At 32.7% G+C, this 52,050-nt stretch overlaps 2 protein-coding genes and 5 long non-coding RNA genes across 10 annotated transcripts; 4 read left to right on the forward strand and 3 right to left on the reverse strand.

Moving 5' to 3' along the window:
- The first annotated feature begins 1,963 nt into the window (after positions 1–1,963).
- LOC148602781 (uncharacterized) lies at positions 1,964–4,085 on the forward strand. The gene is made up of 3 exons (XR_015916740.1): positions 1,964–2,072; positions 2,307–2,421; positions 2,986–4,085. It is a non-coding gene; the product is annotated as an uncharacterized LOC148602781 (long non-coding RNA).
- Positions 4,086–8,552: 4,467 nt separating this feature from the next.
- On the forward strand, positions 8,553–16,986 carry LOC148602782 (uncharacterized). Its single transcript, XR_015916606.1, has 3 exons — positions 8,553–9,030; positions 11,572–11,781; positions 16,851–16,986. It is a non-coding gene; the product is annotated as an uncharacterized LOC148602782 (long non-coding RNA).
- LOC148602783 (uncharacterized) lies at positions 10,938–14,675 on the reverse strand. 2 transcript variants are annotated; one of them, XR_015916604.1, is made up of 4 exons: positions 14,485–14,675; positions 12,767–12,869; positions 12,143–12,180; positions 10,938–11,025 (listed from the first exon to the last, which is right to left on the reverse strand). It is a non-coding gene; the product is annotated as an uncharacterized LOC148602783 (long non-coding RNA). The 2 variants fall into 2 exon arrangements; XR_015916605.1 differs by lacking the exon at positions 14,485–14,675 and adding an exon at positions 14,310–14,335.
- Positions 16,987–25,324: 8,338 nt separating the features above from the next.
- Positions 25,325–29,303, forward strand: LOC148602784 (uncharacterized). The gene is made up of 2 exons (XR_015916781.1): positions 25,325–25,431; positions 27,998–29,303. It is a non-coding gene; the product is annotated as an uncharacterized LOC148602784 (long non-coding RNA).
- On the reverse strand, positions 28,674–30,811 carry LOC148602785 (uncharacterized). Its single transcript, XR_015916780.1, has 3 exons — positions 30,667–30,811; positions 29,381–29,483; positions 28,674–28,771 (listed from the first exon to the last, which is right to left on the reverse strand). It is a non-coding gene; the product is annotated as an uncharacterized LOC148602785 (long non-coding RNA).
- A 2,813-nt stretch (positions 30,812–33,624) lies between these two features.
- On the reverse strand, positions 33,625–36,693 carry LOC148602786 (uncharacterized). The gene is made up of 5 exons (XM_088553489.1): positions 36,560–36,693; positions 35,607–35,712; positions 35,002–35,039; positions 34,445–34,550; positions 33,625–33,722 (listed from the first exon to the last, which is right to left on the reverse strand). The coding sequence occupies exons 1-5, from the start codon at positions 36,672–36,674 to the stop codon at positions 33,668–33,670; spliced, it is 420 nt and encodes a 139-aa protein (XP_088409615.1). The 5' UTR covers positions 36,675–36,693; the 3' UTR covers positions 33,625–33,667.
- Positions 36,694–40,877: 4,184 nt separating this feature from the next.
- On the forward strand, positions 40,878–51,747 carry LOC148602787 (uncharacterized). Of its 3 annotated transcripts, none has more exons than XM_088553647.1 (5): positions 40,878–41,063; positions 46,413–46,641; positions 47,033–47,155; positions 47,793–48,020; positions 50,692–51,747. In XM_088553647.1, exons 2-5 carry the CDS (start codon positions 46,527–46,529, stop codon positions 50,763–50,765), a joined length of 540 nt encoding a protein of 179 aa, XP_088409773.1. In that variant the 5' UTR covers positions 40,878–41,063; positions 46,413–46,526; the 3' UTR covers positions 50,766–51,747. The 3 variants fall into 3 exon arrangements, with proteins under 3 accessions (XP_088409773.1, XP_088409775.1, XP_088409774.1); XM_088553649.1 differs by lacking the exon at positions 40,878–41,063 and adding an exon at positions 45,231–45,892; XM_088553648.1 differs by lacking the exon at positions 40,878–41,063 and having other exon boundaries at positions 45,231–46,641.
- The last annotated feature ends 303 nt before the right edge of the window (positions 51,748–52,050 follow it).

Genomic DNA, 52,050 nt, shown 5'->3' on the forward strand with positions numbered 1-52,050 from the left:
GAAAATGTATTTATGGCATTATTTTTGTCAATGAATACATACGGAAAACGTTCACTAGTTGCGTCGTAAAGAAATCATGAATCATTGTTTTTTGTGCTTTTTTATGACTTCTAATTCAAAATTTGATTTGTGAATTAAGAGTCTATGGCTGAATATTGATGAAGGGTACATTTGGGTTATATTTACTTCATAAAACCAAAAACCGAATGATCACTTTCTTTGTAATATTGCAGTCGAACCTCCAATAACATTTTTATTTATGTGATTATTGTTTGCACTTTGGTTTTCGTGTAATCCTTGTGCGAACTGACAAAGTCTATGATTAATACAATATTCATTTATATGATCACCATTTTTTAAAAAAATAAACCATAAGTCCCAAATAGAATCGTTTCGAACGATTGTAGAACTAAATATCAAATCCAGAAAAAATCGACTGAGAATCAGTAATAATAAGCATGCATACATCTCAAATAAAAGTGCGTTGAACAAAATTGACCTTATAGAATAATTTATTTTACATAATGCATACCAGCATGAACCACTCTCACACGGATTAGACATAAATGGATCAACAAAACATTTTACTATATTTAGGCACTTTCGATCGGTGCAGTCATACGATAAAACACCTAAAACAATTATATTTACCGTCAGCTTATATGGATATAAATTCAATTGTTGCATGTCATATACCATATGTTCCATAATATGTCCTTCATTTATTAAGTGCCAGTTTTTGTAAGAATCAGACAAAATGGGGGAAAAACAGAAACATGCATGTCAAAACCCTTACGATCTAACAATATAATTCCACTCAAATATGCTATCTCTATTAAAAAAAACATCATTTGATAATTTTTTTTCAATAGAATGTTAGAAAAATGAGTTTTTTTACAGAGTTATCTGCCCTTGAAATTTTTGTTTCAGTGCATTTCAATGATATTATAACTAAATTTACCAACATGATATGGAATATCTTGTCTTTTTTTCTTGATTCTGGTGGTGCAAGTATTCAAACTTTCAAAATGGTGGATTTTTTTTACCATGATTTACCTACTGCCTTTTTCTTACAGGGACTGACACTTAAGTATAATATTGTTATTTTACAGGGAAAAAAAGTAAAAACGCATACTTCCAACGCTTTAAAGCATGCCCAAAATTGCTAAATGGATATTATTGTAATATATACCAAAAAATATACAGTTGAGCGTTATTTGGACGTATAGGAACGTATTTCTGGTGTTGAAATCTAATGACGTAGTAACAGAAGAAGAAATTTGCGTTAAGATATGTTAACTATTGTTTCAGAAAATGATGTTATGATCGGTAGGTGAAAGGCAGATTTTTTAAGAAATAATTTTCGTGGATTTAGATTTGCAGTCACTATTCGAACAAAGATAGCAAATGTTATACACGCTCCGCAAATAAAATAATTAAAAAAATATCAATACTTATATTGTGCAGCAATATTTTAGTAAATTCAGGCGATAGATAATTCTGTAAATGACACTAAAATGCAAAAGAAACTGTTGGATTTTCGATGTGAAAAGACACATTGGAATGAATGATTATTCATTTCATTATATAGACCCATTTAGCAACTTAATAACAAACATGTGTAGCCTCTTTCAAATTATAACTCAATACATCAATATGATATGGAAAATCTTGTCTTTTTTCCTTGATTCTGATTGTGCAAATAGTCAAATTAAACTTTCGACCTATGTGTTTTTTACCATTTTCCACGCGCTGCCTGATTCTTACAAAGACTGACATTTAAAACCTCTTCATGAATATTAGATCATTAATTACTACTCCAAACAAATTGCAAATTGTAACATCATACAAAAAAAACTAAAATAGAAATTTATCATCCAAGGTTAACATATAATTTAAAACGCAATTTCTTATAACATCGTCATGACTACTCATGTTATTTTTATTTATAGCAAGTATTGTACATGGTATATAATAGCAGTTATAAGGTAATGTACATGACAATAATCACCTAAAAATAAACATGTGGAATTACGTTGTTTTAGCTATTATACTTACACTGACGCATCCTGGTAAGACATATTGTTTTATTTAAAGTATGTGTGAGTTGCTGAAGTTTACAGGATATTTCAATACGTGAGAAACACAAATTTTACATTATAAGCTGCATCAATCAAATTTATCATAGATAATCACTGTAATGAATAGGGTATATGCGGTGTGGCTAGACTATTCGATATCACCATATGCCCCTGATCTCAATTCAAGTACATAAAAAGCAGAATCGTTATTTTTGACATTTTCAGTGTTATTGGCACCACAGTGTCCGAGTTTTGTATGTCCACCATGGCGGCTGGAAAACTGTAGTTCGAAAGGCAATCCTTGTGATTCTTCCCCGTGTCCAACTGGACAATATTGCTGGTGAGTATCATTACGTCTACTAAAGCATATCTAATTTGATAAAAAAAATCGTATGCTGAAAATACGTTTTTTATCACATGTTCTTCAATGATGTCTATGTCTGTGAATTGTTTGATACACAGAAATCTCAAAATACAGGGCAATATAATATATGTTGAACTGGCGAGCTAATAAACTTTCTGCGCTGTCATGTGGGTTCGGTTTGTCCAGTGTCAAGTTTATTGACATTCAGAAGACACAAAATCAACTTCAATACTACGAATAAAGATAAACTCCGAGTAAATTAATCTACATAGAACTAATTTTGCATTAAAGCAAACAAATATCATAGTGCATAAAACATCGGACACAGCATAAATCAAAGCGTCGGAAGACACCGATTTTTAATGTCTCATTAACGTATCCAACAGAATTTATCGTGATGGCATAAAGTTGGCGATTATTTCATTACTTTTTGTGATATTATAAACTTCTCTAATTAGTTGTCAAGCTATGCAGAAACATGAAATTAAACAATTGAATACTAAAACACTATACTATTCACATTTTTTTCATTTATTGCAGTAATGTCTGTGGTTGTACCCATACTTGTATAGGTGGAAAGACTGCAGGACCTCCTTGATGACAGATTTTTAATGCATTTTGTTATTGAAATGTGTTTGCCATCGCTTCCTTTAAGGCTGTTAATTTCACTTTTTCAAAATTCAGTAGATAGGAAAGACATTTATTTGGCTTGACTAAACTTAATTACGTCATCACTGCAGACCCAAGAGTGGCCTTCAGCTAATACTTTTTGATCCCAATGTGGTTGTTGGTGTTTTATCTTATTGATCATGTTCGTTCTCGTTATATTTATTGTGACCTATCAATAACAGAAAGAAACACACTTAAGGTATAACATTGAAGCCGGTAGTCTCATTGGTTTCTTTTTCTTGGTTCATTGTCCCAGGGCTTATATTCTTTCGAATATTTTGTACGGACAGGACTTTACGTAAAACATATACTAGTTTGTAATCCGGTATTGTATTTGTATCATTTTATCAGGACTTGACTTTATCGACTTTTGGTTGTAGATTATGATCATTTTGTCTAATTATTTTGGTTATTTAACGTTTTCTTTTCTTTTCCATCAGCACCGTATGCTGTTTAATAGCAATGGACGGAGTTTGTTTACTGAAAATGCCTTCGTCAAAAGGAGGAGTGTCTAGTAATCTAACCCTTCATCGATCCGTGCCCAATTTTTATTAGCAACACTTTCAAAAACCCAGAATACAATGCGATGAAACGTGCACGCATTTTGTTTCGAAAGATGCTTTTCCTTGTCCGATGTTTTGGATTTCCATCTGACCGATTTGTTTTCACTCTTTGACAGGAGGGGGCTACCTTCTGTTACGTTACTTCTTTGATACTGCAAGATCCATTTCGAGGAAACTACCACATATTTTTTTCATCAATTGATGCTTTTGTGTATTGCATATTGAATGACTTAAGGGTTAAGTGATTTCTCGTAATTAAAGGACCGAGCTCTGTTTTTTTCTAGATGTGTTATATATTATGAATTTCATATTAAAACAAATCCGCAGGTTATTTGTAACATTTAAAGATACCTGTTCTACCTACTTAATTTAGCATGTTTTATATTAAAGAACCTTGTATACTGATAATGTGTTTATGATACCTCTGGTCAAATATCCCAGTCTATCTTATGTTAATGTAAAGTGTAAAACATGTAAGTGTTAACCTGCACCAGCAGGTTGTGATTGTACTTAATGAATCACCGAATTTTGTCGTCTTCCTTAAGGATAATATGCTAAATCATATACTCTTTGAATTGTCTATTGCATTTTCAATTTTGAAATCATAACGTTTGAATTGTTTTATAGATAAACCGCTTAAATACGCAAAAATTACCCGCACCAGATATATGGAAGCCAGTCAAGGCTGCCGGTTAATCATGGATTAATTCAATACAAAATATCTAAATGAACCTTAGTGTAAAAAATATGTATTCATTTTTTTTACATTTTATTAATCAACTGTTATTTGTTAACCGAAGCGATTTCTTTGACATTTATAATTTCATCCACCACAGTAAACACTACTGAAAACAAAATGGGAATAGACAATGAATTAACAAAATTCGACAGTAGCAGCGAGAGTTTTTGGAAATTACCCTTTCTGTGGGTAGCGATAACCTTCAATCTTCATCTGATCATGAAAATAACTTGTTCGTGATAAACTAATGAGATACAAAAAAAACTAATCATATCACAATGAAGCCTTCATGTAACCTCAATGAAAAACAAAGAAAGATAAGGGCCCGTTGTTTCAGGTATTTCGTTTTTTGTTTTTGTTTTTGTTTTTGTTTTTTAGAAAAATACCTACAAGTTACTGCTAAAGAGTAATCAAAGGAACCAAGATTCTGGCGGAAATCAAAAGAATGTAATCCAAAATCAAATACCAGACATGGACAATAGACAAACACAACAAAGAACATAAAGTAACTAAAATAATACATACAAAGTAACAAAAGTAAATGAATAACTCCGTCTCCACTAAAAACTGGGAGCATGGACCAGGTGTCCCGGTACGGTAGGCGTCCTCTGCTCTTCTAGAAACACCTGCCGAGTTGCTCATTAAAAGTCAAGTCCGGAGTAGATGGAGGAAAGGAAAACTATGACACGTTACAAAAATAAGTTTTTATGGCACAGATGGATACATCGTAACAATCCACGAGTTCATGATGATGACCATAAAACTTCTGAAGGGATGACTTCAATCTTGTAGCAACATAATCCTGTTCCAGAACCTAATTATTAGAAGTCTAGCTCGATACAAAAATTCTGCGTAGTTACGCCAAGCTCTGGCATAACGCATGAGTTTTGAAATAAAAACGTCATTTATTTTGGTTATTTAAATATGTTGCGGATCGATTATTCGGCTTATTGGAAATCCCGAGTCAATTGGTGTTATGATATGAAAAAAAAACTATTTTATACAACAGCCAGGCCTGAACTAAAAGAATTATCAAATCAGTTGAGCTACTAACACGACTTAAAAATAAGTCGTAGTAAGATCTACTTTTCATTTGTTGTATATGTGTAACCAAACAGTAAGTTAAATTTTTCACCTAAAAGCTTCTTATCAACGATCGTACGTTTTCAGAAGATATGTTTTTAGTCAATCACAAAAAGAATAATCTATACATAGTTATGATTGTAAAAGCGCTTCTTTTAATTCCGACTTTATGAGCTCAAATTAGAGTAGTCATTTTAGAAACACATATTCGACTATTTCTGTTGCTAATATGTGTACTTTCCTCCCTCTGATTTTTTCTCAAACTTGTGCAAACACATATTGCAATTTGAATTATAAGTGTAATAATACATAGCAGCATGTACCACTTCCACACAGATTAAACTGACATGGATAGCAAAAACACAGTTTACAATATTTGGACAATAAGGATCGGTGCAGTCTGAAGAAAAAACTCCTAAAACAAATATAAATGGTAAGTTACTGAAGTGAATTTGAATTCAATTTTATGTTTTTATTCAATGAAGAACGAGTTCACAAATCTGTTTAAATCGTTGCACGTCATATTCCACATTGCTATAATATGACGTGTCATTTCTAATCTTTTATATCGCTCTTTCTCATGAGTGTATAATATATCGCATGATCCCAACGCTTAGAAGCATACCAAAGTTGCTAAATAAAAACTCAAATCAAGACAACCTTAAATGAAATGTACGTTTGAGTTTTTCGGATGTATATAAATGTATTGCTGGTTAATGCTCCGCTACGCGCTGACCTATTCCTTCAATCACGTTTTAGCTGCTAAGTTTGGAACATCGTTAAGCCAGATCCTTTGATCTCAGTTTCTGATATACAGATAACGTGTTATCGTTAAACAATACTAGAAATTGCATCTAATGTTTAAAGATAAGGTCGATTAAAACTAGTCAAGAGAACTAAGAGAATGTAATCCATTGACAAAGACAAGACATGGAAATCAGACATATACAGCAAAGAACTTAAAATAACAAAATAATACATACTAAGTACATTTTATATCAGAAGTAAATGAGCATCTCGGACTCCACTGAAAACTGTGAGCATGGACAGATGAATATACCGTAACGATCCACGAGTTCATGATAAAAACCATAAAATATCTGTAGTGATAACTTTAAACTTGTAGCAACATTATCCTCTTTCAGAAGCCTAACTGTAAGAAGTCTAACGCAGTACAATAAGAAGTCTGCGTAGTTACGGCAAGCTCTTGCAAAATGTATAAGCTGTGTTATGAAAACTCCATATGCAGATGCTGTAGGTAGATAGGTAGATATGAGACTGACTTCACAGTGTCTGAAGTATCCTTTGTCTCAAGTCCTTTGGGGTAAATGCGATGAATAAAATCCCCTAGGTTTAACGATAACACGTCATCAATATAGCGGAAAGTTAGATTAAAGGATTTAGGTAAACGATCTTCTTGTCTTTTGATCAGATCAGCTATAAAGTAAGACTCACCGTTTGTTGAAGAACGCGTCGAGCACACTGAACAAATATGTTGTCAATAAAAAAATTCAAATATATTCTTCGGTATACTTAGAAGATGATAACGAATCTTTTGTTTACACAGTATGAGGAATTTCTACCAAGTACTACATATCTGTATCCAGGTGTACCGTTTTTGTTCGACATTATTTGAGTATGGGGAATATTAGAATAAAAAGTTGACAAATCGTACGTTTAATGCTGTTTTATTCTGATAATAATCTTGAATTGAGGGTTTCCAGAAGATCTTATTTAATTTTTCAGGATCCAGATAGAGGGTTGTTTAGTACCTTACGATACTGCCGATGGCATGGCAGATAATTTTCATGGTGCAGAAAAACTAGTACCCATCGAAAAAAACACGCAATTTTTAATCTACTTACGCCATATTTTAGGTTGTACTATATAGACATGATTGAGTTGCACTGTTTAGTACACAAAGTTGAACCGGACTAATTTAGTAAAACTTGAAACATGATGGAAATTTTTATTGTGGGTAGTAGAGCATGCGTACATTAATAGATACAATTCTTGTAAATATAAAAAGGGGTAAAATACATGTTTTAAGCTTTCCGGAAATATTCAGCTTCTTGCCGCAGGGGGTTCTCTCCTCTATACCAGCTGGCTGTTTTTCAAAAATGCTAAATTTTGCACGAACTTTAATAATTTAAATCATTAATAAATGAGCAGAAAAAGGTACACATATTTTTTTGATTTTTTAAAACAATATCATGACATCTCACTTGTTCTTGTAGACTTAAAGTTTTTAATATTTTAGAATACAAAATATACAAGTTTTATATTAGAATTTAAATTTAGAAAACCTGTCTTTTGACAGTTATTAAAACTATTATATTTTTTCCATTATGCATCCATAGTAACAGATTTTTATAACAAAAAATAAAAGAATCTCAGTCACTTTCTTGGATCACTATAATGTAAGGATTTGAATAATTTATACTAATTACAGATAAAAAAAGTTAAATCTGTTTGAGTGCCTCAATGTAGTTTTTATTTCTACAAAATGTCATAAAATTATTTGCAGTGGCATGTCTATAGAGTGGAACTTACGTTACTGCATCCTTTCTTCGTACTGTTCTTTTATTTTTTTTATTTGTTTTGTTCGGAAAAAAACAAATTCATCTCCCACTTATCAACAACTTTAAGAACTATATTTTTTACTAGTGCCATCTTAATGTACAATCCACATAATTTTAATCTCAAAACTGCAACATTGAAATATCAAATTTATATGGTCTGTAACTTTTTCCTGAATTAGAAATTGAAGTAAATACTTTTTGACACACATTCGTCTACTGTTCAAATAATAAAGAATGTTATTTAACATAAAAAATAATTGCATCTGGAAAAGGTATCAAATGTCCATACCTGACATTAAAATTGATGCAGTGAAAACAAATCCGAAAAGTATAGCCAGCTGTTTGCATCACTTGATTAAAATCCGCTTACCACAAATGTGTCAAGCTCAAATAAATCGTCTGGCTACTTATCCATTAGAATTGCATTAAAATAGTATGCTACGCACGCAATGTTTTGTTCGGAAAATTTTTCTTCTCGAATGATGTCTATCTTTTTTTTTCAGAACATTTGTAAACCAATTATTTTTGGATTTAGACATTTCAACGTATCAGGTTGTTGAAGGATTTAATCCTGGAAACACGTGTAAAGCATTTCATAATTGTGAATACTTATACCTTTACAGTAATCTGAAATTAACATAATTTACAGTCAGGCAACCGAATATCATAGAGTATGAAACATCAGACACAGCATAAAAAAGCTTCGAAATACATCGATTTTTAATGCCTCATTAATGTAGTTAACAAAATACATTCCGGTGACGAAATTTGGCGATTATTTCATTATTGTTGTGAACTTCTTTAGATGTCGATCTATGTCGTTTGTCTTCGAAACAAGAAATTCATACATTGGTAACGACACTATTCATTGTATTATGATCATTTATTACAGTTGTCTGTGGTCGTAACGAGATCTACTTTTCATTTGTTGTATATGTGTAACCAAACAGTAAGTTACATTTTTCACCTAAAAGCTTCTTATCAATAATCCTACGTTTTCAGAAGATATGTTTTTAGTAAATCACAAAAAGAATAATCTTGTGTGGGCAGAACGATTGCAGGACATTCTGAAAGAAAGCTTTTTTATGCATTTGTTTATTATTAAAATTTGTCGCTTTCTAATAGGCTGTTAATTTCAATTTATCAAAATTTAATAAAAGGGTTGAAAATTTATTTGCTTTGACTCAACTTGATTAGGCCATTTGCAAGAATATATATACTATATTTATACACTTCTAACGGGAACTGAATTTATGTTTCGGTTTCTTGTTGTTTATGGTCGTTTTGTTTGATTGTTTATGTTTTTGTTTCTTTTTGATAAGCACAGAATATTTTTAATTTATCATGTATTGATATTAGAAGACCTCGTATACTGGTACTGTCTGTATTATACATACAGTCATTAGCGGAAGTGTCTAGTAATCGATCTGTCTGTCCGGTCTTGCCAAAGTGCTACCCGCAACACTTCCGAAACCACTGGATGCAATCAATGAATTGTGCACACGGTTTTCTTCTGGTGATGTTTATTCCCAACTTTTATTTTGAATTTCTATCTCCCCTTTAGTGGCGTCTGATGTAAGATAAATAAATGGACTTTTATGACACTTCAACCAAGGGAGACTTTTAATCTGCAACATATTTTATTTCTTAAGGAGGTGCTATTGTGTATCGCATATTGTATTACTTTTGGGGTTTTATGATTTCTCTGGTTTTAAGCGGTTAGTTTTGCTTTATACAATGTAGTTGTGCTCGATGATGATTTTTACAGAATAAGATTACTTAAATAATCCACCCTTTCTCTTTGTTTTTGGACCCGATGCTTCTACAGCATTTCGGGAAATTCAATCGTTCATGCCATAGATTTGAGCTTTTTGGGATTAATAAAACTAAAATCATCAAAGCTTCCTCTTTGTTTTTATTATTCAAACCCTTACATTATAGAGATTACTGTAAAGGTATAACTCGGCGGGTGTTTCTAGAAAAGCAGAGGACGCTTACTCTACTGGTGCACCTGGTCCATGCTCCTAGTTTTTATTGGAGTCCGAGTTGCTCATTTTCTTTGGTTACTTTGTATGTATGATTTTAGTTACTCTATGTTCTTTGTTGTGTATGTCTGTTTTTCCATGTCTGATATCCGTTCCTAGATTTCCGCTTGATTATTGGTTTCCTTGATTACTCTTTCTCTAGAACCATTCAAGGGATTTTATGAAACTAATTTTATTTACAATCTATATGAAATTTATCTCAAAAGCGCAAACCTCAAATGAAAAAATAATACTGTTTATGTGATCTATAGGGGTTTCTGAACAAGAAATAAAACTTAGTTCGCAGGGTTCACCTCCTGTATGATTCTTATAAAGAATGCTACTTAAATTAACTTTGTTTTTGCTTTTTATTTTGTTTTGTTTTTGTTATTTGTTATTTGTTTGTTTGTTTTTTGTTTGTTTTTTGTTTTTTGTTTTTTTAAACTAATTATCTTTAAAACTTGAATAAGTCTGAATAAATTCCATTCTTCTTTCTGAGTTCAGAATGCGAAACGGTGATCAATTCTCAGAAGGAATGACCTTTATAATTTACCATATTAAATGAAAATTAGGGTTTTTACACTTTTGTTAATTCTTACTGAAAACTATATGCAATAAACTTTTCTCTTTTTTTAATTTTTTAATTGTTTTTTTTATCAATTGACACGTTGTCCATTGCTTTAAAATATTGATTGCAAGCGACATGTTGACTTCGAATTTCGTTAACTTCAATATCTTTGATTATTGCATGATTTTTTACGATATATGTCGCTACTAAAACTGAAAGATGTGCATTGATTGTAATGGATATGTTCATCCAATAAAAACTGAATATAGCTACATACTATTTATTCATGTCATATATGTATTGCTCAGTATCAGCGTTTTATGTTGTCAAGACGTCCATGGTAACGGCGTTACTGCAAATAAAGACAAGATTGTTATTGAATGTGTGCATGATTATAGTTTCAATACAGTCTAAACATGTATTTTGACGGATGTATAAATATTTGTGACCGTTGTGATGTCTGAATCTATATACTTATCAAATATAGAAATTAACTTTTATTTTGAATAATCTTCTACTTCTTTTACAATTTTCCTTCAGAAATTTCTCTTTTTCTTCATCTTAACGTGAACATGATCTAGTTTATGTAATTTATCAAACTCCTTGATATGTTTGGCTTGTCTAAGTTGACAAATAGAGTTCAGTGATTTTTATATGCCTTAACTGTTTTCTGTAATCAAAGTGTCTCAATTTGTTAAAAAGAGACTCAGAATTACCCCAAGTCAGATAAAACTATTTCCACTTTGGTTGTCAAACTGCCGGATATGACTTTTTTGTTTTGAATTAAACTTATTTTCTCTTTTCTATTCGTCTTTTATGGTTTCCTTTATGATACTAATGATTTTAACAAGAATTTGTTGATTTTAATCATTTACCTCAATATTTCAATTTTTTTCAGTTTTCAAAAAAGACGCATATTTCCTTTACAAAAAGGCGATAGGATAGTTTTTGACAAACAGTATTACTGTAGATATATCATGGATTTATTTCTACTATCTAACATGTTTGGTGAGGCAGACATGGATTGGAATCGCATGGACTGATATAATAGCGAGAAAGACCTAGGGGACAAGACGCTTGAGTACAGTCTTCCTAGGAACTTCCTATAGTATGTTGAAAATTGGCATTTGCTATGAATGTTTCCGATCATGAGTAGTTAGATCCTCCATTTAAATTTAAATTGTTTAAATTATTATTATTGTTACTTCAGGAAATAATATACAATTTCTCGAATTACAAAAAAAACAAAAATTGTTTTGTCCTCCGATTGACCATTTTTGTGCAATTTCTTTAAAATATCGATTTTCCCTGTCAATTTAATTTTTTATCAGCACAAGAACGTCTGAATTATATTAATGAAATATCATCAGCATTTGGTTTTACCACGAGCGCTATGTAACCATAATTCAAGATCGCTGTGAACCTTGACCTTCAAGTATGTTTGCCTTTGATCTAACTCTATCACATACCAATGCAGTCGTAAAAACATCCACCACAAAAGTTAGTACTACAATAGATAAAACAAAATAAGGCCAAAACATAAATGTATGTCTGTTTCTTGCTACCCTACATACCCATTTTTTTTCTCCCTACCTACCTTTTACATTATTGTGTTGCTGGGAGCAGAAAAAAAAACTTTCTTTTTTGGCCTAAGTATCAAGTATCAACATAAACTGTATATAGACGAATACAAATGTTAGTACACGACATTTTATCATCATCTCTATTTTTTCTTAACATCCGTAACAATAGTAATGGAAAAGGCACACACCATGAAGGAACATCAAAAGACATTTAACCTTTTAAAAATTATTGTATGAATGTTCATCTGCTTTCAATAATCATGAAATAATGTTTAGATTTATTTACGATATTGAGTTTATCGCCAAATGAAAACAAATGGGTATGAACTTTTGAGTATCTCATTTCTTGCTTTATATATATATAACGTCTCAGAATGTGACGACTTTATTCGCTACACTGCTCCATCGGATCAGATTGATACAGGGAAGATAACGTAAACTTATAGAAGGGTCTGAAAATTTCCCAACGATGTTAGAACTGTCAAATATATTAATTTAAAACCTACACACCAGCAATATCCGACCGGGCATGGGTTTGGATCGCATGGACTTCTAAAGCAGTTAACAGTGCCCAATGGGCATGTCTTCGGGGTACAGTCTCTCGGTCGAACGCCTGGAATATTATCATTTTTAGCAGTCAGTCTAATTCTTTAATAATCAAACTATGAAAAGTAACAAAGAAAAAAAAATAAAACATTTCACTTGTTCAGAGAGATTAATCAAGCGAAAGAGTAATCAAGGGGACCAAGGTTATAGCGGAAATCAAAAGAATGTAATCCAGGGACAAAGACCAGACATGGAAAACCGACATACACCACAAAGAACATAAAGTAACTAAAATCATACATGCAAAGTAACAAAAGCAAATAAGCAACTCGGACACATGCAACAAAGAACATAAAATAAGCAAACTGATACATATAAAGTAATATGAAATAGGCACATAGGCAATTTCATATTATTTAACACATTCTATACATATGCCAAACGCGTGACAGTCCTTGTTGGATATATCAGACTTTCTTTTAAGGCGTGTTATACGTGAATATAGCTTTTTGTTTATACATGTACATCGTTGCAAAAGTATTGTCCAAGCTTTTATTAATGCAAAAATATGCAGTGTGTGTTTCAATCGTACGTCAAACTGTTTTTGTTTTACCTGAGATATATATATTAACTATCACCGTGGCACTATATTAAATCAAGTGTGTAATGCTATCAGCTGATTTACTTTTCTATATTTCAAGCTTTAATGCGTAGAATATTTTTTTTATTTTGTTTGTTTGTTTGTTTGTCGTTTTTGTTTGTTTTGTTTTGTTTTGTTTTGTTTTTTGTTTGTTTGTTATTCGATTTTGTTCTTTTTATTGTTATACAGTGTGGTATTACATTGAATCCATTGTACAATACTAATAGTTGTTCTAATAGTTCTTAACTTTTTTCCAGCTTGGATGTGAAAATGTTTGATTTGGTTTATGATTATATTATTCAATTTAAATATGTTTTTGTGCAAGTATTTAAAATTAACAGTATGTATTAAAAAGATTGAATTTTCTTACTGGTATAAGAATTTAGGGCAACATCATTGCTTTACATCAATTTCACTTGAGGTTAGAACAAGGTACCCGAGTTCCGATCAGAACATATGTATCAGGACATTTCTTTAACATTAGGTGTCGCATATAAAAGGGTTAAGAAACAATCCATATAAAATCCAGACGCTGCCGAAATTCTCATCGAACAAAAGATGTTTTGTATCTTCTTACGCCATATCTTATGTACATATTGTCCATTCTTCAAATATATATCTGTATTTCAGAGAACAACATGTTTTCATGCCCCCACTTAAATTGATTGAACAAGAATTGAAATACTTGCCAATTTCATAAACACTCCATATTCAAAACTACAACAATCGAAAGAAAAAATACAAGAGTTCGTTTTGGTCTAAATAGAAAATAAAATTGAATCATTTAATGGATTTGTGACATATATGAATTATCTGTTGTTCATAAAATAGATAGTAAAAGTTAGAATTAGTATCAAATATCCATACCTGAAATTAAAACTGAGGCAACGAAAGAAAAAAAAACAAGAGTTCTTTTTGGTCTGAATTTTTTTTCTAAATAGAAAATAAAATTGAATCATTTAATGGATTTGTGACATATATGAATTATCTGTTATTCATAAAATAGATAGTAAAAGTTAGAATTAGTATCAAATATCGATACCTGAAATTAAAACTGAGGCAACGAAAACAATTTCGAAAAGTAAACCCAGCTTCATTGTATTTCGTAGCTGTTTGCTTCACTTGATGAAAGTCCACTTTCCTCGAAATTTATCTAGCTGACTGAAAGTTTTCTGTGAAGACAAACCTAATCATCTGGCTACTTATCCATTAAAATTGCGTCAAAATAGTATGCTCCGCACACAATGTGTTGTTTGAAACATTTTTACTCGAATTATGTCAACCCCCATTTTTCCTTTTTTCTGTTCAGCCTATTTGTTAAACTAATTATTATTGTGTTTGAATACTGGAAAGTATTAGTCTGCTGAAGAGATTAATCCTGGAACACATGTACATTATATGATAACTTTGAATACTTATATGAGTATTTTAAAACACTGCATGACAATCACTGCTTATGGACCATAGGTCTCCCAAGGTTTTCCCAAGGCATGCAGTCGGACATGTCTCATCTGAAGTTTTTTCTATACTATTAACCAAACATTGCTGTGTCATATTCAACCCTAAAACTTAGTTTTCGTCTCTTGCATATGATGGTGTGGTGAATCTTACTTCATGTTTCAATATGATTGTTGGTACTTCTTTATACAATTCATTCCGACGTATGCAGTTCTTATGCAGTTGTAAGAGCTTATTTCTTGAGATACGAGTAGATTAAGTTAATTTTGCAATATTTACGAAACTGTACTTTTGTATTTATTCATGATTTGTGATTACATCTTGTAAAAACAATTCTTCATAAGAAAATGATTGGTGAGTATTTTGTTTAATACGCATGACTACAACCCACCAATCCGACAGAACTATCTAACTCACAATGGATTTCCCTGCTAATATCCGTCGTTTTTTTTGTTTTTTTTTCTTATCTGTTAACTAAATAAATGCAATAAAATAATGCGTTGGTTGCAGTGATATATCTCTTGAAATGTTTATTTAACCGCAAGTCGGATGAATCATTACTCGTCTAACCATGAAAGTTAATCTTGTTATTTCTTAGCTTCAACAGTAATTGTACTACACTAATTTTGAAAGCGGTTGGATTTGTTCAACCATATTTCACCATCTTCCTTTACCCTGACATTGTGATTGATTTCACAAAAAACGTAAGTGTAAACGCACGATAAATGAATGCATTTAGTGTACGTTTACACGAACAATAAACGAACGCTATCAGACTTAGTATGAATACAATTTTGAAAAGGAAAATTTTTTTTTTTTGACATTCAATTTTTTTTTTCTTTTTATTATTTCATATACGCTGTTCCACTAAAGATATTTCGCTATTTTCTATAAAGTGTTTGCTAATCAAATATAACTTTCTCATAATGAGGTATTTTTATCAGAAGGTGTATTTTAGTTATTTTCTTAAGATCGATAAAAAAGTACGTTTTAGAAAGTATATGTCAAAGAGACATAACCACAATGGTATGAAAATGTCAACCCAATGCATGTATTAGATTGTTTAAATATCTCATACTTTCTAAAACGTACTTTTTTATCGATCTTTGGAATTCAATAAGCACACGAATGTTAAGTATAATCTGAAAAAAGACGGCGTTTAATAAACTAGTGGGTAGTTTTAGTTCATCAGTCCTTTTCAATTTGACAGCAAATAAGTTTTCCAAAAATAATTTACACTTGTATTTGCAATAGTAAAGCAAGAAACAATTTGTCAATGTAGGAGAATTATATAATTCCGTAAAAAAACCCTGTATTTTGTTTAAGTTCATTACGTGTATTCATCTTGTCCTTAGGTAAATCGAAAGCTTCTCGCCTGCATGTAAACGAAAGCTTTTGTTCTACGTTAAATTGGACCCTCTTTTCGTGCGTTTAAACGAACGCTCCTTTTGTTGGTTTAAATGAACACATCTTTCGTGCGTTTATAGGCATGAACGCATAACGAAGTTGAACGAGCGATAAACGCGGAACAAAGAGTTATCAAAAGATCAAATCTATATAGATTGTATATAACATTAGTTTCATAAAAATCCATTGAATGGTTCTAGAGAAAAAGTAATCAAGGGAACCAAGATTCTAGCGGAAATCAAAAGAATGTATTGCCGGGACAAAAAAAAAACAGACATGGAAAACAACAAAGAACATCAAGTAACTAAAATAATACATACAAAGTAACAAAAATACATGAGCAACTCGGACTCCAGTGAAAACTGGGAGCATGGACTAAGTGTACCGTTAGATAAGCGTCCTCTGCTTTTCTAAGAAAAGTGTGCAGACAGAATTTCGCAATGCTAATTTCGGTCATTCCTCTGTAGTGCACATAGTATTTAAATTCACAATAATTCCTTCACGGAACTTATTTCTGCTTTTTTTTTTGTTTTTTTTTTTCAGATAAACCGCCATAATACGCTAAATTTATTCTTAAAATTACATGCATATTAGGAAGACAGACAAGTTGTCCGGTTTATCAAAGATTGATGCAATAGAAAATATCTAAAGAAACCTCAATGTAAAAAATATATATTCAGTTCTTTTTCATTTTATTGATTTACCTTATATTTTTAACCAAATCACTTTAATCTACATTTATAATTACACCCACTATAGTAATCTCTACTAAAAACTAAATAAGAGAAAAAAATAAACCAACATAGTATCGAATACGACAGCAGCAGTGAGAGTGTTTAGAAAAATACCATTTCCTTGCATGTTATTTATTACGTTAACCTTCAATCTTTATCTTATCATGAAAATACTTGTGTCCTTTATAAAGGATAAAATAATGAAATACAAAGGAACCAATCATATCACAAATGAAACCTACATGTTGTAACTCAATGGAAAACAAGCAAAGAACATAGGCCATCTTTCTCGGTATTTTGTTCATAGAAAAGTATCTACGAGTTACATATCTACGACAACATATTTGTCCAGTGTGGTGGACGTGTTTTTCAACAAAGGATCGGCATTCCAATGGGAACAAATTGTGCTCCTTTACGTGCTGACCTATTCCTTTACTCTAACGAGGCTGACTTTATAGCTGATCTGACCCAAAAGAAAGAATATCGTTTGGCTAGATCCTTCAATCTCAGATTCCGCAATATAGATGACGTATTATCTTTAAACAATCCTAATTTCGGGGATTTGATACATCGCATTTACCCAAAAAGAATCTGAGATAACGGATACTACAGACACTGTGAAGTCAGCCTCATATATTGACCTACACTTAGAGGTCGATGGTAAAGGGAAACTATTGACCAAATTTTACGATAAACGTGATGACTTTTCATTCAGAATTGTCAACTTTCCTTTCATCTATTGCAACATCCCTGCGGCACCTGCGTATGGAGTGTTCATATCACAACTCATATCTTATGCCAGAGCTTGCTGAAACAACGCAGACTTTTTTGTATCGCGCTAAAACTCTAACAAATAGGCTTCTGGAACAGGGTTATGTTGCTACAAGATTGAAGTCATCACTACAGAAGTTTTATGGTCGTAATCGGGAACTCGTGGATCGTCATGATGCATGCATCTGCACCATGAAAACTGATTTATTCAACGGTCATAGTTTTCCTTTACGCGTTTGTCTACCTCGGACTTGACTTTTTTTATGAGCAACTCGGCGGGTGTTTCTAGAAAAGCAGAGGACACTTACCCTACCGGAGCACCTGGTCCATGCTCCCAGTTTTAAGAGACCGAGTTGCTCATTTGCTTTTGTTACTTTGTATGTATGATTATAGTTACTTTATGTTCTTTGTTGTATACGTCTGTTTTTCATATCTGATCTTTGTCCCTGGATTACATTCTTTTGATTACCGCTATAACCTTGGTTCCCTTGATTACTCTTCCAAAATTTGAGTCATTTAAATATTTTACGATCGAAAGTGTTGTGTTTGGCTAATTGGGAAAACCCGGGTCAATTGGTGTTATAACATGCAATAAAAAAACTGTTATACAACGGTCAGGCCAAATTTGGAGTATATTTCGCACGACTGTCAAGTTAGTTTGCCTCCGAACATTACATAACAAGAAAGTCGTAAGAAAAGAAGTCGTAATTGGATATCCTGTTCATTTGTTGAATTTGTTTAACCACAAAGTATCATTTTCACCTAAAAGCAGCTTATCAATGATCCTACACTTTAAAAAAAAAATGTATTTTAGCAAAAAAAAAATTGAAATTTCCGACTACTGTGTTCAAATTGTGACAATTAGAGCAAAAGTCTGAGAAATGCATTTTCAACTGAAACTGTTGCTAATTAGAGTATTTGAAAATTTACCTAATTGAAATTAAAAGTATAATACATACCAGCATGTGCGCCTCTCACACAGATTCAATTTACAAGGAAGAGCTAAATTGAAACATTAATTGTGAAAAAGAAGTACTCAAATCCGAAACAATCAAAATAGGAAACCAAATCCTCCATCACCGAAAGGTTCTGCAATTTGCAATCCATGGAATGAAACCTGAGTGTATTTTAAAATTATAAATGACAGTAAATAAATTTATATTATAATATGAGCATTCGGTATAACAATTATCAATCTCTAAGCTGTTGCTTGTCTAAAGTGGTTAAAGTGTACCGTTTGCTCAATCGTTTGTCAGAAGCAAGTGTAAAAAAAAAACAATTTTGTCTCATTTTTTCCCTTTCACCTCAAAATGTATATCGATTACTCCTTCAGTTATCATTTATTTTGCAAAGTTTGATCTTTTTGAAACTACGGTTTTAACAATATCCATGGTACCAACATGAGTTAAAATAGATACATTTGAAGCGTTTGTTTTAAATGTCCCATGTATGAAGTGCGTTTCGTCCAATAATAAGTCAATTTCGCACAAGATATTGTTAAAAATTATGCATAACTTATTTCATTGATAACACATATTATGCATTTATCATTCCAGCTAAAATAAAATGAATAACTAAATTACATCTACGTTGTCTTTCAAAATTGATATAAATTGTTTAGTTTAGTTTAGTTTTGTTTTTTTTTAATTAATCAGCCTTGTTATCAATATATTTCCTTTCACCTGCGTATGAAGTTTTAATATCACAACTCATACTTTATGCCAGAGCTTACTATAACTAGACTTCTTACAATTAGGCTTCTGGAACAGAATCGTGTTGCTACAAGATTGACGTCATCACTACAGAAGTTTTAAGGTTGTCATTATGAACTCGTGGATCGTTATGGTGTATCCATCTGCACCATGAAAACTGATTTGTTCAACGTATCAGATTTCCTTTCTTATTTCGTCTACCCCGGACTTGACTTTTTATGAGGAACTCGGCGGGTGTTTCTAGAAAAGCAGAGAACGCTTACCCTACCGGTGCACCTGGTCCATGTTCCCAGTTTTCAGTGGAGTCCGACTTCACTTACTTTTGTTACTTTGTATGTATAATTTTGGTTATTTACATTCTTTTGATTTCCGCTAGAATCTTAGTTCTCTTGATTACTCATTCAACAGTATCCATAGTTATAACCTGTTTATTTCGGCGGGTGTAAGATTTGCAGTTTTTGGGAATAAAAGTATTCAAAAAACTTTTCTTATGCAAATTTGGGCGAATACTATATAGAACTTTTAGTACTTTATCCAAGAATTAAGATTTTGTAGAATTTACATTAGCGTATTTTGGGAGACCAGTTAAATATGCCAAAGAGTAATCAAGGCAACCAAGATTATAGCGGTAATCAAAAGAATGCAATCCAGGGACAAACACCAGACATGAAATGAGTTGTGATATGAACACTCCATACGCAGGTGCTGAAGGGGTGTTGCCACAGATGAAAGGAAAGTTGACAATTCTGAATGAAAAGTCATCACGTTTGTCGTAAAGTTTGTTCAATAGTTTTCCTTTACCATCGATTTCTAAGTGTAGGTCAAGATATGAGGCTGACCTTACCTTTATCTCAAGTTCTTTGGGATAGATGCGATGGATCAAATCCCCGAAATTAGGATTGTTTAAAGATAATACATCATCTATATAGCAGCAACTGAGATTAAAGGATCTAGCTAAATGATATTCTTTTTTTCGGATCAAATCAGCTATAAAATCAGCCTCATAAGAGTGAAGAAATAGGTCAGCAAGTAAAGGAGCACAATTTGTTTCCATTGGAATGCCGACCGTTTGTTGAAAAACATTGGACAAATATTCCAGCATTTTGTAAACATCTTCCTCTGCATATTTGGAAGATGATTTGGAATTATTTTTCACAAAGTATGGGGAATTTCTATAAAGAACAATATATTTGTAACTAGGTGTACCATTGTTTTTGAAAAACAATGCTGTATAATGTTTTAAGTCGGGATTTTAACTGAGTATGGGGAATAGAAGTATACAGTGTTGATAAATCATAGGTTTTAATGCTATTATATTCAGATACCAGTCTTGAACTGATTGTCTCCAAAAGATCTTTCGAATTTTTCAGGATCCGCATTGAATTGATACCACTACGGGAGTAACAAGTGTTGTGATAGGACTCCAAACCCTCTTTGACGGTTGTGATTATAGACGTTAAAAGTTTTGAAAGTGGTTTGGTGGTACATTTTGGAGATCCAGCTATGAAACGTTGTTTGTATGGATTTTTGTGGAGTTTAGAAATCCAGTACAGACGGTAAATCCCAATCATCGTCCTTGGTAGAGAGACTAAAAGAGGATGGTTTTCCACAATCTCTTCTTCTGCTACTGCGGTTGCAGTATAGGTCTTATCACTGCTATTATTTTCTACGTCTACCTCTGATCGTGATGTGAAACGTTTTGCAGACAACAACAATGTTGTTTTGCAAAAATAAGCAACCTGTGCAAATTACCCGCTATACCCCACTTTACATTGATCACATATAAGGAAGACTGCCAACGTTTTAAATCTGACCAAGGAATACTGATTCAATACGAATACGAAATAACAAATTTGGAATTAATTATACCTTGAGTTTGTATTCAGTTTTTCATTTTCATTATTCTCCGATCTCCTCCACAAACATTTAAGCACTTCCTTATTTAGTAAATGCATTTTAATGGGCAATTTTTATTGAATTAATGTCAAAACTTTTTTTCAGATAGTTATTCAAAATTATTATTTGTGCTCTTGCTTCTTTGTGGACTGGATTCTATGGACATTTAGAATTACATCCACCGCAGTAATCACTACTGAAAACAACATGAGAAAATGAATGAATAGTAGCAGTGAGAGTAATGAAATACAAAAGTACCGATCATATCACAAATGAAACCTAAATGTAGTAACTCAATGAAAAATCAGCAAAGGACATGGGCCATCTTTCTCGATATTTTGTTAATAGAAAAGAATCCACCAGTTACTTTTGAAATATTCTACTGAATTAGTTCCAATTGGGGCAAAATTATATGTTATGCGTTTTCAACTATTACTGTTACTTTGTGTATGTTTCCTCCGTCTGATTTTTCACAACCTTGTACATAATTGGCTTAAATGAAATTATAAATGTAATAACACATACCAGCCTGTACCATTTTCACACGGATCAAAATGGATCCACAAAACATGCTGATCTGGTTGGACAAGTGGGACTGGTGCAATCGAAAGACAAAACACCTAAAACAAATATAACAGATCAGTACCTTAAGTGAATATGAATTCAATATTAACAATGAAGAACGAGCTCATAAAAAGCGTTCATTAGATGTGCAAAAATGTACTACGATGCGTTGGACGTATTTTGGAACTCGGCGAGTGTTTCTAGAAAAGCAGAGGAGGCTAACATTACCGTTGCCCATTTGCTTTTGGTACTTTGTATGTATTATTTTAGTTACTTTATGTTCTTTGTTTTGTATGTCTGTTTTCCATGCGTGGTCTTTGTCCTTGGATTACATTCTTTTGATTACCGTTAGAACATTGGTTGCCTTGATTACTCTTTGCAGAACGTCAAAGCGTTTTTATATGTTTCGTCTTGTGCCCTAAGATATACATTTTAAAACGGGTTACTGTGTATATTACATTTACTCTAATGTACAATACTATTAATTGTTTTACTTCTATTCATTTCAAGCTTGGATGCGATCATTTATTCAATTGGTTATTCTGTTATAAATATGGTGCAGAAATACCCATCGAAAAAAAATGCTTTTTCAATATATTTTTCTTAAGTACATTTCTGCATACAGATCTGAATTTTGGACAAACACATGTTGCATGTTCCACTTAAGGAGGTAGACCTAGGGTAAGGGACACAACTCTTAAAAATCATTGGAACGTTTGTATTCTGCATTTTACATCAATTTTATGTAAGCATCAAATTAACTTGGATTCATTTTATTCTGCTTCAAACGAAAGCTTGAGAGGCTTTGGTGAAATTAGGTATAATTGAAACATATCACTGATTTCAAGAGTGATGTCCCTTGCCCTAGGTCTACCTCCTTAAATCAACCAAAACAAGAACGATAATTCTTGCCTAGTGCCAATTTCATGTAATTTTAATCTTAAACCGAAATGCTAAAATTAGTACAATATGCCCATACCTGACATTATAACTGATGCAGTGAAAACGATTCCAAAAAGTACAACAAGCTTCAATGTTTTTAGATGAAGCCCGCTTACCACGAATGTATCAAGTTGAATAAATGTTTTCCCTGAGGACAAACCTAAACATCCGGATTCTTATTCATTACAATTGCTATATGATAGTATGCATAGCCCACCTTGTTTCATTCGCCAATTTTTGCATGTTAATTATGTATTTTCTTTTCATAATATCTCGTTAACCAATTATTTTCGGATTGAGATATTTCTAAAGTATACAGTCATTGAAGAGGTTTATTCTTTTAATCACTTGTAAAGCATATCGTAATTCTAAATACTTATAAAATTGGAATTTTAGACCTGTACTTTAGGCCATAGGACCCACACAGTATACACCAGTCCAGTAGCCAGACTTATTTCGTCTGTAGATTTTCATGGATTATTTACAGAACTTTTCTGTATCATATTGACCCCTAGAACTAAGTTTTCGTTTCTTTCATTCATAACGAATGATTCTGTCATGCGTTCAAACGCACGATACACAAACTCTTCTGATTTTGCATTTAAACACTATTAACGTACTTTGTAAATGCACAAAACATCAATTCTTCTTGCATGCGTTCAAAACGCATAATAAACGACCGCTATCATCACAATTTCGGAAAGGAAAATTTTGTTTTAAGTCATTCCAAAATGGCATTTCAAATTTATCTTTCATTTGATGAACTCATTACTACAAAAGATATTTCTGTATTTTCTATATAGTATTAGCCTATCAAATATAGATTGCTCATGGGGAGGTATTTTTATCGAAAAGGGTCTTTTGGTTATTTTCTTAATGTATACTCATACGAAAGGCAACCTTCCAGAACATGATATATGACAGTGAAAATGTCTTTTTTTTCTCTTTTCTCTCACTTATAAATTGACCGTATTGTTCAATAGGTACTATCATTAAAAATGCAGCATTCTAGATATATATGTATTGCAAAATGTATTGTATAAAAGAGGAAGGGAAATATAATGTTCTATATTTTTATAGTGATTATAGATGAAACATTTATCAGATTTTTTTTATTTCTCATACTTTCTTAAAACTTGATGTTTTCATCGATCTATAGCATTAAATAAGCACGCAATTGATGCCTGAAAAAGACTGTGTCTAATAGACTAGTGGGTAGTTTTAGCCTTTTAGTCTTTTTCCGACGCAGTTGGTATAGTTTTTACCCTTTGACATTAAAGACGCTATTCTATGGAAACGCAAGTTACCTGATAGCAATTCTGTTTCCCGACTGGCCAGATATTGACAACTTAGTGGCGTTCGAAAAAATTGTATCGAAAATTTAAATTGTGTGCCATGTGCTATTTCCTGAATGAAACAAATTTTACTGCGTCGGCCATCTTTATTTTTAAAGATAGTACCTGTTTTAAATTGACATTAAATAAGCCTATTCCGAAAATATTTTACAATGTATTGTCTTTTTGCAAAAGTAAAGTAAAGACAAGAAAATCGTATAATTCCGTAAAACTACACAGCATTTCTTTTATTTATTAGTCCTTAGTTAACACGATAACTACTATCTTGTACGTTAACGAAAGTTTTTATCGTACATGCGTTTGACCAAACACTACTATCGTGCATTTAAGTGAATGCTCGTATCGTGCGTGTAATCAAGCATGGTATCTTGCGATTAAACGAGCGCTTCTATTGTGTGTGTAAATGTCACGTCTATTTAACTGTTAAACGGACCATCCTATTGTGGGTTTAAAGATGGCATACATATTGTGCATTTTACATACCATTTGACCAAAACATTAGATATTTCGTATGGTAGTACGATCGTCATAGAATAGAAAAGTGTTATTGACGTTGCTGCTTTTATATATTTGTAAATGATTACAATCGATGAATACAATAAAAAAATGTCCCGTTCATTACAATGACTTTGAAAGTGCGAGCAGGGTTTTACGCTATTTAGCGACCTCCTTTGTTAACACAGCGAACGCGACATGCCAGGTTAGAAATGAATATAGAAGTAATATTTTATGAAAGAAAAGCGTGTATTCATATCGTTATAAGGTACAGATCTCACGACAAGACAATACATTAAGTTTATCACTGTATAAATGTTATCGGATGTAGTCGTTCTGATTTCAGTTAATGCAATTTGTATTCTAATGATTTTTTTTAAATTAGTATACCTTAACCACGTACAAACAAGCCAAGGTCTCCCATTTCAGTAGCATTTGTCACAACTGTAATGTCGACAAAAAACTATACATTTCATAATTTCTTACATACGTTACGGATTGCAATTGGTTACTGCTGTTAATTTGTGTAATTTGTTAAATTCATGGGTGTTTTAAAAAGCTGCTATAAACAAAGGTTGGTCATAATTTAACGTATGAGGGCAAAACAAGATGTTGTACAAGATTCTCCTTGTTCTCATGATGTTAGCATATTCAGGTAAGAAATTCTTTAAACAAAACATGTATTCTAATATGACCTACCTAACGAGTAATTTAGGGAACGAAGATTCGTGAGGCATTCAAAGCATAATATAATCCAAGGATAATATAAAGACTATACCTGGAAACTAGATTCACACAGCAAAAAATTATAATATTAGTATCATCATTATGAAAGTATATTGAATAATAAGATAAATTAGTATTTATACTTTCAATATGATATCGTGCTCTACTCTACCGGTGCACCTGGTCCATGCACCCAGTTTTTAGTGGAGCCCGAGTATGTGTGATTTTAGTTGCTCTATGTTTTTTGTTGTGTATGTCTGCGTTCTATGTCTGGATTACATTCGATTGATTACCGCTATAACATGAATACTGACATTTGTCCAAATAATTAAGAAAAATCGCAATTAGCTTAACCGAAATGTAACTTCTTTGTCGCAGATTTGATAAGATATCTTCAGCCAGATTTCACGTCTTACTGGAACGACAACCCATCGAAAATGACCCTCGCTGGATTTTACCCACTTGCAGTTTGTCTGGTGCCGCTGTCGTAGCAGAACATGCTAACTTATCGAGAGCATCTGATGTCACTTCCGGGTTTTCGCTGGTGTGTGCGTGTGCGTGTGCGTGTGCGTGTGCGTGTGTGTGTGTGTGTGTGTGTGTGTGCTAGTCCACGAAAAGGGGTACATTTATGGGCAAAATATTTTGGTACACAAATTGGCCTCGGTTTACGAAATTTTGTTCGTTTCATAGAAATATTCCGAAATTCGTTGTTTTGATATAAAATTTAAATCATTTATAATGACAAGACCGGAATGGTCATATTTGAATGGAAAACTATTCAAGCAGTCAAGGCACTGTCAATATTTTTTTATCACATGTCTGTACTGAAAAAGATACCGTGACATTTAAAACTAATCTATCTGCTCGTATTATTTTATAGCTACACTTCTAGTATTGCTAATAAAATATAAAACGGGAAACGCGTATTCAAGGATCTCAATATTGATGATTTTAAATCTGTGTGACAATATTGTTACCAAAGGAGAGTGGAGGTTTTGTGTATCCACCTTTTAACCAATTAGTTTAAGTGTTTAGGTAGTTAATTGAACGAACGATGAAGGACAGGAGAGCACCTTTACAAAATACGCACGGCGTATAGCGGGCGAGCACTGGAAAAAAAATAAGTTACTTTTTGTGCTTAATGTCTTTTTGTGCACATCATTCAAAATAGATGTGTTAGTGAAGCAAGTGTTTAGTTATAATTGAAAATCATGACGCACATTAATTTGAAATCTTTGAAACGTTTCCTTCTTATTATTATATAAAGAAGGTAGCAGACTGCAATTGAAGCATTAACCGCATTGTTAGCAAGTAATTTGTAAACAAGTACTATCTTTAAAAAAAGATAGCCGACGCAGAAAAATTTTGTTCCTTTTACTAATATTTTTCTTCATTTCATTCAATGAAATAACACATGCCACGCAATTCCAATTTTCTATACAGTTTTTTTTTTCGAAAGCCACTGAGTTGTCAATATTTGGCCATTCGGGAAACAGAATTGCGATCAGGTGACTTGCATTTCCATAGAGGAGCGTCTTTAAGGTCAAAGGGTAAAAAGCAAAACCATACCGACTACGTCGGAAAAAGCTAATTTTATAAATTTTATCATTAAAAAATAGATTAACGATATGCTGTTCTGCACTGCATCTTCAGATTTGACATGATGCGTTAGGTACATGTAGGAAAATGGAAAGTCACAATTTTTCAAAAACTATTTTTGTTCTTGTTTTGTTATGTTTATCGGATTTGTTTGTCTGTTTGTTTAATTTGTTTTGTTTTACCATGGATTTGTGTAAATCGTTTAAAATGCACTCTTTGCATTTCAACAAAATATTAAATGTTTAAATGTTCCTCACAACCAAACTACTGCACTTCAAAACGTAACGAAATGCACTAGTTGTACTTTTTTTCTGTACTAAAAACCTGTCTGAATCATGCACTAATATGTAATAAGATTCGATAATCCAATTTGTAACTTGTTTTTGTGTTTGATGGTTAGTGGGGTTCGTGAAATAAAACAATTGGTGTTCTATTTCTTCTTTACCTCAGGTAAAATTCTGTCAAATGATTCGAATTATAATGCGCAGACATATCTATTAATCATAATAATAATTGAATGGTTCTAAATCTTTTTTACGCACTGACAGTTTGCCTTTTCCCAATCGAGAAGCAAATCACATAAAACTGTTAGCATGACCAACGGACTATCAAGTACTAACATAGTTATCTATTGTTTAATCTTCCAATCATAACATTTTTAAAAAACCAAATAAACAGTCGAGGTAGTATTATGTGGACAGAATTATACTATGTAACACATTTAAGAGTGATAATCTCTTATTGTAGGCAACGGTAAATGATATTCTATATACTATTTCCAACCGTCCTATGAAAATTTCAACAATATCAGTTGATTGAATAATTGATTCATTTATTCATTTATGCATTGACTAATTGATTGGTTGATGTTTAAAGCACAAGCAGCATTTTTTCAGCTTTTCCCGGGCGATGAACATAAAATGGATGATGAAATGAACATAAAATGAAGATGATCTGTAAAATGGGATTAGACAAAAGGGTATATTCCGACTGCCAGTGGAAATAAAGATGGAAACAGTCGGGGCCGAGGCTCTATTAAGAGAACGTGACAGCGTATGCATTTCATTGTTGTCATTACTGATAAAATATTCATTTCTTTTGAATCTTTTCTTGAATTTTAATTTACTATAAACTGGATGTGTTGAAACATCATTTTGAAAAATTAGGAATAGGAGACCGGAAGTCGTGTCCTTATATAACTCGCATGCATGATGTCCTACATATATGTTTGTGATATATTGTGTATGTTGAATGTTATTTAAAAACAGGACCATTTATACATGTATCTATGTAACATCTTGTCAAAATGTAAAAAATGTGATATTTTTTGCAAAAGAAAAAAGACACTGAACTGTGGTTTAAGGAGTCTCTGATATTTTGTTCACAATTTTAGGTTATGTAGATATCTACATTGAGTATATATGATTTAGTCTTCTTTCTTTCTTCATATATCTTTTTAAGTACATTTATACAAGTATATACTAATCAAACCTTTTGGTTGTTGAAAATTTCTTTCTCTCAATTTTCAACAAATGTTTGTTACCTAAACTATAATATTTAAAAACAAAACAATAAAAATTTGGAATTTATTAATTCATAGGTATGTCTCCCTTGTTCACAAATTGTCTAGGTCATCAAGGCACTTAAAGATGCATCCACTACAGTCTGTACTGAAAATAACAAGCTTTCATAAGGAAACGGTTAAAACTATACAATATTTAACAAACAAGTTCTACAAAACGATTTTTGAATAAAATAGCATTGGGATTTTTTAAACTAATGTTTTGAGCATCAATCATTGAAATAGAAAATGTAAATATGAAGGAAAACAGAATGCCAATATGAAATCGTTGTAATAGTATAAATCGTGTTATCTGTGGGGTAGTCAATGTACGTGTAAAACATATACTTCCGCTTGGGAAAAAAACAAAAGAGTTTACGGCGTTGTGGGTATAAACGGAAGCATGATAATTGACTACCTCGCAGTAAACACGAAGGATACTATACTGCTATTAATCCATGTGGGTACCTGTCGGAGAATTCTTGATAAAATTTGATTGCGATCGTTGAATTTGACTTCGTCTATTTAAGAATTTGACTTGACTTTTTAACGTAGGTTTTTTATTTATTTTGTTCGTTTTGTTACGGATGTTCTTTCTTTGTTTGTCGTACTTGATTAATTTTTAGTATGAAATTATTTTTATATATGGTCTTATTGTTTAATCTACAAACATTGCGATGAAATACTTATCAGTTTAACATTTATAATAAAAACACACCAGCATGTTTGGCCTTCCTCACAGGGATTCGGTTGACATGAATTTCGGATACATTTAGCAATACCAGAGGGACAAACCTTCTGTGGACAGTCTCTTTGAGCTCCTGAGGAGATTTATAGTGACAATATTGATATGATTGTATTGTACATCATCTAAATATACATGTACGCAAATACGATCATATTATAAACACTTCTTTTAGTATTGTTGTTGTAAAACAAGGCTTAATAAAAATCGTTGTTCTTTATGGAACCTTTTTTGAAGTTTAGTTTTTCGGATCAAGTTCAAGATTAGACTTCGAGTGTACGAACTATTGATTTTTAGTTTTAGCAAAATGCAAAATATCCTTCTTGAATGTAACGCCACGAAGCGACGACATTGTACCTATATACGAAACGTGATACCCAAGAAGCATTTTCAAAACATCATGTTATATCCAACATGGTCCAAGTTCAAATTGGCCTGCTGATTCCTCCGTGTGTTGTATTGTGACGGTTTATTCGGTTATGTGTACTTTTCGCAGTATCTGCCGATTTGTTTACTTGGTATTATGAAATTTATATTTAACTTATTATTTTCGACCTCTAAATTAAAAATACAAAATAACTATATCATTCTGAGTTATGAGCGAACGTCATCTGTTATACAATATTGCATTAATGTATTGTATTTATACTGATAATGAAAACAAAATGATAAAAATACATGTTTATATTGTATTTATTTATAAAACGTTAAGGTAGCAAACTTTTTAAGTATAAAATAATCTCGTTTGCTATAACCATGATTTAGCAGACTCAGCTGATTAAAGTATGATATCCATATGTTTGTGCGAGATAAAAGAAATTTATATATTTTCTGTGTAGAAAAAAAATATCAAAATTTACCTAAGAGGTTGCATGATACCGTATATTGGGTAATTTTCGCGGGGTTCCAATTTTGGCGTATTTAAGCGGTCTGTCTAAACCGCCAAATAAATTCCGCAAAATTTTTACTCTAAGCTTCAGTAGACAGTGCACCCAATTACATCAGGCAAAGTTCAAAACAATCTCCGAAACAGAGGTTGGTAGCTCCTTCGTCCCTGTACTAACGTGTTTCTTTGACCTAGGAGATACAAGGACCTCTGTTTCGGAGATTGAGTTCAAAACACCAAAAATTTTGTGTATACATTTCGGCCTCAAAATCACCAAATTAAACTTGCTAATATAATCCGCCATATACTAGTAGAACTTACGATATAATTCTACCATAACATGATAATGAAAGAAATCGACAAATAAACTTACCGGTAGAAACCATAAGCAAACAATAAACTACAGAAATCAGTATGAGTGATCTAGGCATATTTATAGGCTTTCCACTCGCTATATCCAGAAAAATGTTTTTAGATGGATTTATACTTTAGTAATGGTGGACGAAGAAACCACTTATAAATCAACTTATCAAGGTTCACGCAGTTCGGGGAAGTGAAAATTATGTAAATCATAGTCCGATTATTCTTCCCCGTATCTCTTCTCTCTTAAATATAAAATAGGAGGAGTTAATATTTCAGTTTGTATATAGAGATAAATGTCAATCATTAAAAGTTTCTATCATGATGTAACGATAATTCTGATTGCCTTGGTTCAACTCCATTATAAACGAAACATGTCCGATCAGGCATACATGACGGTTATGACTAAAATCGTATGAGCACGTCTACTTTCATACACAGATTTGTACTGTAATTCATATGTTAACAAGATACTAATTCCATTCTTTTACCCTATCGGTGCACCTGGTCAATGCTCCCAGTTTTTAGTGGAGTCCGAGTTGCTCATTTGCTTTTGTTACTTTGTATGTATGATTTTAGTTCCTTTATGTTCTTTGTTGTATATGTCTGGGACCATGGACCAGGTGCACCGGTAGGATAAGCGTACTCTGCTTTTCCAGAAACACCAGCCGAGTTGCTCATAAAAAGTCAAGTCCAGGGTAAACGAAAGAGAAAAGGAAAACTATGACACGTTGAGCAAATCAGTTTCAGTTTTCCGTGTGCAGACGGATACATCTAATGATCCACGAGTTCATGATGACGAGCATAAAACGTCACCATAGTGTCCATCATACTGCACAAATATGTTGTCAATTAAAAATTCCAGCAGTTTGAAAAACATCTTCGGTATATTTGGAAGATGATTTGGAATCACTTTTTATGTAATATGCGGAAACTCTTACAAGAACTACATATTTGTACCTAGTTGTACCGTAACGTAAGTTTCAATGCTATTTTATTCTGATGATAATATCGATTTGTGTTGGATCCACATTGAATTAATACCACTACGGGAGTAACAAGTCTCATGGTAGCACTGGAGACCCTCTTTGACAGCTGTTATATAGAAATGTAAAGTTTTGAAAGAGGTATGGTGGTAAATTTGGCAGATCCAGCTATGTAGCGTTGTTTGTATGGATTTTTGTGGAGCTTAGGAATCCAGTACATAGACGGTAGATCACAATCATTGCCTTTGGCAGAAGGACCAAAAATAGGATAGCACAGATTTAAGGTTTTCTATTATCTCTTCTTTGGAGAGTGTGGTAGCATTATATGTCTTATTACTGCATTTATTTTCTATGTCTATCTCTGATAATAAATATTGGATGTAATACGTTTTGCAGATACAACAATGTTGTTTTGGGCTTTGTCTGTTAGTTTAAACATATTTTATTTTTATATAATCATAAATGTGATATCATACATACAATTATAATAGATATAGAATCCAGAAACAAGCATAGTTGTGCTTTTATAAATCTGTCTCCATATTTGTCCGTTAGTACTTAATATGTTTGCCATGTATAGTAGACAGTGTTTTTGCTACATCGTGGTCTTTGAAAACTGATTAAACCTTGACACTCAAATTGACGTACTTAAAACTTTTATATGTTTCAAAAATAAAGACCTCACAGCATTTGGCACCCACTCTGACAGAGAATCAATGTTTTCTTGTCTTAGACTTCTAAAAACACTTATTACTGTTCTATTCTAAGAAGACATCTCTATTGCCTATTGTTTTGACTTTCAATCATCTTTCATGTCTGGTCTTTGTCCCTGCATTACATTCTTTTGATTACCGCTACAACTTTGGTTCTCTTGATTACTCTTTCAATTTATTTTGTACATATATAGTACAATTTTATTTACTTTTTCGGTCATGGGATATGTCTTAAGTTAATTGTTAGTGTTATGTCCATACATTTCACCCGGTAAATCGTTTACGCACGACGTTTTCTTTGTTTTTTGTTTGTTTGTTTGTTCACCGCATATATTCGTATTGCCAGTGTGAGAAAGAGGGACGGAGAGATACACAGAGACCTATCGTATCAACATTCATAGTCATTCTTATGGATCTTAAGAGGAATAGTAATATGACATAAAACTACTATTTATCATTATTTAGCAAAAACCTCGGATTTCCCTTTGAATAAGAAGGACTAGATGTTGTTTACTTGTGATAACGAAACACAGGAAATCTCAAGTTGGATAGAATATTAATTACTAGTTGTATTACTACAACACACTCCATTACTGCACTTGAAGATGTCCCTTTTTTTAAAAAAAAAAAGTTTATTGTGCTAACGATACAGGAAGTATCGAATTTGACGGTCAAAAACATTTCTAAGTACCTGCTTTGTTTTGTTTTGTTTTTTTATTTTGTCGTATTTCTAAAAAAAAAAACGTTTGTTCCCTAAAAATACAAACAAGTATTGCTACAAAATTGAACCTGCGATAAAGAACAATAAACACTAATTACATAGCTGATTAATCGATAAAATGTTGGCAAAGTTTACCGCCGTTATTTTTCTGAGACCAATAATTCAATACTAAATTACTTTCTTTCTTTCTTTGTTTAAATTAACTTTCCCGTTAATTCCGTTTTTCGTTCTGAGGTCAGAAGGTAAAGCGATGACCAATTCTTAATAGGAGTATTTTTTTATAATTCACCGTATTGAATAAAAATAAAGATTTTCATACTTATGGTAACTCAATGCGTTACTTAAAACTATTTTTTTTTAGTTTTTCAATCGACACATTGGCAGGTTTTTTTTTACAAATTATTTCGATTGAAAGCGACATGTTGACTATGAACTTATTTAACGTCAATGTCTTTGACTGTTGCATGATATTTTTACAATGTATGGCACTTCTAAAACATAAGTATGTACATTGATTGCAGGGGATATTTTCACCAAGTGGTAGCTAAATATAGCTTAATGATATTTATTCATGTTATATGTGTTTGCTATTAATCAGCGTTTTATGTTGTCCAAACATTTATGGAAACATCCACCGCAATAGTCCGCACTGCAAATGAAGACAAAATTGTTACTGAATGTATGATATCAGTACAATCTAAAAAAAAATGACGAATTCTCAAAGATACATTATATATTTGAAACTGTCGTGATGTCTGAAAACGTACATTTAATTAACAGTAAAAATCAACTTTTAATATTGATAATCATCTTGTACTATCTTCTTGTTTGACAATTATGTACTTTGTATACATGTTCCTTTCGACATTTCCTGCGTAATTTGTAGTTTTCTTCTTCATTACGTGGAAAAAATTGATTTTGGTCATGTAATTTATCGGACTCCTTGATGTGTTTGGCTTCGTCTCGTTTGCAAATACAGTTCAGTGTGATTTTTGTATGTCTTTAATTAGCTCCGATAAAAGACTGTTTTCTCTAATAATAGGTTTTTCAATTTGTTAAAAAAAATGGGTGAGAATTACTAAAATTCAGATTAAACTATTTCCAAACTGGTGGTCAAATTTCTTGAGATATGACATTACTTTTCAGAATTGAATTTATTAGCTATTTATTGCTCGTTTTTTATGTTCTTCTTTGTTTTACCAATGACTTTAACTAGAATTTGTTTCTTTAACGCATTTACTTCAATTCTTCATTTTTTATTCCAATTTTCATACAAAAGACGCATATCTCCCTAATAAAAAAGTGATATGATATTTTTAAAAAGGCTAACAATATCAATGTTTGACATATCTAGCATTTGTTTCTACTAACCAGCATGTTTCGGTGGGCAGGCATGGATTAGAATTGCATGGATTGACTTTACAACGAGACAAACCAAAAGGACAATATGCTTGAGTACAGTCTTCGTAGGAATTTCCTGTAATTTGAAAATTGGCATTTATTATGAATGTTTCCAATCATGAGTAGTTGGATCATCCATTTAAATTTAAATTGGTTATTATTATTATTATTATTATTTCAAGGACAAGAATATAATTTGTCGAATTACAAAAAAAACCAGTACAAACCATAATTGCTTTTTTCATCAAATTAACAATTTTTGTGCAATTTCTTTAAGATTTTGATTTTCCCTGTCATTTATTTTTTATCAGCACAAGAACGTCAAATTATTATTAATGATATATCACAGGCATTTGGTTTTTCCATGAAAGAATGATACACTGCCTGTGCACCTGGTCCATGTAACCATGATTGCTCGTATACTCTTAATGTCTATGTGTTGTTTGTTGTTCAAATTTAGGTTTTTTTCTTCGTTTTGATCCTTGACCTTTAAGTATATTTGCCTTTGATTTAACTGTATCACATACCTATGCAGTTATAAAAACATCCACCACAATAGTTAGTACTACAAAAAAATAAAACAAAATAAGGCCAAAACAAATAATGTCTGTTTCCTGCTACCCTACATACCCTAATTGTTTTGTGCCTACCGTAAAATATGGCTGTTCTAGCTAAACCACTGCCAAAGTCAAAATTTTGTCCCCATAACTCAATGTATTTTTTTTTAAATAAGATAATGCCCCTACCAACCGTCAACATTTTTGTCATGCTGGTAGAAGAAAACAAGACTATCATTTTTGGCCTAAGGATCAAGTGTCAACATAGTAGAACACAAGATTTTATCATTATTTCTATTTTTATGTAACATTCGTTTTAATCATGACAGTAATGTAAAAGGCACTTACCATGAAGGAATAACGAACACATTTAATCTGTTAAAATTATTGTATGAGTATCTGTTTAATACACAGTACCTTGTTTTTCTTATGATGAAGTAATGTTTAGAATTAATTTGTTTGCGATATTGGGTTTGTGGCCATATTGAAACGACTTACTAAGAACTTTTGAGTATCTCATTTCTTGCTGCAATATATATTTTTTATTATAATATATTAATTTAAAACCTACACACCAACAAGTTTGGCTGACTGGGCATGGATTTGGATCGCATGGATTTCTAAAGCAGTTAACAATGCTGAACGGACATTTCTTCTGGGTACAGTCCCTCGGTCGAACTCCTGGAAAATTATCATTTTAAACAGTCAGTCTAATTCGTTTGATAATCAAATAATGAAAAGAAACAAAGGAAAAAAAAGAAAACATTTCATTTGTTCAGAGAGAGAGTAATCAAGTGAACCAATATTCTAGCGGAAATCAAAAGAATGCATTCAGACCAGACATGGAAAGCAGACATACATAACAAAGTACATAAAATAACCAAAATAATACCTATAAAGCAATAAATGTAAATGAACAACACGGACTCTATTACAAAATGGGAGCATTGACTAGGTGCATCGGTAGTGTAAGCGTCCTCTGCTTTTCTAGAAACACACATGGACTTCATCGTTTGATTTCCCCTTTTCATTTAATAAAAAAACAGGACAAGTCAGCATGTGAACATATTATAATGTAAATTTTCGAGCCCTAGACATAGTACCAGTACAAATGTAGTAATACATAAATATTTTATTCTGGTCGATTAATTTTTTCATCGAGCGTGTGGTGAATTTAAGTAATTCTTACGCAAACTTCCTGTCTAACTAGTATTTGTTTTTTAATTCCCAGAACGCTAGGAATGACTCGTATTTCTATTAAGTAATTTGTACAGCAAAATATAGTTTTGAAAAAAAATCAAGGTATCGCAGTTTGTTACTTTATACAAAGTCTCGTATAAATTTCAATGAAAGTAATACTATTTTTATGTACATAGTTTATTCACAATTCTTTTAAAAAAAAAACACAAATACTAAGGAAGCCAATGCCAAAGCCCAGGCTTGTTACCTCCCTTTTTTCTGAACTCTGTACCCCTCTTAACCCATATTCAATATTTGTGGTTCCATACACGCATAACTAAATACGAACCTGATGACACTACAATAACACAGCAAGCAACAACAGTAGATAGCACTTGCTTGAACATTTTGAAAATAAATGTAAAACTGAATTCTCGGTCTCTTGGAATGATTGATCTTAACATATATTCTCATTAAAATTAACTTGTAGAATCATGCTGTTACATTCTAATCTGCACTTATATTAAGTGTCAATGTATATTATATCATAAACAATGCTGTCTGTCTAATCCTAATCTAATTGTTTTCTACAAGTCACCATTCTAAAATATCGGCCAAACATTACAAGGAATCAAAACAGGAGAATAATTCTAAAACACCAGCATTTAAAGGCATTGTCAAAATGTGACACGACAAGAGGAAGCAAAGACGATCCACATATACAGTGGAGGCGGCAAATGAAATATAATTACATGTAAGAGTAATCAAGGGAACCAAGCTTATAGCGGTAATCAAAAGAATGTAATCCAGAGACGAAGACCAGACATGGAAAACAGACATACACAACAAAGAACATAAGTTAACTAAAATCATACATACAAAGTTTAAAAAGCAAATGAGGAACTATGACTCCACTAAAATCTGGGAACACGGACCAGGTGCACCGGTAGGGTAAGCGTACATTTTAGATCAGACAAAAAAGGAACAAGAAAACATGCTCACACTAACGTACCTGCGATATGAACATGCAAAAAAACATGGGTGACAATAGGTGCTCCAGGAGGGTAAATATATCCTGCTACACAAATGGCACTTTTATATCTTAATTAATTAAAACCGAAAAGTCTTGTCATTGGCCGTGATAACTAACTAAGAATATCTTTCTCATCTGTGAGATAGAAACTTTAAAAGGTTAATAGTACTCTAATGATGAGCATGTATTAATTTTTGTAGTGATTAGATCAACAAAAAAATGAACATAACATTGCCCAGCACGTAGATTTGTCAGTATCCTTTGCTTTAGTACAATTTCACTTGCACGAACAGTCAATCGTGATATGTATATTATTCATAGGCTACAGACTTGGTGTATTGTCTTTAAGGGGGTGAACTGTACAATTGAAAATTTATCATCTTTGTCATAAAGTTTCGATTTCAAATGTTCTTTACCATCTAAGTATAGGTTAAGTTCTAGGTGTGAAACATAAAATGATGTTGTTTATTATTATTATTATTTTATTTTATTTCCTGCTCAATTTTGGTAGAACAAATATAACTTATCTTTGAATAATGTATATTCAGAGAAGACAAATCATACATAGACCTGAAACAGAAAATATAGGGATGTGCTAATCAGTTCTCTTTTTAGTGTATAAGTCCATGTAAAAACCTAGCCTAAACACATACGACAAGAGTGGCAAACATTTTGTTCCCATATGAATCCCTCTAATGCTTTTTAAGCATATCGTCCTATCCTATATGTTGTATAAAGGTGAAAGGATCATGAGTCCTGTAGATCTTTTGAATTTTTAGAATTCACATTTGATTCATGCCACTTGCAATCGTATAGTAGGCTATATTACAGTGACACTTAAGTTCAACTTTCAAAGCAGTGAGTAAAGTAATAAAAAGTTTGCAGACTAAGCAATATACCTCTGTTTCTAAGGACATGTGTGAAGATTTGGTCTCCAGAAAATTAATGGTGAAATTATTGAATGGTGCTAACGGTGGCTCCTAATATATGTATTATTGGTTGCGTATGGCTACTTTCAATCGACTAAAACGCTACAAAAACTGTATCTTATCAATATCAACTGCTTAGTGACGGCTGCCATACTGTGAAAATACTATTGTTCGTGGGATACCAATCTTCGTGTTTTTGTGGGTAGGCCAAACCACGAAATTTCGGTCCCAATGAAAAGGAGATTGCTATCGATGTGTGTACTGAAAATATCAAAAATACGAATTCAAGAATATGTGTTTCTTCCTTAACGAAAATTTGTATCAACGAATTTATGTACTTTCACGGTACTATAAGTTCTCATTTCTACCGATACATTTATGGCAAGCCAAAGTCGACAAAAATCAATATTTTGTAATATTAGAAAATGAATTTCTAATATTACAAAATCATTTTTTAACATTAGAAATTCATTTTGTAATATTACAAATTCCTGATTTAGTAATATTATAAAATATCACACATTTTGTAATATTACAAATTGAATTTGTAATATTAGAAAATTAATTTGTTTTATTGTAATTGTATTTGTAATATTAAAAAATAACTTTGCAGTATTGCAAAATCAGCCACATTTTTTAATATTACAAAGTGATTTTCTAATATTAAAACATCGTAACAGAATACCAAAAATCCATTTTCTAATATCAGATAATCAATTTCTTATATTAACAAAATCGTTTTTTAATGTTAGAAATTCAATTGATTTTTTAATATTAAAAAAGTGTTTTGTGATATTAGAAATCTAATTTGTTATATTAGAAAATGAATTTTTAATATTAGGAAATGAATTTGTAATATTAAAAAATCATTTTTTAATATTAGAGAATGCTCATATTTTTCCACTTTGGATTGCCATATACCTTGGTGTAATATATAACAAAGTATATCGAAAAAACGCTGCTTCAAACTTCCAGTCAGAGAACAGAAAATCCAACATGAATCAAAAATGAAATAAAGGGCATTGTAATTTTCATTAAGTACATAACAGAAATATTGAAGAATGTAGTACATTGAAACCTGCTAATATAGAATCCTGGATATACCAGAAAACCTTGTAAACCAGACATATTCCAAATATCTAAATATTAGTTTCAATATGTTTTCAACCTCTTTAAACCAAACACCTGTTTTAACTGAATAAAAATTGGAGTCCAAAATATGTTTAGTATTTCGGTTTAGGCAGGTTTCACTGTAAATATAATTTGTATAACAAGTAATATATTGTGTAACATTACGCAAACAAACAAAAGAGATTTATCAATTAGCTGTCATTTAATGTAATACCATTAAAATTATCATAACTGTTACTTAAACGATTGCTATAAATTGAAATAAAGAGTGGTCAGCTATGCGTATTCACATCTACTTATGAGCTTAAAGCCCTTGAATTGCACGCATCAGAAGTTCTTACATCAGATTTAGACCTTGACAATAAAAGATGGCGTATTGGTTGTGTCATTTGCATCCGGTTGCGACAATCTAAATACTTTTATCGATAAGAGAAATATCCTTTATATTGCGTTTTGTAAATTCAGGAAATAATCGTTTTAACGTATAATTAAATAGATGCAAGAATGTCCATATCTTGCACAATCATACATGTACAACATTGTAAGGTGTGTTTTGGTTACTTGAAATGTAAGTCTTGCCAAACTGCCATGTTATATTTGTATCATGAGTTATTCAAATGGACTTTGAGCCCGCAGGGCGAGAAGTCTATTTGGATAACGAGGAAGGTGGTGCTATGAATGCTTTGTGACATGTATTGACCACACATATTAACCGATAATTGACCAATGAGAGATATACAGGCGAGGGTAGCTCTTGCTCTCGTTCCACGCAGTCATTTTCGTAAAAAGCGTATTTGTCTATGTGAAATATTTATGCTAATGAGGTTGGATATTGCATGGCTATTTTCCAATGGAGATCTATGGGAACACGCCACCTATCATGCAATATCATGCAAGATTTCTAGTTAGAGCACACTTGGTCTTCCTTTCATATTTACTTGGGAAGAAGAGCTAAGGACAATTCTCAATTCATGTTACAATCCCACCGCGTTTATATATGAAGAACTATAAATATTTGACATCCTTAGTCTTTTTCTGCTCAAATGTTATGTATAACAGTCTTTCTATATATATATTTCTGCTATAATTTTATGTATAATAGTCTTTCTATAGTATCACATATATTTTTGCGAAAATGTTATGTATATTACAGACTTGTTTTGATTTGTTTAGTGTGTTTTGGTCTTCAAGTTGATTGAAACCAACACAAATCGCTGTTATTGACAAAAATATTTAATATAGTCCAGTGTTTTTTTATGTTCATTGTTATTCGTTTTGCTTTTTCCCCTGTGTAACAGGGCGGGTTCGGACAATATGCTTATCCGTACCCCCTGTGTACTAGAATGGTCTAGAATTGCTTTTTTTATCTGTATATATCTGTCTGAACAAATAGAAAGAAAACCTGTAAAGTACTCTATATGAACCTTCAAACGAAACAACAGACGACAGACCTTATATCAACAGTTAACCGTTCCACTGATATCTGAGCTTTTTAAATGGCAATAAGACTCAAGACTTTATTAGTTTTCATATTTATATACCAGAACATCAATATTTGTAAACATCAGTATAAATATTTCAAATTCAACAATGTACAAAGTTTGTGTAATTGTTTCAAAAATAGAAGTAATTTATGCAGTAGCACTTTTCAAAAACAATACGGCTTTTAAATAGACAGCACTGACAAGGTAAATAAAGAGGACGGACTAAAAATTAACCCTAAAAAGAACGCACAGTGATGACGGACCTAAATTAGCTAAGTAAGCTTTATATTTTACTTTTTATTTCATTTTAAAGTCACACTTTAGTTCGAATTCTGGAAAAGTTTCAATCAAACTATTTAAGTTTTCAAACCAACATTTTGATGGAGTTTTCCGCGATATGAATCAGGTTTCCAAAAGTTAGTAAGAAAATATAAGGATTTATACAAATCTTATGATCTATGAAACATACTTTTGTAAAGCAAATTCCAAGACAATGTGTAAAGTACACATTGTGACTATATGTTAATCTTATATCAAACTTGTTTTGGTGAAGAAGTAAAATTGGCTCTTCACAATTTTAGTCTAAAAAGACAATCATTTAAAATGAACAATACCTACAAGTAATTGTTCAATAGGACTATCAAATCCGCTAAACAGTATTGAAAAATATATCTACCAGAGTAAAATTTACTTTACCTGGCCATATGTATTAAGGGGAGATAATAATGAAAAATTAGCCATAACCGTTACGCCTATAAATAAGGTCGATTTTCTTCCTTTATGAATATTCTCACTTCATTTAGTTTGGAGCCTTTTACAGTCTGCTCTATGGTGTGAGTTTTGCCCATCATTGAAGACCGTGTGGAGACCTGTAGAAGTTCAAAATTTGTTATTTGGCTTTTGGTGGACGGCTGTGTACTGACTCACTGATTAAGAGCATTTTGAGTTGAGTTGTTCGCTGCTGCGTATTGCCACGCTAATTATGAGCATTCTGAGTGGTAGATTCTGATGTTGTGTATTGACTCACTCATTAAGGAGTGGATACTTCATCCAATTCAATATGATTCGATTTCTTTGAAAGTGAAAGCATTCGTGCATATCAGTACAATACTTCAAAAAATTCACAGGCAATTCTTCTTCTCGTGAAATTCACGTGAAAGCTCGATGTAGACGAAATTCAAACAAAGATCTTTACGTGAATTTCTCGTGAAGATACTTTGTCTGTGCATGTCAGTATTGTTACAACCTTTAGAAGATACTATGACTAGAATTTAATTGTATTTAGTTCAAATCTTAATTTCCAATTATTTATTGTTCATATCTTCTGTACTCTTATGACTTCTGGTTTTACCGAATTTGACTGGTTGCTATTTGAGGCTGCCCGTTTGTGTGGAAATGTACCAAAAATAATAAACCATAATGGAAGCAGAAGGTTTAGCGCGCTAAAATCCTGGTTGATTCCACTTTTCATTTTGAAATGCCTGTACCAGGTCAGGACCAAATGAGGTAGTTTTCCTGGTGTGGCCATTTGTAATGATCTGTGTTTTGAGAAACATATCGTCAGATGAACTGCTTATTATTAATCGAGGCAGCGTAAAGAACGTGGATATCAAATTTCGTCGAAAACGAATTACTTTCAATTTTTCATCGCGGTGGCGGTCATTTTGAAAATGGCGGTCGATACGCAGTTCAAATTTTCGATTGAGCTGCAGATTCTTAATCGGGGCGTCTTAAAAAACCTAGATATCAATTTTCATCAAAATCGGACAACCTTGAATTTTCGAGCGCAGTGGCGGCCATTTTAAATATGGCGGCCGACCCTTTCCTGAAATTGCCAATTGAGCCTCAGATTAATAATCGGGACAGCTCAAAGAGCCTAGATATCAAATTTCATCGAAATCGGACAAATTTTAATTTTCGAACGCGGTGGCGGCTATTTTGAAAATGGCGGCCGAGACGCACGCGATTTTTTTTTGTCATTTTGTTTGGACTATTGAGCTTAATATATACACCGAGTTTCGTCAAATTCTGATCAGCAGTTTTCGAGATATACGATGTTCCATTTTCTGGTGTAAAAATCGGGTACGTCTAGTCCGGCGGCCATTTTGAAAAAATGGCGGCATATGAAATTTTTTTTTCGAGGTTCTGCATCCTTCGAAGAGTAGTTCTAACTTCTCAAAACAGCTTCATCTCAATCGGACCAGCCACTTTTGAGAAAAGGAGCGGACAGTTCGAACAATTTTTATGACAGGAGAAATAATTTAAATAATAATAGTAAGAAGAAGAAGAAACACACTAAACACAATAAGTCACCGCCACTTCGTGGTCGGCGACTTAATAAGAAGCACGAGGCACGTATAAACTTCCGTAGATTCGTCCACCCTTTAAAGGAACATGTCCACGTCTTAAATACAAGATGATTACTATAGAGCGCCGCCGGATGCATGAACGGGCCCCAATGAAATAAGTAGCCTGGGTATAAAATGATGCACCTACGAGCCCATGATCCTTCTCGTTTCTCGACACTACATCAAATTGTGCAAGCATGTCGTGTCAAGTACAACAATGAGAAGAAATAAAAATCTAAAAATTGAGTTTGCGTTTAAATGAAAAATAGATAAAAACAAAAAGAAGATGGAAGACTTTTTAATGCATAACATGTATGCAAATATCGCGAAAAAATCTGACTAGCCTGAAGTTTTTGTAAACTAAAAGCTGATTGGCATAAACTGAACGCCATTTTAAAATTGCAAAGTAGCGCGTAAATTGTTTCAATGCTTTACACCGTTATTATAATTGTTTAATTTGTTTTTGTCTTTATAACGCAAAAGTAGTACTAGTTAAATATCAAAAGTACCGCGCTACTTTGTTGAAGTAAGCCTTAGAAAAAGAAGCGCGTTAGAAATAATACAACTATGACATGAACGGACACTGACTCTGTATAAAACTGTGACGTAGGTGGAAAGTAAATCAGCACTATCTAGCGTTCCTGCGCCGCCTGGTGTTAATTAGGATTGTGTACCCTTTTCCCCTTACACTACCCTCGGAACGTACTGTGTGTGTGAAAAGGGTGGTTACGTTGTCGTGTCTTAACGATTACATGTGTGCTTCACTTTATATCATAATGTCAAAAGCCTCTTCGAGAGCAGACTTAGTCTCTATTCTTTGTACATTTACTCTATGCAAAAAACGTTTTTGGTTGACAAGTATAATTATTTACGTCCTGATTCAGCAATCATAGGTTAGATATTCTATTACGTCATCATTTGTACTCACCATGTCTTTTGTTATCAGTTGTATACATGCAATAAGTGAATTGAATTTTCTTACAATATTATGCGGTTCCATTTTTTAATTATATTTTCTCTTCTAAAAAGAAATTCGCGTAGCAATCTTGAAGGTGTAACCTAGAAGAAACCCTTGAAGAAAACAACGTCGGGGTCAAACGAAGGAAAAAGAACGTTAAAAAATACACACACATAAGAAAATAGTATGAATCCCACGAAAAACGGTGATGGAAATACATTTCGGACACGCGATGCCGTGTGAAAAGTAAAAACATTTATGACAAGGAATTCACTGATCATATTTTTAAAAAAACAAAAACAGCTGTGTGTTTAGTCTGGAAGAGTAATCAAGTGAACCAAGATTCTAGCGGAAACCAAAATAATGTAATCCAGGGACAAAGACCGGAAATGGAAAACAGACCCATACAACAAAGAACATAAAATAACCAAAATAGTGTACACAAAGCAAATGAAAATACGGTTGGGCTAGACATGTTAGAATAACCACAAAATACAGCCTCAATAGTTGCTTTTTATGAGTTTGTGAGAAATGATGGTATAGCCCTCTGCGCAACGATACAACTGAAGCAAATGCTATCTTTAAAAAAAAGATAGCCGACGCAGTTAAATTTCTTATTTTTACTTAAAATTTTCTACATTTCATTCAGGAAATAACACATAGCACGCAATTTCAATTTCCGATATAGTTTATTTCGAACGCCACTAAGTTATCAGCATTGGGCCAATCGGGAACCAGAAGTTCGATCAGGTGACTTACGCTACCATGGAAGAGCGTCTCTAAGGTCAAGGGGTAAAAAGCGAAATTATACCGGCAGCATCGGAAAAAAACTTTCTATACTATGTTATTCTCAGGGTATTTCACTTTTATGGCGTCATAGCATGGACTTCGGGTACTGTTGACGAAAACAGATCCTTGCAAAATTTGTGTAATATATAAGCTATTTCAACTGGTTGTCTTTATTATAGCCCTTGAATGGTCAAACTCCCCCATTCCAACCTTATAATATCGCCCTTTGTCAACATCTCCATTCCACGGTAGATATTAAACAGGGCCGGATCCAGGATTTTAGAAAAGGGGGCGCACAGTTAAATTTTTTGTTAGTTTAAACTCTTGAAATAATCCTCTAGAGTGGGTGCATTATAGATATTTTTTGTGGTAAAATTAGCGAGAAATTAAAGTTTCATCATAAAACCACCTAAATCTACCCTTGACAACCCACGCTTTGCAAGTTTTAGGGGGGGCGCACTTATGCAACGGCCCGCCTGAATACTTCCCTGGATAATTCCCCATTCCGGTTTTAAATGGAGAGAATGGGCAATATAAAAAGAATAAATTAATTAAGATAAGTGATAACAAATGGATTTAGAAAATAGCTTAAATGTTGCATGATAAATTTAGAAATGATTAAGTAACTATTGAATAGAGAAACGTGCTATGGAATTCTTTCATGCAAAATTCTATTTCACCATCACCATTCTCCACCCCCCTTTTTACCATAGAATCCGAAGGTTACTCCATACAGGTACTGTAGGCTGTTTCATAGTGAAAGGTAATAAATACAGAGTGCATCCGGGTGTAATAATAACGTTCATACTTCACATGAGTAATTCCTACATGAGTTTTCACTTAGCCAATAAAAGATAGATTACTAGCTTTCATTGATGAAAATATGTAGTAAGAACCTTAATCAAAAAGAAAATAATCGCTACTTCATATTGCTAGAAAATTAATTTCATTATCAATCATTTTATTTCTTCCTAGTAGTACATTCATTTTCTGGAATATCGATAGCAAATGTGAGTATCAAATGTAAATACATAATTTTAAGACATTTTCAGTTCTCCATTCCCTTTTTAGAGATAAGCTTGTCTGTGAACTAAGTCATGTTTCTAGTTTCTTAGAGAAGTAAGGACAGATATCGATTAGAACAGTTTCGGAATCCAATTTTGATAGACGTTTTCAAAGCTGAATGGATTCATAAAAAAGACAAGTATCATGAAGGAAGACGATTTCTATTAGTGCATTGTCGACTACACGTAGTTTGAAAGTGTTGTACATTGTACACCTCTACAATCAGGGCCTTAACTAGGGTTGTATGCGTTCGTGTATCATATTTTTTTTATTTGACACGAGACCATTTCAGGATCCCCCCCAACCTGAAATCCTTGATCCGCCGCTATTAGTTTGCTAATTTATGTCCAAAGTTTGTATGAATTTCCGATCCCCGGATCTTGATGATATAAAGCAATAATAAAAAGTATTTATGAATAAAAAAGACATAACAAACAAGACAAAAAATATTTTATCTAATTTCAGACACAGGCGCATGCATGCTAGAAGACAAGAAAACATTTGCTTACGTTTAAATCTGAAGAAGATTTTCTGTTCAATTACTCTATAAAGCAACAACTTACGTTTTCAACAATTAGAATGGATGGTGACAATGACATACAGTCAGACGATGTCGATATAGAATATATCGTCATTGGTCCCTTTAAAATCTGGCATATTGGTGGAATGGTTATCTGTTTCATAATGGCGATAAGTAAGTGAAGAATTTTTTTTTTTTTATTATTGCACCATGCAATATTTCTGACCCCAAATCTAGATGTGTTTTATTAATACTATATAGAGTCTTATATCAATAAACAACAACTGATAATGCATAACTGTATCATGTCTACCCCACTATATTTTTCCGAGACATATTATAATTGTCTTGTCATGTCCGCCTGTCTCAGTGTCTGTCTATCTGTCTGTCCGTCACATTTTTGGAAGCTCCTTGGAAACTACTCCACCAAATTCCATACATTTTGTAGGTAGTTAGGACATGATAATAGCTGTGCATATTACCAGGAATATATGATCCGCTGCATTTGGTGGCATTTTTACCCCTTTGAACTTTGTAGGCAAAAACTTTTAATTTTGTATTGTAGTTGTATCAGTTTGTTGCTGTAAGGACATCCGTATACCCAGAACTAAACAGGAGATTGAGGCGAACCACGTACGTAGAAAACTTCATTCAAAAATACCTGACAGATTTTTCCATCTGAATACAGGTAGAGTATTGCACATCGTAGCAGAAACTGGAACGCCATATTAATTTCACATAAAAAAATGGAGCACGTTGAATTATTTCTGAGAGTTTCAAATTGTAAATTTGGATATGCATTTGCTCCCCTTATATCTATTTTTGATTTGACGTTATAATAACCAACTCCAATGTGTCACTGTCGGACAAACATCTCTCCTAATTCCGCTACACATCGGAGGTGAAAGCCAACATAAAAGTCCCGGGTGTTCCTAATTTAAGCACGCAGATGACTGTTATAAAAAAAAAATGTCAAGTACCATTTAGAAAATAACAGATAACTATTTAAAACTTTGTTGTTGAGAAAAGTCAAATCATGCGCGGAACAGTTTTTAACATTTCCTGTTGTTAGTTCTTGATAATATGATTGTTGTTTTATGTTTTGTTTTCATCATTTCTCGATTATTTATCAAACCAAGACAGTTAAATAAAAATACACGCGAAAATTAAGATTCTACCATGCACGCTAGAAACGTCATTCAATAGTTGGAATTCAAAATTGTACTATTTCGAGTGAAGAAATTATTTAAGCCATTCTTTATTGAAGATCTATTTTAGACATGTACAACAGTACCTGGTATTCTAAAACTTCTTTTTACTTTTAGATGGTTACAGGTTGTTTATAGATCAGATCAAGACACAGAAACATACTGACAAAGACAAAACCCGAAGGAATAATGTGGCATATCAATCAAAAACAAGCAACACGTGCAATCACCAAGCCTCGCTAGAAACAAAGATAAAGTGGAAAGCTGTAACACAGTCCTTAAAGTCTATATCAGAGGAGGTTCCTCTAGTGTCTACTCTAGCCACAGGACTGAAAGAAAACAAAGGTATGATATGTACCATTTGTATATACTACTACGGTGTCTTATCATTCTACAACCAGTTTAATCCGTTAAGGAGTCAAAAAGGATATTACGATGAGAGGTGGTTCCAAAGATTCCAGAAAAAAAACGGAAGTTCCATACTATTATTCGCTCTTTTTGCTCAAACTTTGCACGAAATGAACAACATTATCCAACAAAAGGTGGATCCTACTCCAGGACCCCTTAACCTGGACCCACCTAGGACGATTCTAACAATTTGCGTACCGAATGTTAAATAGTCCTGGCGAAGGACCAAATTGTGAATCCAATAACCCCCTTGCGCGTGTTGACATTAAAGACATCCTCATAAAATGCGCATTGGTCAAGTTGGTTCGTTCATAGTTTTATACCTTCTGCATGGTGTCCATATATAGTAATTAGATGGACAAAGAGTCCGTATATCATGATGAGGAAAGAAATTTTCTCAACTCTTGTGGTCATTTTCATAAACCGTCACATAAATGGCGAGGTATTTTGTGATACCCTTCAAAAATGTTGCGTGTCCATCCGTCCGCCCCCCTTCGGTTTCCAGATAATAACGTTATGATATGTTGAAGAGTTTGTTAAAGTTTGAGCGGACTAGTTACACAAAGGTAAGGGAGCAACTGTTTGATTTCTAATGTGGGGAAAGGGCGGGGGGAGGGGGCTGTGGTCAAATTTTGTGTCCTGGATTCTTTTTTCAGTATAATTTCTGCCTCAACTGCCCATGTTTTACTATATTCTGTCCTGGATTTTTTCTTTTTTCCTGATTTTTTTCAACCACTCTCACCCCGCTTTTTTAATTTACTCAATTGTGTATTCTGAATGTTTTTAACCATGCATTATCGTCCCGCTTTTTATAGCAAATTTGATCCTAGCCTCCTCAAAAACTCACTTTCGGTCTTTTTAAGATGTCTAGAGTTATCTCTCTTGGGATACGATAAGGAAAAGGTGTTTTTTTTAAATCTTTCTCAGAATGCTGAAAAAAGTGAAATCCAACCTTGAGAAAATCTTATTACTTTCCCCATTCCCGAAAGATTGGCAGGTCTGGTCATAGAGTGAAGAGCAAGGGAGATTGTCAGGCAGGAAATGATCAAGTAGTGGTCTTTGTAAAAATCTGACAGTTGGTGAAACATGGTATGGAAAAAACCCGTCATTTTGATAGTGTAAATTTACTACTTGCACCATCAGAATCATGGAAATAAGACACTATTTTCCAATATCGTTTTTGTTAATTGAGTCATAATTTCATTGAAATGCACTGAAAATTAACATTTTAAGGGCAGATAACTCTGTCAAAACCCTCATTTTTCTAATATTGTATTGAAATTTCTTAGCAAAGCCAGTGATGCAGAGATCAAATAGTGGCCTTTTCAGATAGAGTACAATACAATGTCAGATCATGCATGGGGGTCCTCACTTCCACTTAAATCTAAAAATAGATCCGGGTGAAATTTCTCTAATCTAACGCAATGTTGCAAAAAAAACATCCAAATAGCTTTTTAATTTTGAAATAAAAACCACCATGTCATGCGGCGTTTCTTCCAATAAATTAAGGCTCGAAAAGGGGGATACTTTTCAAACATCATTTTTTCAGTAGCCACCCTAAGCCTTAAGTGCTCCATAAAATACACATATATGGGCTGCTAGCTTTTAAATTTGATACTTTTGGTTCCTTACTGTTCTTACATTTTTTTTCATGAAAATATATTTTTTATTATCCACCAATCCTGAACGTTTCTGTATTCTCCACTGGGCTGCATGTTGGGGGTAAAGATCTGGCTGAATACCGAGGACACATAATTGCGCTATTGTAACCTACACTGTCGCGGGGTAGACATCGACACCACACCCCCACATCCCCGGTTGGAAAATTTTGTTAATTTCGTACAATATTATGGGCAAATACTGGCAAAAATAATTGCCCAGAACCTTACCATTTTTTCCGAAATACCTCTTGACCCGTCCCTGATACTCATGTTTTCTATTAGGATTATTAAATATTCTTCAAGTCTGTTTGCTGAATTTTGGTTCAATACTATGGTAATATTTTGCTCGATGACATGTCTCAGAGGAGGGAGAGTTTTTTTTCTAGTACTCTCTCGTGAAAAGCTAAACTGGTTTCGGTAAATATTAGGTGTCATTTCAAACTTAGTCAATTTGGCGTAAGTGCAACTACCATTTAATGATATAACGAAATTCAGCAGACGTATAAATCATACGGTATAATTTTTTTCTTTTTTTTTCTTTAAAATTCTTGACCTTTTTTGTTATTTTGTTATTTTTTGTTTGTTTGTTTGTTTGTGTTTTTTTTTTCTTATTTGCCATAATTATTGTTAATTCTGCCTCGAAAAGTTCTACAGTAACCGTAGGATTAAATATACAAGAAAACTTAGAAACAAAACATTAAAAAAAAAAATATATATATATATATTTGTGAGCAGGGAAAAGGTCCATCACAAAAAGGGGAGTGATCCACAGTTACAGTTTAAAATGAATGCATAGTTGAACGAAACTAAAACAATAATATCGCTACGCTTCGGGTTGACAACGATTTTCTCAGGGTAATAAATTGCTCTATCGCCCTCTTAACTATATATGTAATTTATATAATAAAATCGCATGTATTTAATAACTGAATTGTTTTCTATTTCAGGTCTAAAACAACAAAGACCAAGCCAATATAATATTGCCAGTACATTTAATTCACTCGGTTCTAACTCTCAGTAATAAACTAAATATAGAAGTACTAGCTGCTCCCTCTGACGGGCAACTGACCCATCCCCGGCTTCATGTGGGGTCGTGTTGGTTGTTTTGTATACTTTTAAAATCCTTCATATTGTGTGAATTGTTTTTCATCTGTTTTTCTTATTTAGCTAAATACTGCTAGTACATTAATTCACATGGTTCTAACTGTAACAGGCAAATTGCACGTGTATGCTTTGTTGTGAGCTTACATGGTGATATTGTAACTCTGTTTGTTTCAATGGTGTTGGTTCCACAGTCACTCCGACAAACCCACTCCTTCTCTCCGACGACAACCATTTTTTTCTGACTGATTCATTACCATAAAGAAGTTGAGATAAAGGACACTACAGACACTATTCGATCAAGTCAGCCTCATATCTTGACCTACAATGAGAGATCGATAATAGAGGAAAACTATTGACCAAACTATACGACAAACGTGATGATTTTTCATTTCGTATTGTCAATCTTTTCGTCTGTGGCAACATCCCTTCAGCACCTGCGTATGGAGTTTCGATATCACAACGCATTTGTTATGTCAGAACTTAGCGTAACTACGCAGACTTTTTGTACCCCGCTAGACTTCTTACAATTAGTCTTCTGAAACAGTGTAATGTTGCTACAAGATTGAAGTCATTACTACAGAAGTTTTATGGTCATCATCATGAACTCATGGATCGTTACGGTGTATCTATCTCCACCATAAAGACTGATTTGTTCCATGTGTCATAGTTCTCCTTTCATATTTCGTCTACTCTGAACTTGACTTTTTATGAGTAACTCGGCGGGTGTTTCTAGAAAGACAGAGGATGCTTACCCTATCGGTGCACCTAGTCCATGCTCCCAGTTTCTAGTGGAGTCCGAGCTGCTCATTTTCTTTTGTTACTTTGTATGTATTATTTTGGTTATTTTATTTTCATTGTTGTGTATATGTGTTTTTTTGATAAATTTTCAAAGGATTAAACAGTTTTCTTACTTTTTTGTATTGGGTTGTACAATAACAATAGTTTTTAACTTTTTTGATTTTTTTTTTGTTTTGTTTTGGTTTCTTTTTTGTTTCTTTTTTGTTTTGTTTTTGTTTGTTCTGTTTTGTTTTGTTTTGGTTTTTTTTTTTTTTTGTTTTTGTGTTTGGTTTTGTTTTTGTCGGTTTTTTTTCAAAAAGGTAGGCACTGCAGGTTAAATTTTAAAAAGAATATTTTGTAAAACGAGATATACGTTTTACTTCCTAATAGCAAACAGATGTTCTCCTGTTTTATCAATAAACATG

The sequence above is a fragment of the Perna viridis genome, chromosome 11, assembly GCF_037379345.1.
Source record: "Perna viridis isolate PV_CMFRI_1.1 ecotype Kerala chromosome 11, ASM3737934v1, whole genome shotgun sequence".
In the NCBI taxonomy this organism is placed as follows: Eukaryota; Metazoa; Mollusca; class Bivalvia; order Mytilida; family Mytilidae; genus Perna; species Perna viridis.

Excerpts from the sequence above, each read along its gene's own strand:
- LOC148602786 (XM_088553489.1), bottom strand. The coding sequence starts at position 36,674 with ATGTTAAGATCAATCATTCCAAGAGACCGAGAATTCAGTTTTACATTT. Across the intron at positions 34,551-35,001 it reads ATGTTTTTATAACTGCATAG|GAAATTCCTACGAAGACTGT; the intron begins GTATGTGATACA and ends TTCAAATTACAG. Across the intron at positions 33,723-34,444 it reads CTGCCCACCGAAACATGCTG|TGCGGACTATTGCGGTGGAT; the intron begins GTTAGTAGAAAC and ends CTTCATTTGCAG.
- LOC148602787 (XM_088553647.1), top strand. The coding sequence starts at position 46,527 with ATGGATGGTGACAATGACATACAGTCAGACGATGTCGATATAGAATAT. Across the intron at positions 47,156-47,792 it reads ATTTTTCCATCTGAATACAG|ATGGTTACAGGTTGTTTATA; the intron begins GTAGAGTATTGC and ends TTTTACTTTTAG. Across the intron at positions 48,021-50,691 it reads AGGACTGAAAGAAAACAAAG|GTCTAAAACAACAAAGACCA; the intron begins GTATGATATGTA and ends TTTCTATTTCAG.